This window comes from Punica granatum, chromosome 6, assembly GCF_007655135.1.
Source record: "Punica granatum isolate Tunisia-2019 chromosome 6, ASM765513v2, whole genome shotgun sequence".
Lineage (NCBI taxonomy): Eukaryota > Viridiplantae > Streptophyta > Magnoliopsida > Myrtales > Lythraceae > Punica > Punica granatum.
This window is the reverse complement of record NC_045132.1, coordinates 25,095,891-25,165,152: the sequence shown is the minus strand read 5'-3', so window position 1 is coordinate 25,165,152 and position 69,262 is coordinate 25,095,891. Positions and strand designations below refer to the sequence as shown.

Here is a 69,262-nt window from a genome sequence, read left to right as displayed (position 1 = left end):
GTTAACTTTGAACTAAAAGATTAAGCCCAGTTTGGATTTGGAGTTCAATAATTTTAACTTTAACTTTAACTTTAACTCAATACACTACACAACAAAAATACACATTTCTCAATTCAAAAATTTTAACTTTAACTTTAACTCAACACACTATACAACAAAAACATACATTTCCCAAGTCAAATTTATAATCACATCTCATTTGTCATTTTCCACAATCAAAATCAAAATCAAAATCAAAGTAACTTTAACTCTGAATCCAAACGGCCTGTTTACATTTATTAAAGTACAAGGCAGGGATATAGTTAGGATTTTCATCCAGTGGGGGCAAAAATATCACTTAACATAGATAGTGCATAAATATTTTTTTCAGCGGCGGCAAAATACTTAATTTTACATAGAAAAAAACGTAAATAAGTATACTTATGGGGGAAAAATTGAAAAGAACTCAAATTTCGTGGTGGGCAAGTGCCCCCCTGGAGCCGATGTGGCTCCGCCCCTGGTACAAGGGATGGTCATGGAAACCTGCGGTAAAAGGGAATTATCAATACCAATGTGAGTTGGTAGAAGTAGTTCGACACTCATTCTCTTTAAAAAAGCTCTCAAATTCAAATGTCGTGAATGTGAATAAATAAAATTTTTGATTGTAGAATTTTATTCCTTAGATGGCAGGCTAGAACTTGGATTTAACTGGTCAGATACCTGATGTGCACATAAAATTTCATGGATAAGGATAGAATTTATGAGAAATTTTTGGGACCAATCATAAAATTTTCAGTCAGCTGTCTAAGTACAAAATATTTATTCTAATACACAAGATCGAGTAAATGTCTTGTATTTGAGAATGACTGAATCTTCAGTCAAGCATTGTCCTAGAATTCCCGTTCGGTTCTTGGTCATGCAATTTTACTTACGGGGAAGAGTTACATTACGCACTGGAGGGAGAATTGATAGGATCTCCAATATTATCTCCCTCCAATATTATAAAACGAGCACGAAATAAAAAAGACAAAATATGAATGGAGGTTTTGATCAATGATGTGTCCACTCGTCGAGATATGGCCGATCGTGGAAAAAGATTGCTGGACAAAAATGGAGGCGCCTCTCTTAATGATGTTTCACTTGGATAATTCTTTGTTATGTTAGTTTCCAAATTATAACAATTTTTTTACTATTAGAAAGGAGAAAGTTTTGTATGTAACAAAGTTATCATGTAATAATATCACAAACTAATAAGAGTTTATTATTTTATTTTTTAGTATGTAAAAAAAAATTCATTATTGTTAAAAATAATATTTTCTATGTTTCTTTTGATATAATCTCGGTTACACAAAACATCTTCTCGGTTAGAAGAGGGATGCAGATACATGTACGTACGCATAAATGCAGGTACATTGTATTTTGAATATAATTAATTACAATAATCACACGAATATGATAATAACGATAAACTCTAATTTGTTAGTCCTAATGTAAAGGTATCAAATGGCTTCTAACGGAAAGCCACCACCCATGCCATCATCGGTGGCCACGTTGAGCGCTTGTTGGAGGTGGTGGGCCGTGTCTGGTGGGTGTCCGTCGATTATCCGCCGCTCCGGCACCACCCACCGCCCATCGCTGTTCCTCACCATCCCCTTGTTCTCGTCTTGCCGCCAGTTTGGCGGCACGCCATACTCGGGCTTCAGGAAATTGCAGTTCTTGTTAACGAGCGCGATGTCTCTCTTGGTCACAAGCCGGAACTTACGTCCCTTCCCGTGGTATCCGTCCACTAAGTGGATGTGGGCTTCTAGGTTATGAGCATAGCTTGGGTCGATGGTGGATTTTAGGAATGGCGAGTGAGTGTGATCCAACTCAAGCTCCACTCCCACATGTGCATAGCTCCATGGGAATGATATGGTGTCCTCCAAGTACTTTTGGAATTGCATCTTCTCGTTTGCAATGATCCCCGGCACGGTCGGGACCTTGTCGTGCACGTTCACGACCCTGAGCACCTTCACCCCGAGCTCGTCACACCTCTCCTTGAACTTGAGATTGCCGACCCGAGGACCGGCGAAGGAATAGACGGTGATGGGAACTGTAGTCATCTTCCCCGAGGACCCATCGCGCATGACATTAACCTTCATCTCTGCAATGTCGTAGGCACTTATTATCGCCAGGGCTGCCCCAAGACTATGACCCGTGACCGTGATGCTGATCTCCTCTCCCCTGTAGTAATCGAGCAGGCGTTTTACCTCCGACAGGATTTGTTCCCTGGCCGAGAACGAGCAGAAATGGCAGTTATCTTCTTTCTTGGTGTACAAGTCATGGAAACCGGCCTCAATTTTGATCGAGGGGTCATCACCGAAATTCGCAGGGTGAAGGATGTCCTTAAGATCATAGATCCACTCGAGGTACGTCACGGTGCCTCTCCAGGCAATCACAATATCCCTCCGACCCAGCCGCTTGATCTCTTCCTCATCGGTCAGAACCGCCACGTACCCCATCCAGTTAGCATACGTGCTCCACACCTTGCTCAGCCGTGAGTGTTGGAAGAAGTTTGGGAGGTTGATGTTCGAGGTCGCATAGAGGTACCTGCTCGTCTGGTAACCGAGATGCGCCATCTCGAGCTTCTCGAAGAACTCCGACCCCTGGTACTTGCACGTGCCACAGTACTTGGAGTGGGGATCGAAGTCGAAGGAATCATAACATGCCTGAGCCAGCTCGCCATACCGGATTATCTCCCTTCGGAGATGGGAGTTCATGGGGTCCAACAGACCTTCCCAGTCGTTCGAGCCCTGGATTTCCCGCCAGACTTGGCTGAGTGGCCTCGTGTCTTCCCTGCGAGTGTCTAGGTCTTCGTCGAAAACGAGAGTTTCCTCCTGATCACTCTCGTCATCCTCCAGCTCCTCTGGGCTGATCAAGACGCTCGATGCCGAGCATATGAACTGGGACCTTCTTTCCATTGTCGTCCTAGGCATTAAAAAGGGTTTGTTTCTATGGAGGACGACGTTGTTGGGCTTTGTGGGATTATTGTATTTGGGCAAGGGAAGCTCATCAATAGATGGGTGGGTGCAATTAGGATTGTTGAAGGAAAATAGAAGGGATGAAGCCATGGCAGAGAAGAGCTTTCTTTTTGCTTTTGTGAAGCTTGTTTGGTTCAATAATGGCTATGACACTTAGAAAAGAAAAGTTTTGACAAAGAACAAACCGGTTTATGGAAAAAGTGGGGGAGATGGAGAGAAACAAAATAAAGAGAGTGAAACCTGTACTAATATCTCACCTAGCTAGCCATAGAGTGATGTCTATTCTATATGGTCGTGGTTGCTTGCAAGCCTGCACTATCTCTTGATGGAAACACCACGATCGATCCCGCCCACTTACGATGATGTTTCTTGATATTTGTATCCTCCGCACAAGAAAAGCGGGTTTTACCTTTTCCCTTTATGTTGGGTGCTAAAGTGGCGATGATAAATCGTGGATATAGGTATGATCGTTTGTTGAAGAGCAATGCTTTTGGAGGTCAAGTATTATGAGTTCTACTTGTTGAGCAAAGGTGAGGTATTCAATACCAGGGGCCTCAAGTGCGTAGATATATAAAGCTGAGAAGAAGCTTCCACACACACAACAAAGAGAGAGCTCCCAAGGGCTGATTTTTCCTCTCTCTCTCTCTCTCTCTCTCTCTCTCTCATTAAGAGTAATTTGATGAACAATGGGAGAGATTGATTGATCAAGTGATAATTTTGTCAATATCATCAATGGGTCATGGGGGAAAAGGAAGAAGTAATGGTATGGGATATTTGAGGAGCTAGCTAGGGATCAGAGATGGACATAATGGTACGGGAATTTATGCGGCCATTAGCTATTTCTGCACTTCTGATGAATTAGCTCCCAAAGCTTCCAAGGGATGGATGTCCTTTCAGTTAATGGTGTCCTCTCCTCATGGCTAGAAAGGAAGTGGTGATGTATTCTCTCTGTGATAGTGAACGGAAAGAGTGGGTTGGTTTGGTTTTTGAAATTCAATTCCACTCCATTTCAGTCACTATGGACAAAATATGTAATAGTAAATAGGAAAATTTGTTATTAAAAAATTAATTATAATAATAGTTATTAAAAAGTAAATGTGAGAGTTTATTATTAAATGAGAGAGAAAGATGAAAAATTATATATATAGATAGATAGATATAAAAGTATATGAATAATTTATTATTAAAAAATTAGTTGTAATAATGGTTGGAAAAAAAATAAATTTGAGAATTTATTATTAAATGAGAAAAATGGATAAAAAAGGTAATTATTATATTATTGTATTGATGGAATAATAGAGTGAAGTGGAGTGGAGTAAGATTACTTTTGGAAACCAAATGCCACCTAAATGGTCATCATAATATAATTGTTCAAAAGAAAAATGATGATACGGTGATAATATATATATGATCATGTCGTTGAATACATATATTGCTGTTCCTCCACCAACCTCAGACCCCACAGCTCAATTATACAGATACGATATGTATATATATAGGTAAGGTACAGATATATATCATACATGGAGAGAGAGAATCATCTAGAGTAAGAAAATTCCAAAAAATTCTTCCTGGCTTTTGGAATGGAAAAACAATTATCAATATCAGTTACAGAGTCCAACCTACGTGAAAAGTATATATAGATATCATATCATGTCTCATAAGTTAGACATAACGTAATGTGGACAAAGCTCTTCCATTGATTATACGATCTCCCTCTCTCGGAGGGATAAGTATCTTCACCTTATTACAAAAACATGTTGTAATACCGGAAAGCTTTACATATATGTTCGTGATATGCTGTATGATTCATTTATACCGATGAACGATTTCATCCTCTACATAATGGTAATAATCACATGTAGTACGTAACAATATGGGTCTTTTTTTTTTCCTTAGATAAATGGTAATGTTATTAGTCACAAAAAAAAGGTATTTACAAGGAGAGCCACTAACCAAAGATATATACATCAGCAAATTGAACACCAGCTCAGAATAGATACTGAGCTCTATCTGTAAATTTGTGTCCTTAGAGATATTATTGTTCATGGATATATCCAATCAAATTAGCTGATATGACTCCTTCCGACCATTTGACGATAACAGACAATTAACGAATTTAAACTGACGGGGGGATAGACAGACTTTCATGAAGAAGCTTTGCAAGATACGACACGACAGTGCCAGAGGATGTGGTAGCATGATGATACGTATGGAGCCATGGAGGGTATATGTGGCATGTGCGTCGTAATTTGTTATCGCCCTTGATCACGCCGACCATTTGGCAATATATACATGTGTATGTAGATATTCAAAATTGGACCTTTGACGTTTAAGTCAAAGTGAAAGTTTGATTACCCATGAGGATGTCAATTTATTTATTTTTTATTTTTTTGTGGTCAACAAGTGATGCTCATGGTATAAAAATCTCCAAGGGTATGGGCATGATGAGTTCTTTTCATGCTCACTCCAAGCAAGCTAGCTGGATCATCGCAGACGTACTGATGAGGCAGACTACACATTAAGACGGTTCTCAATCGCCTTCTCTGGTGCCATCAAGTGGATCGAAAGGTTGCTTAATTAGTCTTTGTTAATGGCTGTGCAATGACCCAACAACTGCTTATCGCGTCCTGACAATGAAATACCTATCATACATATATATTTTTTGGGTGACTAAATACCTATCGTGTATTTGGTTATTATAGATAGATGCACGGGTTCTAGTACGAGACGTTGGTAGATGTGGAAGCAACACATATGGTTAATTTAGTAATTTCCAGGTTCGATCGGGTGTGGTGAGTTCTGTTTATGTTGCACGAAGCTAGCTGTAATAATATTAATGTCGCAGTAGTACGTAATTAGGCAATAGCTATACGTTAGACGGTTCTCTCTATCGCCTTCCTTTCATGTCATCGCGTGGATTGGAAGTAGTTGCTTATTATATTGCTCAATCATGCGATGTTCAAACTGTTCATCATCGCGTGATACACTTAGGCAAGATTCGCAATCAACTCTTCCATGCGATGAAGGTTGAAGCCGTACCACTTCTGTATATAACAATGTCAGAAACGCATCAGAGGCCGTATTATCGGTTGGCTTGAGTCTACATCCAATAACCAATACCAGTGTTCCCAGTTTCCACTGTTTGAATCTCCTCGTTCAAGATCTGTGCCTGAAAATTAATATGAAAACTGTCGGTTATGTCTCAAGGCTGCAATTTCTATTTTTAATATTTCTGTTTTGATGTCCAGTTGTTTTAGTTGAATCAGTCATAGCACTAGACCATGTATTTAGGAAGCAGTTAAGTTGTGGCTAAGTTAGTGGGAGAAGAAAGCTGAGGTTGTTTAGCTCGTTTGTTTTTTTTTTTATATAATGCAGTTAATCAATGAAAACGGATTCTATTCTGCTTCCCCAAAAATAGAACTGTCTTTCTCTGCGTGCTCTCTACTCTGCTTCTTCTTTTTCAGCTGTTTTTCATTCAAAGAGAACAACAAAAACTTAATCAGGCATCATCATGATAGTGTGTGTGCCGTACGTGCAAGACGTGTATCTGTGACTGAAGAATGAAAGCAAAAGAGGACCATTCTGATGCAACTAGCTAGGTGTCGTGGACCATTTCACTTTTCATTAAAGGTCTCTTTCTCTTTCTCAACAAAGAAGTGTGCATCTTCTTCACGGGTTCCTGTCTTCCTTCCTTCGAAATAACTCAGTTCATACCTTTTTTCTTGTGTCGCATTATCGTACTTTCCCTAGAATAGGTATTTGGCTGTAGCTTCATTCTGCAAAGGTACGGCTACCTATATTCGGGCTTTTAACCAATTACATATCGAGGGGTTGCAGTTGAATGAATCAGTATTAAAGGACACAGGCAAGCGACAAGAACTATACGTGCTTCTTGTTATAACCTTAAATCTCACTCTCACAGGTAACTCTCTTACTCTCTAGTGTAAATTTGCTTCACACACTCAAATGCACTCAGAGATCTGTGGTCTCTTATGCATATCAGAATTCTACAGATTTTAGTTTCTGCAGTAACATAGATCAATATACTGCAAGAGAGAGAGAGAAGAAAAAAAAATGAACACAACCCTTCCTTTCATAAACTGAACAACAACACATATTTCAATTTGTATTCTCCATACATATAAACATAACACAACTGCTAGTAACTGCTCTCGGCAAGTTACATTTAAAATTCAAAATAAACAACATCCACTTGACTGTCTACAAGAGACCAACTGACTTCCAATAACCAACTTACAGACAACATAACTGACAGAAAGAAAAATACAGACAGACATTAACATGGATCAGTGAGTGATCCATCCTTCCAACACTCCTCCTTGGATTAGGAGCTGATACAAACACCAATATTCTGTCTGAGATGATTAAATCGACCAACACTAAAAGCCTTAGTGAACAAATCTGCTAGTTGGTCCTCTGAGCTACAATGCTCTAGCTTAACTTCACCTTCCTGCTGCACTTCCCTTAAGTAGAAGTACTTGACTTTGAAGTGCTTTGTCTTCCCATGAAATACTGGGTTTTGTGAGATTGCTATGGCAGCTTGGTTGTCCACATACAATGTAGTAGCCTCCTCTGCACCACAGCCTAAATCATTCATTAATTTTCTCAACCAAATTGCCTGATTTGCAGTAGTAGTTGCTGCAATAAATTCTGCTTCTGCAGTGGATTGGGCAATAATGTCTTGTTTTTTCGAACTCCATGAGAAACATGCTGATCCCAAAGAGAAACAATAGCCTAATGTGCTCTTCATATCATCCATTGAGCCAGCCCAATCACTGTCAGAGTAACCATGCAAGTTAAACTGGTCACTCTTGCAAAACTTCACTCCCAATGATTGAGTTCCCTTCAAGTACCTGACCACCCTTTTTGCTGCCACCATATGAATTTCACTTGCACAACTCAAATATCTTGAGAGAATACTTACCGCATGCAGGATGTCTGGTCTTATGGCAGTTAAGTACATCAGAAACCCTATTAAACTTCTGTATCTGCTTGCATCAGTAGCTTCTGATCCGTCATCCTTCTTCAGTTTTTCTTTCAAGTTCATGGGAGTTGAGGCACTCTTGCATTCTTCCATTTGAAACTTCTTTAGAATCTCCCTTAGATACTTCTTTTGACAGATAAACACCTCATTCTTTTTCTGTTGAACCTCCATTCCTAGAAAATAGGACATCTCTCCTAAGTCTGTCATCTCAAACACCTTCTGCAGATCACCCTTTAGCTTCTCCACTTGAACCTTATTATCTCCAATTACTAAGAGATCATCAACATACAACGAGAGAATCGCTATACTATCCATTTCCTTCTTCACATACAATGTGGATTCACTCAAACTCTTCTCAAAATTCAAGTCCTGCAGATAAGTGTCTATCTTGTTGTACCAGGCTCTAGGTGCCTGTTTCAGACCATAAAGGGCCTTTTTAAGTTTATAGACCCCACCTTCTGCTCCTTTTACTTCAAACCCCTCTGGTTGCTCTACATAGATTTCCTCCTCGAGCACCCCATTTAGAAAGGTAGACTGCACATCCAACTGATATATCTTCCAGTTCCTTTCTGCAGCAAATGCCAAGAGAAACCTTATTGTGTCAAGTCTTGCAACTGGTGCAAACGTTTCTGAGTAGTCCACTCCCCATATCTGAGCATACCCCTTGACTACCAGCCTTGCTTTATACTTGTTTACACTGCCATCAGAGTTGAGTTTGGTTTTATAAACCCATTTTACCCTAGTGACTTTCCTGTTCTGAGGTCTCTCAACCAACTCCCATGTTTGGTTCTTCTCGATCATGTTGAGCTCCTCTTGCATTGCTGCAACCCATCTCCTATCTGTATTAGCCTCCTCAAAGCAGGATGGTTCAAACACAGTTACATTACACCTTTGGTAAACATCAGTTAGCAATCTGGTTCCTCTTACTGGTGGATCATCACCAGTTTCTTCTACTGAAGCTTCTCCAGTTTGAGTCTCAGTAGGTGTGATCTGTAGCACACTCAACTGAGTTTTCTTCAGCACTGACTTCTGCTGAGTACCTACATTCCAATTCCACTCTTCATCTTCAAGAAACTTGATATCTCTGCTGATGATCACTCTCCCATTTGTTGGCTGGTAAACTCTGTAAGCTCTTGACTGCTCACTATACCCAATGAACACTCCAATTTCTCCTTTTTGGTCAAGTTTATCTCGTTTGACAGAAGGAATGTAAGTATAGCAAATGCAGCCAAATACCTTTAGGTTGCTCAAAATTGGCTTAACTCCACTCCAAGCCTCCAGTGGTGTCTTCATCTCCATTGCCTTGGTTGGCAACCTGTTCTGCAGGAACACTGCAGTATTAGCAGCCTCAGCCCAAAAACTTTTAGTCACATGCTTTTCTTGCAGTAGACATCTGGTCATGTCCATGATGCTTCTGTTCTTCCTTTCACTCACCCCATTTTGTTGTGGTGAGTATGGGACTGGGAGCTAGTGTTTGATACCAGCCTCATCACAGATTTCTTTGAAACTAGCTAAGATGTACTCTCCTCCATTGTCTGATCTTATACCAAGTATCTTGCATCCACTCTCCTTCTCCACAAGCCTTTTGAACTTCAGAAATACCATACTAACTTCTGACTTTGCCTTCATGAAGAATATCCAGCACATTCTGGTTTTGTCATCAATGAAAGTAACAAAGTACTTACTACCATTTAGAGACTCTACTGGCATTGGCCCACAAATGTCAGTGTGTACCAACTGAAGTCTGTCACTAGCCCTCCAATTATTCTTCTTGAAAGGTAGTCTAGTTTGCTTTCCTTCCATACAAACCTTACAGTTCTTTAGTTCTTTGTGTAGTGAAGGTAGCCCCTCGACCATGCCATGTTGCTACATAAACTTCACCCCTTTGCTGTTGAGATGACCAAGCCTCCTGTGCCAAATCTCTTCCTCATCTTCCTGACTTGACATAGCAACCTGTCTCTCCTCTAGAGGGTTGAATGAGAAGCACTTCCCCCTCATGGGAATCTCAAATAGAACCTGTCCCTCAACATCACCAATCACACATTTCCCATTCTCAAACACAACTTTGTAGCCTTTCTCTACCAACTGACCTACACTTAGCAGGTTTTGATCTATTTTTGGCACAAATAGCACACCAGAAATCAATTTGGTGCATGCTGGGCCCTCAAGCATCACATCACCCTTTCCTTCAACAGCTATGAACTCTCCATTTCCAATCCTTACTCTGGACTTTACAGACTTGTCCAGAGTTTTAAACAAGGCTTCATTGCTAGTCATGTGATTAGTGCATCCACTGTCGACCAACCACCCATCCTTTACAGCATTTGAGATAAAGCAAGTCACAACAAAGAGTTGCTCTACCTCAGTACTTGCAGCATTGTGACCGTCTCCCTGGTGCTCAGTGTGTTTTTCCTTGCAGATGGCTTCCATGTGTCCAATCTTGTGACACTTCTTACACTTAACATCCGGCCTTTTCCAACACCTAAAGTGAGCATGACCTTTCTTTCCACAATGCCTACAGGAACCAGAACTCCACTTCCTCTCCTGATTTCAATTGCTGGTGTTTCCTTGCTTCCCAGCTTCACTTCCATACTTCTTCTGTTGTTGCCACTTCTTTTGCTTCTCAACAGCATTCCTGTTCACTTTTGCTTGAATGGCACCCTCTACTGGCACCTCCTTTCTCATTATTCTTCTCTGCTCCTGGGCTTGCAACGCACTGAGAACTTCAGAAAGCTTCAGATCTGACAGTTCTCTAGTATTTTCAAGTGAGGCAATTGTTGCCTCAAACTTCTCAGGCACAAACACTAACGGGCCGTTTGGATTCAGAGTTAAAGTTACTTTGATTTTTATTTTGATTTTGATTGTGGAAAAGGACAAATAAGATGTAGTTATAAATTTGACTTGGAAAACGTGTGTTTTTGTTGTGTAGTGTGTTGAGTTAAAGTTAAAGTTAAAGTTAAAATCAAATTCTTTGAAAACAAACGGGGTCTAAGATTTTCTGGACCAACCTTTCATCACTTATGTTGGATCTCCGAATTCTCACTTTGTTCGCAATTTGCACTAGTTTCTCCACATATTCCTTCACTTCCTGCCCTTCCTGCATCTGCAACTTCTCAAACTCCCTCAACAAATTCAGTGCTTTCATGCCCCTTATTCTCTCGTCTCCTTCATATTCATCCTTCAGATAATCCCATATGGCTTTTGCAGATTCAAGCCTCATGATGCGTGTAAAAATGGTAGGAGAAACAGAAGAGTATAAGCATGACTTAGCTTTGGCCTTTCTAGTAACTCTCTCCTTGTGAATCTTGATCTGGTTGAGAGTAGGATTTGCAAGCAAGGGAGCAACTTCGTAATCTTCCAGCACTGCATCCCATAGGTTTGCACCCTCCATGAAAGCCTTCATCTTCACTTCCCATGTTTGGTAGTTTTCTCCATCAAAAACTAGTGGAGTAATACTCGAGAAATTGGGCTTTGCCCCTGTCGCATCCATTAACCCTGCCCTTAAGATCCTCTTAAAGCTCTGATACCACTGTTATAACCTTAAATCTCACTCTCACAGGTAACTCTCTTACTCTCTAGTGTAAATTTGCTTCACACACTCAAATGCACTCAGAGATCTGTGGTCTCTTATGCATACCAGAATTCTACAGATTTTAGTTTCTGCAGTAACATAGATCAATATACTGCAAGAGAGAGAGAGAGAGAAGAAAAAAAATGAACACAACCCTTCCTTTCATAAACTGAACAACAACACATATTTCAATCTGATATTCTCCATACATATAAACATAACACAACTGCTAGTAACTGCTCTCGGCAAGTTACATGTAAAATTCAAAATAAACAACATCCACTTAACTGTCTACAAGAGACCAATTGACTTCCAATAACCAACTTACAGACAACATAACTGACAGAAAGAAAAATACAGACAGACATTAACATGGATCAGTGAGTGATCCATCCTTCCAACACTTCTCTTAATTGCGAAGACCGGATCTTTGATAAAATTCTTTCACAGCGGGCTGTGCTTTCTATGGGCTCTAAAAAACCTTGGCATTCGTTCAAGGGTGTGCGCTACAGAGCGAGAGAGTTGGGCATCTTTGGAAGTTGAGTGTAATTATGGGCCACGAAGCCGCTGGATCGGCCCGCCGCAATGATACAGAGGGTCCTAACTAAGAACTCGACGGTTGCTATCAGTGCAAGTACTCCGTAAGTATCGAACAATTAATGCGTAACTTTCAAATACTCGGTTGAAGTTGTAGCTCGATCAGGGTAGAGAACATAACAATGCAATGAAAGCCGACTACTGCCTCTAATTACTTTTCGAAATTCAGATGAATTTAGATGTAAACCATCATTCTCTTTCTTTGTTTGAATAGTTGTGAATACATACCTTCATCACATAAGAAGATGACTCAATACCGTAATGACCATTATATCGGAGCATACATTAGACACCACTGGCAGATTTAACGTCGCATACAGGTAATAACAACATACTCTAAAGCACTGTTTGTTCGATGAGGTTTATATGAGAGACATACTGCGATACGAGATCCCTCATGTTTTGGGCAGAAGAACCGGCATTGCCAGTGCGATATATCTCGAGCAATCGCTTTCTAAGGTCCACTGGATTTCACTACGAAATTCTGGCGTCTGATGGGGTTCATCACCACGGGAGGCCCAGCAGTTCGGGGCCATTTCTGGAACTTCTTGTCAGTCTCTTCCCACCATTCCTTGTCCGAAACAGTCCTAGGGGTGGTGCCTAGACATGTAGCAACTTGGAGTCAGTTATTTTGTGGAGGGTCGATGGGATAATATATTCGAGAACATGAGCGAAATTACTCACCTCCGAATATCTTCTTGTCTGCAATAAGACGGTCACATGCGTATCCTATGGCGAAAGAAGCAAGAACAGAGCCGACGATGTACTTTGCTGCCATGATGGGACACTCTGCGACAAACTGATGATACATAGGAGACCGTAGATTCAATCGTTACACATTATCCGAAGATCCAATACAGTTTTTACCACCATGAATACGAAATAATTATCAAGGGCCCGATCTCCTTGTGCCATTAGGCCCATTACCATCGGAAAAGGTAGTAGCAAACAAACCAAGTTCAATCCAAATGTAACACCGACTTTGATGTTTCAATTCTTGAATATTATGATTGAATTCGTGAAGATTGATGCCACCAAGGGCTACGTTACGAGAAAGAGCAAGTTCGTTCCAATAAAAGACATATATATTCACTTCAACCACCTGAAGTTTTTTACTCAAAGAAGAATTACTACTCGAAGATCGACCGAGAACAGGGCGAAAGAGCCTCAACCGCGAAGATAAGATGGATTCTAATAAGCTCTATCAGGATCAATCAATCAATCGGCTTAATTATGTATCTGAACATCGCGCCAGTGACATAAAATGAGAGAATTTAAAGTCTAAAACGGCTGATTCAGGGAGTGTAGACGCAGAGAGAGGCTAACCTGCGGCGGAGCAAGGCAACGCCGTCGACAGAGGATGGACAGGCTGAACTGAAAGCCGACGGGCGGGGAGGGAACCAGCTAGAAACTCCGCCAGCTCACGGCTACTTTTATTTTTTTTTGGAGTTCAACTTGTCTATTCTTCACTGGCCAATAGCTACCCAATAAGATTGCGACACATGGGAATTTGATGAACTTTTCAGATCATTCTCTAATTTTACTCTCTTATTTTTTTTTGAACTAGGAGCCGATGCCAAAATCAATTAAACAATGCAACCTAAAGGAAACTCGATAGGCCACCGAGCGATCCAATCTGCAATTGGAGTTACCCTCCTGGTAGGTATGCTGCACTTCTACCTCCCTCTCGTGCTCAAGACAATCCCGATTGAATCCTCGATAGCAAACCTTGCAGGTACATGTTCGTGCACTTCCTGAATCAATCTCAAGAATAATGTGGCGAAAACCAAGAGACCTAGCCAACTCGAAGTCCTAAAAAACTCCCGAAAGTTGAGATGTAACTGAAGATGCAAATCCAATATTGTGCATATATAAAGCCATTGATCCAATTAATTACCTTTTTCCTCTCGTATCATACCACCGATCTTGGACCTAAGATTCCTCTCGAAGCTCTCCAAATTTTACCTTTTTATTTAACCTAAATTAAATCAGAGCGTGAATAGAATTAATAAGTTTTCCTCAATAATTAACGGAAAATTCCATGATCTTCGCTAGAAAAACAATTTTAATTTTATTATTCCTCTGGATATTTGGGTAAGGAATATGTCTGGCCTGCCGGTTACTAGATCCTTTCTGCTGCTCCGGGTATATACATCTTACGTCTCTCCTTCTTCTTCTTCTTCTTCTTCTTCCGTTTGTGGGTGGGAATACTTAGAAAGCTTGCAAGTTTGTTCGTTCTATTTCGATCAGGAAATTGGAGAATGAGTTAAGAAAAAATAATAATCTGGATTAATCGTTGAAAAAAAACAGCAACATACCAGAGTACATATAAAAAAAATAACTGAAAAAATAATAATATGGATTAATGCAGATTCAACCTGGTTTAGTCCCCGGCACTACTTTTTAATTACTTGGAGAGTCAGACTGTCGTGGCTGGCGATGAATTCCTAGTGATGGACCTGACGTTGCCAGCGGCAGAATGGACAATGTTGCAAATCCATCAGCAGCCAATTATATATGCAAGCATGTTTGAAGGCGTGCCTGTGGAGTGCTCGGAACTGGTCACCTTTGGTGAAATTATCCATGCGTATGACACACTCGCTGCAGCCTGCTAATTCCGTCAAAGACGCAGTTTCCTTACTGTAGGAGGCGATCTTGGTGCCAGGCTCCATAGAGATTGCTACCTCCTTCAGTGGCGGGAGGACCGAGTCAGTTGATGGCGGCGCGACGAGAGGAGGAGGGGGAGGAGTGCTAAATCCAATCCTTTGTGGCGACGACCATAGACCACCGCGCTCAGGGTCGCGATTCAAGGGCAGCAGATCGTCATCATTCCTGCTTCGCCTCATGATAGCATCGATGCTGAACATGGCCCCAGTTATTATGAGCCATAACCCGAGCAATAAGAGTGCCAACCCCAATGACATGCCATTGTCGGCATCGGCATGTCTGCTACGCAATGCAAATAGACGAACGAGAACGTAGATTGTTGTAGTACGTCTTGCATTTTTTCACCGCCAAAGAAAGTTAGTGGACTAGCACTGCATGTATATATACAGTGGTAGCCAGCTTCAACCAAAACAGAAACTTCCTTTTATATGTAATAATAATATCTTCTATTGGCTGTTAATTTCCTATTACTAATTATACATATTATATTATATTATATTATCTCTCGTGAGAATAATTCTTATACCGTCAATATTTCAACCCCGCCCGATAGTTTTAATGATTATCTTCCCTAATTCTATATGTATTAATTTAATGGATCATATCAATCATGTTAATTGAATAAAATACCAAAATATTCCACATTAAAATATAAAATAATAATAATAGACTTTGAATGAATGATACTATAAATCAATATATATATATATATATATAAGCAAACCATTTACTCATCTCTCACACAACCACTTTTCAAAGTTGAAACGTAAAGAAGCCACGTCATCAAATTACAATCTCTCTTGCAAAACTACGTCGTCGTTTTAATTATGTTAATATTAAAAATATCACTTTTTTAATTATTAAGAGAAATGAATATTTTGTTATTAACCTTAGGACGAAAGTAATGAAAGTTCTTTTGTAATTATAGGGGGAAAAAAACAAACTATACGCGTGCTATAATAATTTAAGCAAGCAATCAGAAAAGTCTCTCACTTTTCGGTAAAGGTTGTTAGTTAACCGAGCACGTGCGCAGCGGAAAGTTTAATTACGGTAAAAATCAAATTTTTATCGCGTGCTCGTTTAATCAAAAACTTCAAGATCACATCTTGACATAAGAATCGCCTTCTAAACGAATAGATAACATCACACAATGAATCCATAAGAAAAGTTACGAACTTTTCACTAACCTTATTGATTCGAGTCGATCAAATTAGCCGTCCAAGTGTCCGGCCTCTAGCTCGTCCACACGAGCACGTCTCCACCGAGATTAGACTCCTCTCGACTCGTACACTCCGATCTAGGTCACCGATCTCGAACGGAATCATCACGGAATGAAAAGATCTCTTCAAGGACGCCAAGGACAACACCAAAACGCCGAATCGGATCCGAGAAGAACTCCGATCAGCCTTGGGAGTTCACGGCAACAATTGTTCAGCCGTCTCTCCTCTTCCTCTCTTTCTAATATTAGGGTTTTCGATCAATTAACCTCTAGGGTTAACCGTAAGAACATATCTATATATATTCTTACCCTAGGGACTAAAATGCAATTATTAATTAATCCGAATTAATTAATAAATCACAAATGAGTCCTCACAATTTAAGTCATCCAATGACTTACCCTTATAGTTAGAAAGAAAGATTAAATAAGTCCTCGACACGAGTTTCCATAAATAGACGATCTATTTACAGAAATTCTCCAAATAAGGAAACTATCGTATTTCCTTAATTATATTTATCCTTGATATTGAACTCGGCTTCAGGATGTGCTAGCACCCTCACAACCACATTGCAAGCCTTGTTCGATAATTAATTTCTAATTAACTTCCTTAATTAGAATTAATTCTTTTCTCGGTTTAGACACGCTCAATGTGTGTGACTAACTAGGTTCATCATCAAATGGCAATGGGATTATAGTATCAACTCATTTGATACTACCAAAAACTCTTTCTGTAACCGAAAGCATAATTCCCAAAATGCCCTTGGTTCCCAAAGTTCACGAGTGACGCCTAGCAGCATATCGTGACAATCCAAAAGATGACGAATGTATAATTGGAACATTCTGATGAACCTCTGATCGTATATACCATGCATTGAATCCTTTCACTACAAGATCCCGATCTAGCTAGAGCTACGGTAAATGCCAAACTCTATAGCCGATCATATGGATTCTCTAATTTCATTCTTAGATCCGTAACACTTGAACAGAAACTCCTTTCTATTCAAGTCTATCTACCCCGGCCGAGGATTTCTCGATCCAGAATAAAACTCATATCCATAGGACATTTTCCCTGTTTACTCAGGTTAGTGAATCCCGTCTTGATCAGACACCTAACTCCAAGTATAACTAACTAGGACTACTATCTGCCGAATACTCACGCTAAGCACAAATACATTAGCAGTAGCAAATCCTAATTACCTATACTTGAGATAGCGTTCCATCTCAGGTCTAAGGATTATATGCACTAATACGATCCAGACAACATTCATTGACATTAGTAAATTACCGTATGAATGTTATCTGCACGTCACGTTCGACTACTTATCATATAAGTATCCACATATCTGTCATGATAACAGTTATCAAATAGCATGAGACTCACTACTCCATCTTCATTAGTATCTGTATACTAATCATGGAAACAGATAGAGGTGACGATCTATCTGGAGAAATAATGTCCAGTTAAGTCTCCTACGATCGTGAACAGTTTAAAGATATTCTTACCGAATTACTTCGTCACTCATATTCTTAACTCTTAAGAATGAAGTATTCAAAATATTTTAAGGACTTTATTCTAATAAACATAGACAATATACGAATAATAGAATAAACTTTATTGTCATAAAAGGAATTATCCAAATACATAAATCAAGCTCTAGGGCATATCACTAACAAAGGTCTCTTCCTCTGATCTGAAGATAGAAGTGTGCATGATCTTCTTACTGGGGCTTCTGACCAATTACATGTCGAATGGTTGCAGTTGAATGAATCAGCATTAGAGGACATAGGCAAGCGATAAGAACTACACGCGTGAAGCATGACAGCGTGCTCCTCTAATTCGGGAAGACAGAATCCGTGATAAAATTCTTTCCCAGCAGGCCAAAACTGAATTCAGTTCACATAGGTTCAATTTTACAGGCCAAGGTGCATATTGGAATCGGGTTAAAACCCGCCCGTAAATGACCCTTTGAGAAGAGAAGCGAATTCAATGCCTTTTGACAACAATGGACTACAAACAGTACCATGTACCGAGTGTCGGTCCTATAACCAATATGTACGGTCACTCGAACAAAACAAAAGGAATGGACTACAAACAATACCATTTATAGAGTGTCAGTCCTATAACCAGTATGTATGGTCGCCCAATGATCCACTGTGAATATATATAAAGATAAGTGCGAATTCTACCAGCAAGTGCACTAGGTCTGATCAAGTAATATAGTGATGAATAGAGTGTCGATCCCACGAGGATTAATTAAGTACTAAACCTATATTAGATTCTATTATTATCTAGGCAATCAAATTGAGAGAATTAACTAATTAACTACTAATCAACCTAAATCGTCACAAAGAACAGAAAGATAATTGTATGAAAATATATCAATTGAAAGTGGGAAAAACAGAATCCACCATAGTTTCACTAATCAGATTGCCATCATGTTATATAGATTAATAGTTATGTGGTTATTCAAGTGAGTTTATCAAGCCTTTAAAATTAAAGTCTTAAACCCCTAATTAATCAATCAGCTCTCGCTTCTCTAATTAATAGTGGACTCTAAATTACAATCATACACCTTCCAGTGTTATGATTGTCTAATGCCCTAAATTAATTATCCCTAATGTCTTAGCGAATAACTAACTAGAAACATTGCATTAATCCCTGGATAATCTCTAATTAAACTAATTAACGCAGCTTCCGCATTTAACTAATTAGTCTAATCAAGAATTCCTAACAAACCCTATATCAACTCCCGTATCAATAGTGTTTCTAACAATTATAACCAATTAAGAATTAAAATTGAAATGATAGGAATTGTAATAATGAATCATCCACACGTCTATTAATCCTATAACATGGCGACAATCATCATATTAGCTACCTAGGGTTTCATCATATTCCCACAAGAAAAGCTTAGAACATTATGGAATTGAAAACACAATTATAATTCAAATGAGTCATTGCAATAGAATTCATATTCAGCAGTAAACTCAAGATATTGAATCCTAAAACAAAAACCCAACAATTCATTTAAGGAATGGTCTCTTCCACAATTCTTCGCTTCAAATCAATTGATCCAAGTGACGGCTCCAGACAAGACTCTCTCCAAAAACTCTCTAGATTAAAAGAATAGTGAAAGATGGCTCCCCCCAGAGTTTCCTAATCTTGTTATAAGGAGTATTTATATCCAAAACAAAAAAGATTTCCGAAAGATATAGGCTGACTCTAAATTGCGCAAAACTCCTCAATATTGCTCGTAATTCCATCTAAGTCCTCAAAGACCTACAATATCAAATTACACATAATTAATCACCAACTTCTTATAATTTCTATAAAATTAATAATAATTTAACATGAATTACACAATAAAATATGAGTATAATATGCCCTTATCACCCGAACAAAACAAAAGGAATCTCAGGTCTACAACACGTGTCTAAAAAGCACGCACTATGCAAAATAAGAGAATAACAATGAGGATCACGCAATAACATATAACATTTCTTGTCACGAAAATAGATGATAATTTATTACGGGTCTTGTCAAAATAAGTTCATCCTAATAATTATATCATGACAAAATAATGTTTGGTCATAATTTCTTATAACTTAAGGTGATAAACTTATTTTCAAGATGAAAACGTTATATAATGTGTGTCACAATATATAAAAATATGTTTATACATATATGTTAGTTATTATGGGAATACTTGGTTTGTGGCGCTCACACAATATTGAAGATATGTGTATACATATAGATATATATGTATTTACATACATATTAAGTATGTGCATTATAAAATGTTTAATGCCATTTAACATTCTTATCACAATATATAGATTAAGTATGTATATACATGCATATTAAGTATGTATATATATATATGTTAGTTATTATGAGAATATTTGGTTTTCGACGCTTACACAATATTAAAGATATATGTATATATATAAATATATATGTATCTATATACATATTAAGTATGTGCATTATGAAACTTTATTTAGTGTAATTTAATATTTTTATTATAATATATTTTTCTTGTGATAAAATTTCTTGTAGTGCGGCAGCAGCTGACCATAACAAATACGTCGAGACAGAGGTCCATAGCAAATACGTCCATGCTAACTCCTCATTCCGATTCATGCATCTCCTCTTTTCTCCCAACACTTGGAGAATACTACTCCACATATCAGCATAGGAGTCATATTAAAAAAAAAAAAAGCATGACCCTATTCTCTTCAGCCTTGTTCCAAGAACTCAATTTTTGTTAAAATAAGAAGGAGAAAACTCTCAGAAAATTTTGTTCCATTAAATTGAACCGAAGGAGGGGCCCAAATAAAGAGGGAAGAGGACTTTTGTTCTATATAAGATCACAAGATCGTCAATCAATGGATAATAAACTTGAGACAAAAACATAAAATGCCATGTAAGTTATGGCACTTGAATATATATATATATATATATATAATTAACCTTTCCTAGCATGGACAGGAGCCAAATGATGCAGTTCTCTCCGGTCTTGAAAAGGTTCCTTAAGCATTGTCTCCACGGCTTCAGCTTCCTGCTCCAATTTAACCCATAAAAACATACAAATTAAACGATAGTAAGAGTTTGGGAACAATCTATGTTTGAGTTGGTCATTACAAATAATGTCTGAAAATATTTACCATGTCATGTTTGAGACTAAGCAACTCTTGAATGTTGTTCTGTTTCACTTGATTCGGTTTCAACAGAAGCAACATTTGAACCTGAAAAAGAAAAACTCATGATAATAATAATAAAAGCAATCGAACCTGATTGATCGAAAAGAGTGGTTCATAATTATAATTACCCGATCAAAACGTCTTCCGGTGAGGCCTTTAACAGACGCTTCCAACACTGCTTGAACCGCCTCCAAGGGGAAGGAGGTCCACGCATTTTCTGATTCAAGAACATACCATAATGATCAACATCAAGTCTCTGCAAATGGTAGTTTTCCCCAGCTACGTGATGATATTCGGGCACCTCGCATCGGCTACTAAGCTCTTCAAGGCAGCACTAAAGTAGCGATTTTCAGCAAATGGGTGGACCTCGTTCCCTCTGGAGGCGATTCGAGCGGCGTTGGAAGCGTCTGTTAAGGGCCTCACCGGAAGAGGTTCTGATCGGGTAATTAGAATTATGAACCATTCTTTTCAATCAATCAGGTTTGATTGCTTTTGTTATTATTATCATGAGTTTTTCTTTTTCAAGTTCAAATGTTGCTCTTGTTGATACCATATCATGTTTGAGACAGAGCAACTTGTAATTTGCAGCAATTTCGTCCTTATACGTCAATTACATCCTCCATTGAAGAAAATTACATCAATTAAGTTATCGCTACATCAATTGTGTCCTTTTTTACACAAAATACATAAAGAGCTTCTTTTGATGCATCAATTAGGTCATTCCATCATGATGGTGTTAAATATGACGTTGACGGTAGTGCATGTTACATTGTTTAGGTCATTTATTTGTTTTTTTTTATTTTCCTTTATTCATGTCTAATAGAAAAAGAATTAAGAAAAAAATGAAAAACGGGGGCTTTATGAAGACGACAAAATGGCTTCATTTTGAGGGGTAGACCCAAAACGACGTTGTTTTGTCATTTTAAAAAAGATTGAAATGACGTCATATTGAGTCCACCACCCAAAATGACATTGTTTCGTCGTCTTTTTTTAAAAAAAAATTGAAGGGAGCCCCCACCGAAGCTCGCCTTTATTCCCTCTATTTTTCAAAATAGAGTAAAATCAAGGGGAACAGAGGGGAGAGCTTCGATGGGGTCTCCCACGCCGGCAACCTGTTTGTTGGGTACTAGACAGATGGGGGTGGATCCTGGTCTGTAGAATCTCATCATCAGACATGCGTGCATCACTAATAGTATCAATCCTATCTCGAGCATGTAGGGCAACCTGTAATTTTAAAAATCAAAACTTTATTTATCTACCCAAAAATAAAAATCAAAACTTTGTCCTCAAATTTTACAAAAACAAGAACACAAAAAGGAGAGTGGACTTAGCTACCTGGTAATAATGTCGATCCATCAGATGCAACCTTCTTAGAGGGAGGAAGAGAAGAAGATAGAGCAAGAGAGCGCAGCCCTAGAGAGAAGGAGAGAGAAATTTTGAAATTTTACAGGCGGGGAAGACGAAGAGTTAGGGAGTCGGGGAGTCGGGGAGTCTCTGCCCTCGATAATCTTGTTTTTACGACTATTTACCATAATAGTCTAGTAATATCTTTCATTTGCTTTTAAAGTCCCTCAAACTTTTTCACTTTCTTGTTTTAAGTCCTTTTCTGAAACTCATAAAATAAAATTTTGAATTTTTTATTAGAAAAAAGAGGCAGGATTTAAGAAAAAAGGAAAATGTACAAAAACACCAATTGTGATTTGAGATTGGGACAAATTGCACCATGTGTTTTTGTTAGAGACAATTAGCCCCCTTTGTGGTGTACTCCGTTAGATATAAGGGATTATGACATAATTTTTTTTTCAGTCCTCAATATTTATCATTTTAATCATTTTGGTTCTAAATATTTTTCTTTTATCATTCCTACCCTCAACTTTTTATTTTGTTTCATTTTAGTCCTACAAAGAAAATCGAAAGGGAAGGAGGGGTCGCCGGTGCCCACGGAGGACGCCGGCGACCTTGGTGGAGGGATCGGGGTCGCCGATCGGCGGCTCCAACCCCGAATCGACCGGGGACACCAAGTCGGAGGTCCGCGATCGATTTGAGTTGGGGCCGCCAATCGACGACCCTGACCCCTCCACCGAGATCAATGATTGGCGGCCCCAATCCAGAACCGATCGGGGACCTTCGACTTGAAATCCCCAATCGATTCGGGGTTGGGCCGCCAATCGGCCACCTCCACTCCTCCACCGAGGTCGCCAGTATCCTCTATGGGTACCGGCAACCTTGGTGGAGGGGTCGGGATCACCAATTAGCGGTCTCGACCCCTCTTTTCCTTTCGATTTTCCTTATAGAATTAAAATGAAAAGTTTAGGATAGGAATGATGAAAGAAAAATATTTAGAACCAAAATGATTAAAAGGCTAAAAATTGAGGAAAATTAATGTCGTAACCCCTTATGTCTAACGGAGTACACCATAGAGGGGGCTAATTGTCCCTAACAAAAATACATGGTGTAATTTGCCCAGACTTCAAGCCACAAGGGTGGTTTTTGTACTTTTCCCAAAAAAAAGAAAAGGAAAATCACAATCGGGGAGGGGTGGTGGGGGGCCAGAGGGTTGGGAATGCTTCATGCTCAAACAAAAAATGCTTCAATTTTTTGGCCTAAAAAAATGCTTCCATTCGTTTAGAGGTTATAAATCCAGCACCGATGAAGAAGAGGTAAAGTGGAAATTGATGTGGTTGACCCTTTTGTATTTTTTGTTCTTTTCACATCATGACCTTGCTTCAAAAAATGAATGCATTTACTGGGTTTCCTTCTATTCCTTGGATTGTTAGAATTTTTGCAACGCTTGAACCCACAAGTTGGATTAGACGGGAACAAGCCGTGGTTCATCCAAAGGGGTTATGAGTATATACTTTTATTTGATGTCTTATATCCTATGATATCTTAATGAGTATAATTTGATACCTTATGTCATATGAGATCCATAGCTTTTCTTGGATTGTGAGGTACGACCCATGGCTGGCTAATGTTGGAAACATCAACATGTGAGAATAATGACCAGCCTAGGTCGCCATATAATGAACATACAGACACTGATCAAAGACGAGCAGCATACAGTTATTCAACACCATTGCAAGGACTTAGGATTTGGTAGCTTTGTTCAGATTCATGCAAGCTCTCTTGATGATGAGCTTAGTTTAGCTTGAGACTCTGAGCAAACAAGGAAAAGCATACACACAACAAAACCTTTCCATTAGAAGATTGAAATTCAGTTACTTCAGTCACTCTCACCACTCTCTACAGTAGAGATCATTCATAATACTAAAGATCACAAAAGAAAGATGATCCATCAGTTCTCTAAAACTACTCACAAATTGTAGAACCCACTACAGCACTGTCGCACACCCTATAGAGCTACTAGCTAAGGAGACCTTCGAAATGAGATCTTAGTCGAAGGCTTATCTTCTTTAACGAGTCATCCAAGCAAGGTTGTCTAGATACCAATGACAAATTAAAAGTTCGAACCACGCACGTTAGTTGAAGTGCTTTGGCATTGTTTCCTTAAGCAAAAGTCTTGAGTTCAAGACTTATGAATAGAGAAGATCCGCATCAAGGATATACTTTGGAAAAGTTAAAAGTTCAAAATATATTTTGCATTGACCAAATCTTGCCGTAGAATTTATCTTATATAAATATTGAAGGGAATGGAAAATTCGAGATTTACTGAATATTTTTTGAAAAATATTTAAAAATTCAAAAAAAATCGAGAGTAATTTAAGTAAGCATTTTAAAAAAAAAGGCCTTCACTTTTCGTTAAAAGGTCTCTTCCTCTTATCTCAACATAGATGTGTGTACATATTATTCATGAAAAAATAGTTTGCGTTTTTTTACGGTTTTTTCGATTTTATTATATATTATATGTGTGTTTTGAAATTTTATAAATCATGATTTACCATTATTAAAACTATACATATATATATATATATATATGCGCGTGACATGGTATAGTACATTGTCTATTTTTATAGATACAATAACAAATCATATCTACAGAATATATGATAATAGATATTTAGAAACACAGATAAGATTCCACCCAATTTTCATATAGATGTGATGAAACCATACAAAATATATCTCACATCATAGCTATAATGTGTTATAAAGATTATATATATCTATAATACTTTGTGTTGATTATAAAAATATATATCTATATGTTTTTAAAATAAAAATATTTAAAAATCGTTTTCAAAAAAATGCTAAAAAATTTTCACAAAAAATGTTGAAAAAAATCAAAAAAATAATAACCGATATAACAAATTATATTGTATTAAAAATTAAAGAAAGTTACAAAGTGTAGAAAATAATGACCAAATCTGTATCTATATAATTTAGAAATTAAAAAAAATAAAAAATTCATGTTCTAAAAATTGCTGGAAAATTGAGAAAATAACAATAGGTCTCACAAATTATATGATTTTAAAATATTTTGATGTAAAAATTTTAAAAAAAACATTTTTTAAAGAAAGGTATAACAATCAAGAAAATAATTACAGATCCTTCTATATATATTTTAGAAGTTTTAAAAATCCAAAATTCATTTCAAAAAATGCTAAACAATCAAGAAAATAACAAATAATTCAGCAAATTATATTGTTTGAAAAAAAAATATAGAAAACATTTTGTAAAATCTTTTTAAAAGAAATTTAAGAAATCAAGAAAATAAATAATTAGTCCCGCAAATCTACATTTATATCATTTTAAAAGTTCAAAAAAATTAACTTTTTTAAAAACTCAAAGGTTTGAGAAAATTTCTTGCAATAATCCAAGAATTTTGAGACTATATGACTATACTCACCTCAGCTCCGCTTTATATTATATATACTAGTCGTGAAACTCATGCATTTAATCATAAGAATTTACATAACAACAATAAAAATATGTTATTAAATATATCAATAGTGGTAATATAATTAGAGTTATATTATAAATATATATATATATAAAGTAAATATCGATGGACGATTGGGGAGTCTGTGCAATCTCTACTTTGAGTTGGCTCGAGGGTTATAAAAAAAAGTAATTAGGTTTGTTTTCTTCAGCCTTTGTTCTCGTATTGTTAGGATAAGAAAAACTCCACCTCCAAGATTATGTTATGAAGTAAGGAAACATGCGTTAGACCAAAGAACAATGACATAATAAGTGGTGAAATGACAAAATAAAACATTCGACAACACGGGAAGAGAACAAGAGATGTAGGAAACGTGCCTTAATTACAGTTGCTTCGGCACACACTCGAAAAGTAACAATTTGAGAGTGTTACTTTTTATTTATAATGATGTGTCATATATTATATGGATAAACAAATCATATCTATAAAAGATCCGATATAACTATTTTTTGAAAACTAAATATATTAATAAGTAATTTAAAAATGACTATGCTATATTTTTAAAGGTAAGATCCTCCCCAATTTAGACATAACTATTGTAATAATGTTAAAATATATTATACACATTTAAAGAAATTTATTACATTATGCTCTTTTATCGAGTGTTAATATAAATATATAGACTATAATATATATCATAACTATTGAAATAATGTTAAAATAAATTATAGACTTTTAAATAAATTTATATATATATATATACTATAATATATATCATATATTACGCATATTCAATATATCATATATATCATATATATTACACATATTCAATATATATATATATACCTTTTTTGAGAAAACTAAAAGTAAGAAATGATGATCGGCCATGGAGAAAATCAAATTTGAAAATTGATTTTATCATACATCATATATCTCTTTAAAAAGGTCTCCAAGAAAATCAGATTTTATCATATATCATACGTATCTTAAAAAATTAAAACAAAATCCCTTCATTAAAAATTAATTTAAGAATTATCATATATCATATATATCTTTAAAAATCAAAACATAATCTTTTTATTAAAAATTAATATAAAAATTTAAAACTAAAAAATCCGAGAAAATTTTAATTTGAGACAAAGGGCTCTAAAGCCTTTCGACCAGGCGCCACACGGTTATGCTTTATATTTTATATTGGCCGTGAGCTTTATATTTTATATTGGCCGTGAGCCCGTGCGTTATATGACGTTTTCATTTTTTTGTATATTATTTTATACGTTATACGTGTTTTTTGATTTTCCACAAATGTATAAACTCTAACTAATTAAATATATAGTATATTGATACATCAAGATGAATCTAATTATATTATTATATATTATATAATTTACATAGTAATTTATGTGTATATTAATAAATAATATAACTTTAATAAATTTAATATAATTATCTAACTGAATTATATTAATAAAATTGCCATCATTCATATATTTAATATATATTTCCTTGATTGCAACATATGATTTACAACCTTTAAAAACATAATTGAATCGTACCTTGAAAATAAGAAAACTAAAATATTCTAGAAATTTTTAAAAATACTATCCATAAATCAGAGAAATAAATGCTGATCATGGATTAAGGATTCTATGCGGTCATTATCTTGATTTGTTTTACTCAGTGGTTTTTATTTTAGAATAAACATCAATCCATTTCTAAGACAAAACTGCACTATAGTTTTAGAAAATTCGATTATATTCGTAAAACTTAAAGTTGAACCATGTGCTCAGCCAAGATATCTGCTCAAAATGTATAGTCGTAAGAATGCTTGTAAGGAGTTCACTAGAATGAGTAGTAAGGTCATAAAATTTGAACTTCGGCAACTGATCCGAATCTGGTCTAAGTTTCGGATAAACGGATTTGGAAACATCGGATTTGTCGGACTTAATGACGAATATTTGAATTTTCATTTGATGGTTTCTTTGTAAGAGATCCAAGTCTGCCAGTCTTAGAATATATCATACTGTAATCATAACTCTCCTTCGGTAAAATACAGCTAAAGTGCAATAAGCACTCAACAGTTCTTTCTTCCCTATTAGTTAGTTGGAACTCAGATGGCAACTCAAAGGAAATATCAACTTGGCGTTCTGCTGCGACGAGTTTCCAATATCTCGAAGAGGAGACTTCTTCAAGTCCGAATCTCTTCTGCTGCTGCTGCAGCTGTGGACTTTCCTTCTCCTGTCTATACCCGAAAAGCCCACAGCAAGACCATTCTGATGGTTTTCCTTCAAGCTACAAACCAAGACCCGCTTCTCGGTCTCGTTTCGGGGACTCGGAGCTAGTGGCAGAGAATTTCTGCGACTCATAGATTGGGTGCTGAGGTCTTTCTTCAATGAATCGATTTCATCCCGGAGCAGGGATACTTTGAGTTGCAGTTCAGTTACCTTCGCTTCGGAAGAGAGAGCCCTCTGTCTCCATTGCTGGACCTAATTAAATGAGCAGAACAATGGATCACTCTCAGATTTTCGTGGAGAGAAACTCTTTTGATATTTACATGAAAAAGGGAAAATGTAACGGAAAGCACAGATATTTAAGTGAACGAGGATGGAATTTTGATGATCGGGTCGAAAATTATGCCGTGTACTATCGGATGTAACGTAACCACAAGCCAAGAGGTAGGATCAGAACATATTATACACGAGCCTGATGAAAATCTTACAGCGGAATGAAGGGATTGATTTTGAGTATTGGAACTGAGAGCCCGATCCTCCCAGAAGTCCCGAGAAGCCTGCAACTCTTGCATCTCGTCCCTCACCTGTCCCAGCATATCCTGCAGCTGAGACCACTGCTCTGTCTCAGCCCGAACTTGCTCTACGATCCTACGCACCACAGCCTTGCAGTGCCCTGAGCAAGTAGCAGCACCTTCCTTGCGACCCGACCTCTCCTGTTATTCATAATACTAATACCTGATCAACTATCGCCATCACGCAATAAAACAATCCTCTATAATTTACATGACATGGGAGAAGAGCTTACTTGGTTGGCCTGACGAATAAAGGGGACATAGTGACCGAGACATTCTACTCGATTCGATGTAGAGGCAGAACTTGAAACCGAACTGTCTGCTGTAGAAAGAATTGAATCGTATTCTTCCTCCATCTTCACTAACAGCATATCCTTCGACAATCCCTCCATTTTCCGCCTAAGAATCTCAACCTAAGGATCAAATTAGACCGTCAAAAGATGTCTCAGTTGCCATCAAATTGGCCGGTAAGAGTTTTGGTAACTTACGGAATCACCGTTGGAAACCATGTGCTCGACTTTGACTTCAGTTGGAGAACTTGTACTCATTGACAGGCTCTCTTCGGCCATCTTACGGATCTTCTCCACGCGTTTCCCTTCTGACAAGCTACCGAGTTTGTCTAGCCTTCTCTGGAGAACCGTCACCTGCCGATCGAAATTGCTGCAGTTCCGCGCCCAGGTAGTATCTTTAGCTCTTGAGCCCTTTCCCAGCTCCTTGAGCTCGTCAACCAGATTCTGTATCTCCTCCTCCAGAACTGTGGCTATGTTTTTCCCTTCACCGATCTTCTTCCTCCCCTGCAAACATTCGATTACTAATTAACTCGAGATTGAATGAGAATAATGCTCGGATATTTTTATCACATCAAACATATCATTGAACTCCGACATATGAGAAGAGCGAGAGACTTACGGAGACCAAAGCTTCGATAGCGGACCGGAGAGTCCGTTCCAAGTAGACCCGACTCCGGTCCAACTTCCTCACTGCGATCTCCTTCTCCATCCTCAGAAGGTTGCACTCCGCCCTCAGCACCTCCGCCTGAAAGCGCCACTTGTCCTCCTCCTCCTCCTCCTCCACCTCAGCCCCATCACCTCCACTGCCTTCTCTCCTCCTCATCTCCCCGTCATCGTAGTCCCCGAAGAGGACAACCGGGACCGAGCCACCCCCTCCTTTACCCTCACCGCCCTTCAAGAACTCGCGCTCCTCCTCGAACAGCGCTTCGAGCTTCGTATCATCCTTCCTGTCTCTCCGGGAGTCACCGGAGCTGGGCCTCCCTGCTCGAGATGCTTTGCGGCGAGCATTGCGGCCAGGGAGGTAAAGTATTCTCGGGGTCGGTGGCTGCGGGTATTGCCACTTCTGCCTCCTCGTCCCCGTCCCTGTCATCATCGACATGTTTTACGTGCCAAAACGAAACGAGTTGAGCTGGAGAGAGTCTTAAAAGATCAAAAGGGGTAGACACTTGACGTGATATATTCAAATGAATGGCTCTGCATTGCTGGATTGTTCTTCATGAACAGAGAGAGAGAGGGGGGGGGGGGGGGGGGGGGGTAAAGAACAGAGTAATCGTTGGAGAAGAAGATGTCGGAGAGATAGATAGATAGATATAAACACAGCCTCCGAAATGGAGAAGAGAGAGAGAGATAGAGAGAGTGGGGCGTGCAGGTGCAACCTCGTCGAGTGTTGGAAGAAGAAGCAGAGCGGGACAGGGACAGGGACAGAAACAGAGAGGATTTCAAATGAAAGCTGTTCTTGGGGTTTATTTGTTTATTTATTTATTTTGATTTTAATGATAGTGATTATTAATTTATCATTTGTTACGTTGGACGTTCTTTTTTTAGTTTTTTTCTTGGGAATTTGAAAGGATTTTTTTTTCGCAGTTAATGTCTCTATTTACTGTCTTGACAGTGTTGCCCTCTCCAGTGCCTAGCTGGCCCAAGAGATGGACCAGTCGAATTTCCTAAAAGAGAAAATCCGCCAATCAAATAATTTTATTATCTTATCATGGAGAATAAGCAAGATAGATTTCAAATGTCTATTATTATTACATTATTGTTACCCATTATTGGCTCAAATCGATATTGCAGAGCCAAGGTTCAAGACCATATATTTGATTACGTGCTGCGGGAATTGCTATATCAGTCGACCCTTTAAGATTTATTAAATAATGTACCAATTATAAAAAGTGAGAGCACGATGGTCCGATACAACGTTATCATATTACGATGATATAAGCTTCATACTTAAGCCCGACTCAACAGCCATACCAAGTCTTGCCACAATCCATGCATGCTTAAGCCTAATCGTTGTGATAAGAGGATAAAGAAACTGCTTAAATTAATTAACTCGTCGTACGGAATTTGTACTCGACATAGGCAATAACTCAAATCTACAAATGGTTAATCGAAAATAAGTCACGTGTCATTTCCAAATCTTGATCGAAAAATAATCAAATTCATTGACAATACATTGAAGGACTCACAACAGCTCATGAATCTACTTCAGAATTATGAATTCTTAGAGTGACTCAATAATTTTGAAATAGATTATAAATAAATATATAATTACCTCAAAGTGTGCGTGTCTCTCGTGGGTGTGATTTACAATATACCTAATTTTGACATCGCCCACAACATGCATATATCGTAAATACCTAGGAATGTCGTTGGTATGAGATCATTGAAAAGGGACAGCCAGCCAAGTTGTTACTGATTACAAATTAAAGTACGTACGTGCCGTTGAAGGAGTGTTGTTGGGTTCCATTTCATTTACTGTGTTCATGATGAACAACTGATGTGGACTGTCCCTACCTCTCTCTCTCTTCTCTCTCTGTACATATCGATTTTCACGTCAATTTTCTGATTCTTGTATTCATCATTTTCAAAGCTCTTCACTCTTCAGTCGCAGTGCATACTGCATAAGCTTTATTCAATCTGAGTAATTAATGCACCTTGCCAATGGGGAGAGACAATAGTACAGAGGGAATTGATTGCCAAACTTGTGATTCCGTGGTCTTTTTTCCTATATGAGTCCATGTCCAAGGACTCACAAAATGCAGTCCGCGGGAGGGAGTTATTGCACCGAGGCCGATTCACGCCAATGTTTCCCGAAAAGTGCATGCACTTAATAAGAGCGTATCAACCCGTAAATGAACGTGTCCAAGAATACGATGCATGCTTGCGAAAACAACTTCAAATTTCAAAAAGAAGACCAATTTCGGCACCAACCCGCCAAACCATGCATCAATGCCGACTACGTCCAGCCGCCTACATTGCAATGCTTGTAGTTGTGGCTAGCTTGGGTCTTAAATTCAAAACAAACCTCTTGCCAGCTCCTCACTTTTTATTAAGTATTTACATAACATTTGGTAACGAAGTTAAGTTTAATTTAATTTGATTTAGTTTGATTTGAGAATATTAAGGCAAAAGTAGTTGGAAAAAGTACGTAAGTGAATTTGAAAAAAAAAAGACAAAAAAGTAATGATTGTGTCGTTGAATTGAGAAAAAAATAGTAAAATTGAGAAAAATATTAAATAATTGAGAGAATTTAGTATTAAAAATTAATTGTAATAATATATGAAAAAAAATTTGAGAAAAAATTTGAAAAAAATAAAAAAAAATAATAATTTTGTTTTTAAAATGAGAGAAAAGTAAAATTAAGTTAAGTAAAATTTATGTTCGTAAACAAACCAACCATTAAACTTGTAATTCCATGAGTTTACCGTTATGGCATGCTATATAGTACAAGATTCTTACGTTGTTTTAAATGATTTTTCTCTCTTATTTTATTTACTGGAAAGAGATATTCTAATATTCTCACTAGTTAATAAACAAAACAAGCGTGCAGGGCTTCGATTAATTTAGTATAGAAAAGAAAACGTCAAATTCCAAAAGACTTGCTGTTCTCTCGACCCTTTTCTGTCAACTAAGTTAGATATTCTTATTTCCAAATGAAGTCAATCAGATTAGATATTAGATTTGGGAGGAGGGGAGAGACAAAGTACTGTCTTGTCGTACGCGGTTTGAACTTGTTTGTTTGTCCTCTTCCCCGTTCTTCCTCCCTTATATCTATGTCATGTGTCCTCTCCTCTCCCTTGTCCTCTCCCCCATGCACACTACTTTCAAATTAATTTAGCTCATTTGCGTTTGCTTCAACAAGGCCAAACTCCGTTGGCCAACGCATGTCCACGAATGATTTTCATCCAAAGATTCCCCCTATTCAATTTTAAACCATCTCCAAGTACTCATATAAATATAGGAAAAATAATGTACTTATAAAAAATAAAATAAAGAAATAGCGTACGATTGATGTTCTGATAGATTCTTATCTCATGAACATGATCAAGATCAAGTTGGAGAATTCAAAATCTTGAAGTCTTAGTTTCAACCTAGTTGAATGGTTGATAACCGAATGCTGTGAGTTTCTTGGCAAAAGTTAAAGTTCGCTTCACCGTGAATTATGTAGAAGAATACTTTATAAATGACTTTGATCCAAAGATTCCCCCCTCGTTCAATTTTAAACCATCTTCAATTGATTGTACTAGTATAAAAAGAATAGTGTACGATCGATGTTTTGATAGATTCTAGCTACTTCTCATGAACATGGTCAAGATCAATTTGGATAATTCAAAATCCCGAACTTAGTTTCAACCCAATTGGATTGGCTGATAATAGATTGGGGTGAGTTTCTCGTAAAAAATAGAAGCATTTCACCGTGATATTATGCAAGAGAATACTTTAGTCTACCTGCACGTGATTTGTATGATTGAACTTACCCGTCTCGTAAACTTACAAATTGTTAATCTAGATCATGATTAGTCGGATTAAACCTGGATATCCCTCGAGTCAAAAAAAAAAGTCTTGATTAATGCTAGATACATATTCCCACTATGACTAACCATCTTTATGATACCAGCCTCTTTGTAACAACTTTTAAAACTCGTAAGAAAATAACCCCAACAACAATAGAGAAGTCGTTGAAAATGACACATATAAGCATCTCATATTTAATCAAGCATGTTTGTTTTCAAACTTTTCCACGTAACCGAGAAAAAAAGAACGTTGAAAAGTTATAATTGTATACATTCTCATTGCAATTATATGTATCTCTATAACATAATTCGAATTCTACATATTAACATCTAAAGAAGAGTTTAATTTAAAAATGAATTTGAATGAATATTACTTGAGCACAAACCAAGTAATGATACAAATGTTTTTGAAGTTGACATCTCATATCTTATTGTGCGGGTTGTTTTCGAATTGTTCCAGATAATCGGGGATCGAAAACATTTGAAAGGTCATAAAAGATTATGACTGAGGAAACTAACAAAAGAACAAGTAGAAGAAGTGAAAAATCAAACCATAAAATAACTATAAAACGAAGACCAAAAAGGCCTTCATGTCAGTGAAATTTGCAATTTGCTTTTTTTTTTTTTTGGTCCCTCTATCTCTGATGATTGCAAGTAAACCGTAAACCGCACGTGACCTTTTCTATGGACATATATTAATCCAGTAGCAACAGTTACTTTTCAAAACGTCAACAGACAGAGTCATCGGCGCGTCGCCCGCCGGCGGTGTTTCTTTCCCCAGACTCTTCTGTACGGCCGTGACTATGCCGACGTCGACGGGCAACTGCCGGTTGCTTCCGTTAAACAACGACGAGGAGTAGCAATAGATTTGATTTGATTGGGCGATGAGTGTGTCAGCGTGACTGCAGGAGAACTGCAATTCCTCCCGGTAAAGCATCTGTTCTGGCCGGCCACGTGGGGACGTTGACGTTGTGGGCCCATGGGCAAATTGGCCACTAAACGACACTCGTGGGCCCACCATAGGACCGACCCTGCTCGGTCATCACTGGCCCTTAATTTTTATAAATAACAAATAAATAGAAAATGTCGGGTAAAATTTTTTAAAAAAAAAATGACAAGATTTATTTTGACCTCCATTGTGATAAAATACTACCTCACTTTTCGGCCGTATCGTACTCCAAAAGATATGTTATCTTCTGATATTTATTTGAACTTAGAATCAGCAGTAATTTATTCAAAATCTAGGTAAGCAACCACTCGCTAATAATTCACTTAAAAATAAAAGAAAAAAATTATTGAATATCTACCCTATTATAAAAAGAAATTGATGCTTATGGATTGACTACTTGAGGAAGGCCTACTCTTTTTCTTTATTTTCGCCTAGTGATTTTTAAAATTATTTAAAAGTTATCGATTTTTATCATAAAACATGACATCTTTGTTAAAAAAAATGTAAATTTAATTGTGCATAGAAAAAAACAAAATTGACTGATTTAAAATAACCGATTAGTAAAATCCATGCGTAAAGCGAGCATTCATCTATAATAAAAAAAAAAGTGGGAGAGAAAATATAGGAGAGTTGGGAGAGAAAGGGGAAAGAGATGGAGAGAAAAAAAATTATGGAAGGTATTCAAAAATTGATGGTAAAAGTGAACGATTAAAATTGCATAAATATCCTTAAATTTCTCACAATGTAATTACTCATAATTATTTATGTCATCTTTCTATGAGCACTTTGGGGAAAAGAAACGTTACATCAACTACTTTCATTTCTCCTTTCTCATAGTATAGATATAAAGATTTAGATAAAAGGAGGTCGATATAAAGATTTAGATAAAAGGAGGTCTAAAAAAGAATAACTTTGTGTAAATAATAAATTGAATAACTATTATAAAGTGAAAAATTATCTTATAGGTAGAAAACACACAAGACAAGATATACATATAGGTAAATATTAAGGATCACATTCTTAGCTAGGGGAACTTCTGTGCTAATTGGATGGTGAGTTATGCGCTAACTCTCATTGGTGGAGTTCATCGATTGAGTCTTTGCCCTCATGGATTTCATTTCTTATTATTTGGAAATGTTGTATGGACCAACATATCTCGTATTTGTAATGTATGATTAATTCTCGTAAAAAACTCAGCCTTCAGCCCCCCAAATTCACCCAAAAAAAGAAAAAAAGAAATGAAGGACAATCAGATTACACTGAATCCTTAAAAAGCGATATCTTGAAAAACCAACCCTACTCAAATCGCATATCTTCAACCGATAGATGGGGCAAATATGAACAAACCAGTTTGGTTGAACCTCCAACCCTGCTCGGCTCTTCAATTTGCATTCTCGGAAGAACTGCGCCCCTGAAAACCACTTGGATCGCCTTCCCGACAACCTTTTCCGCCAAATTCTCTATATGCCCCGGATTTGGGATGCCAAGTCTTTGATGAGATGCCGTGCCGTCTCAAAGCGCTTAGCTTGTCTCGTCCCCCTAGCAACCTCCTTCTTCATCTCGATCCTTCGGCGTGAGAGACCTAGGGATCAGGACCCAATGTACAACCCTCGTTTGCACATCAAAATAGTGATGGTATGATGAGACTGATGGACAAGCATACTTCTAATCATGAGCAATGTTTCCGACACCTAAAACTCTTCCTGGAGATTCGAACTGTCCACATGAATGTACACGAGACAAATTTCTACCACGATGATGAATGACCTGATAATATCCTCATATGGAAGGCGAAATTGGACAGCGACAACCTGATGCTTAATAGCCGCGTGATTCTCATTGCTACTGCATTGGAGAAGCGGAAACCAGAATGTTACAAACAACCATTGGGTAGAAGGTGAAAGATTTCTCATTAACGGATACTTCCTATAGATCCTATATTCGGGTCTAACTTCCTTTTAATGCAGGAAAGCTTCAAGGAGGAAATCACCCGCTTGTCCGACCGCCATACTCAGATGAGATCAAGGGATTTGTACATCCAGTGTTACCAGGGGCGGAGCCAAGATTTTCATTCAGGGGAGCAAACTCATACTTTTAAGACAAAATTTTAAAAATTCAAAGTTCAAAAGATGAAAAATACTAATTTTACATTAAAAAAAGTCATACTTTTGGGGTAAAATTTAAAAAATTCTAAGTTTAGGGGGGGCAATTGCCCCATGACAATACATTGGCTCCGCCCCTGAGTATTGCCTTGACGCTATCGTATTTACTCTTTACATAGTAAAACGCATGGTTCCAAACCACCGAATGCTACGAGAGGTGGCACTGAAGAACTTTGGCCCGTTACCGATAATTTGTGCAAGAGAAGGCGAGATTTCCAAGATCAAAACAGGAGGATTCCCAAGTAGTAGTACCAATATGGAATACCCATGCATTAGATTGCACCCAAAGGCGTGACCTGCGTCGGAGCTGATATTGGTTGAGTCAGGTTTCATTATGAAAGGTGCGTTGCTCGTGGTCGCCAAACGAGTAGATGATGGTGCCATGGGAAGAACTAATCATGAAGATATTGCAGGGTATCCATCGACGGCGAGCGAACCTCGTTGGTAGGTGAGGCTGTGTGCGAGATGAGGAAGAAGATGAATGTCGTGCCTTGCATGACCGAGATGGATTTCTTCGTACCCTCGTATTAAACCCCTCGTATGTTTGTAGATGCGGGATTTTTAATTAAACTGAATCACTGATTGAAATGAGTTGAACGCATGCATGCATTATGAGTGAAATTTTCATTTTTTAGATTTTCTTTTTAATAATTTATATGATTTTTTTTCTGTAGGTTAATCAAAGCTGGAGCTGGAGCAATAAAAAAAAAGGAGTAATTGATATTATTTAATTCTTTTATAAACAAATGTATATATGTATATATTCATTAAGTTAAAAAAAATCTATGAGCTAATAAAGCAAATATAAAGCTAAGAACATGGACCTTAAAAATTTCACTTGCGGGAATTATTTATGAATTTTTTAAAATTTTTAATAAGATTTTTTTTAATTATAAAAGAAATCAATAAATTGAATATATAAATTAATAAAATGATATGGTATTGTTATAAAAATCAAATTTGAAAATTGTTAGGGTCCATTTGAATTTGGAGCGGAAATATTTTTCGCTCCACCCCACTCCACTTCCATTTACTTTTTTCTTCAATTCAATAATATAATCATGATTTTTTCATTTTTTTTATCTTAATTACCATTTAATTTAATTTTTTAAAACTAAATTTTCTTAATTATTAATTATTTATTTTTACAATTTAACAGTACAATCATTACTTTTTTATTTTCTTCCTTAATCCCATTATTACAACTTCACTTATATATATATATATATATATATATATATGTGCACCTTGACTGATTGAACCTGCCTGCACTTCCTGCTGCAATATCTGCCACGTGTGCATTTCGAACTTTTGTGGGGCCAATCAAGAAATCGACAGCAAAAAGACAGAATTAATTGTTAGTCGGGGCCCACTACTCGGAGGAGCCTTCTCGGTGCTTTTGGTCCTGACCTGACTCATGAATTGGCTCCAATGGTGGCTTAGTGCAATTTGATTAGAAGAAAGCTGTGATTGTGAGGGCATCGCAATTGTAGTATGCTTTGTCGCTCTTCCCGAAGTAGGCTCATTTTCATTGAATCATAACTTGTAACTATAACTTAATTGGGAATTTATTCAAAAAAGTTTAATAACAATTATGGGATAAAATGTCTTCTGAAAATTTAGTATGTAATTTTAAATAGTCGTTCGATATATTCTAGTGTTCATAATCTTGGGTCATTGAACTACCTCAGCACATGCATGGACCAATTTCCAGCTGTCGGAAATTGTCAAATTGAGTTTCATTCGATCCTCCTAACTCTCACGGAACACTCGAGACCGAGAAATTTCTAGACCGTATTATGATGGTCATCCCCACAAAGACCACTGCAACAAATGCATCTTCCGGATATGTGATTATGGGCTTCAAGCGGGCAGCCTCGATGGCCCATGGGCTTGGGCTGAACTCCAGCCCACCGTGTCACTTGTCCCACCATTACGATGAGCTTCCACGTGGCAAGCTTCCATTGGCCACATACTCCCCGCTGGATAACGAATTCAATGCTGACCTTCCATCAAACTGTCAACCGAATCCTTTAACCGACAGGCACAAGACCAAACAGGGCGTTTCCTTAAACAAATACGCACAGATCATACCAGAGGCACAGAGGGAGGGAGAACACGTTGCAACTTTAGCTATGGCTTCCATTACCGTTGCATCCACATTCCTGGCCAGTTCCTCGGCTTCCGCCATGAGCAAACGCCACATCCCTGCCTCCCGCAGAGTCCTCAGCGTTGTGGCCAAGGCCTCGACAAGGGCTATCGAGGTGCCAGCAGAGGCTGAGAAAAGCAGCCGTGGGCGGAGAGAACTGGTCTTTGCTGCCACGGCGGCGGCAGCTGCTGCCCTCACCAGGGTTGCTGTGGCTGAGGACGAGCCCAGGGCAGGGACTGCCGAGGCCAAGAAGAAGTACAACCCTGTCTGCGTCACAATGCCCACGGCGCGGGTCTGCCACAACTGAAACGGCGTTTTAAAATTAATTTGTATGTGCTGTCAGACATGGTCAATGATTTTAAGAGTCGTATGGTTGAAAGTTCGTCTCGAACCATAATTTATCGTCTTTGCTTCTGATTCTGGTGCTATCTGGAAAGTGCAAATTATGGGCTTGCATATGAATGTATATATATACACACACACACGACTATATGTGCATGTAAAAGATGGAGAAATTAACAGCATCTGTTTAAGTTTATGGCACCTCCAGAAACTGGAAGTCTACCGACCAAGAAGCGCCGGTACAACAAATTGACTGTTATTTACATTCATATTGTGTACTTTGCATTGACAACCCTATAATTTCACCGCCAACCTCGGAATTATCTCTATTCCTGCAACTATCTTAAAACAGACAATTCCTCGAACTGCTGCCATTAAGGAAGAACCAAGTTGATAGAACCGGCTCCCTGGTTCCAACCATGCCATGACTTCGATCGAGTATCTCAACCCTCGTATCAGTTGTTTCAGCGCCGAGGAGTTCATCAAAAAGGGTTTCCCCTCTCTATTCAGCCGAGCTCGAGTTGGTGTATTACCCCTTAATAAATGTTTCCAATCATCTACCTTCCTTGGCTATGTTGAATGATCCGTCTCGCATTAACTTCAGGCTGAGGCTGTTGAATCTCTCCCGAGAATACTGTCGGGAAGCCTTTCTCCAGTCCGTCCCCGCTTTCATCATGGCCACAAACTCCTCGTAGCTAATCTTTCCATCCTGCAAAACAAAATGGAAACATGCTTTGAAGCAATTCTACATTATACTGTCCAGTTTCAGAAGTGTCTAAGCTATCCATATACCCCCGTGAAAAGTAACATTTCGGGAGGCGCAAACTAGACACTTAGCACCTTAATTTACATACTTGGCAAGAAATGGCGAATGTAAAGCAAAATGATACACCTTGATCAACGAAAATGATGATTCCTATGAGCTAATTCCCAAGAGAGAATCTCGACTACCTTGTCAGTGTCCACGTCGTGCATGATGGCGTTGATAACGTCATCACTGCTGGTATCCACTTCATCATTCAGAGCGTCCTGAAGCTCTTCGTATTCTATGAAACCACTATTATTTTTGTCAAAGAACGAGAAAGCTTTATGAAGGTGCTCATCATTGGTCATCTTCTTGATGTGAACTGTGACCGTCATGAACTCCCCATAGTTCAAGGTTCCATCTCCATCAATATCAGCCTGTTTGAACCAAAAAGATCGATTAAAGTCTAGTGCAGGAGAGGTCGGGAAGAACATGATTGATTTTTCTGCTTGGAAATAGTTTGGTGCTTACTGCTTCCATTAGGACTTGAAGATCAGTATCAGACACCTGCTGTCCAAGCTTTTGCAACCCGACCCTGAGTTCGTTGAGGTTGATCTTGCCCCGTTTGCTAGTATCCATCATTGCGAAGGCCTCTCTTATGCCTGCGACTTCTTCGACTGATAAGTGCTCGGCAACCACCTAAGGTTACAAGTTCACGCGATTTAGATGTTTGATAGAGACTGAGAATTACATAAAAGATAAGGAAATGAAATCAGAGACAGGAATTTACCATTAAAGCTCGCTTCTTGAGCTTGTTCATTGTCGAGAACTGTTTCAACCTTGCCTTCACAGTCTCCCCAAGGGAGACATTCGGCGCCTTCTTGGCATTTTGCAACCAAGGATGTTCTGCACAAAATGGGCATGTTCTTTAGACACTTAGGATGTTTTCCAGAAAATTACATACCCAGGGCAGTTAAGATACGGAAGAGAGATGAAATACCAAGAACTTCCCGAGCTGAAAGCCTCTTGCTTGGGTCAGGGTTAAGCATCTTCTTCACAAGGTCCTTTGCAGCCTCCGAGACTCTAGGCCAAGGGTCCCTGTTAAAGTCGACCACGGAGCGGATAATTGCTTGAGCCACCCCTTGTTCAGTTTCTGCGTGAAAATTGTAATCTAAGTCCCTTTTCCAGTCGAATTCGAACAAAGAAAATGAGGAAAATAAAGATAGAACCAGTGATCGCCACTCTAATGCCAGAGTAGAAAAACGAACCAGCCCAAAAAGGAGGGACCCCGCAGAGTAAAATGTAGAGTATAACTCCGGCGCTCCATATATCAACCTCAGGGCCATAGTCACGCTTCAAAACCTCCGGCGCCATGTAGTAAGGGCTACCCACTATCTCGTTGAAACGCTCACCTGTGGACAAGGAATGCTTCCGTTATGCGACCGAAGTATTATGTCAAAGATCGGGCAGGAGCAGGAATGATCATTGGAAACAGAGATCAGAACTCGGAGATATGCGAAATTTAATGTACCGGGTTTGAAGAAGACTGATAATCCGAAGTCGATGGCTTTAAGTGGTGCAGCTTCCTTCTTGTTTGCAAACAGGAAATTCTCGGGCTTGAGGTCGCGGTGCATCACCCCGTGCCGGTGGCACATCTGCAGAATGAAAAACCGAGTTTATGCAAATTATGATTTTTCTAACATGATAAAACATATAATACACATATATGCTATTGAACTTGCAGGAAAACGATACCTGAACCACCTCGACGATGGTTCTCATCACGGTGCTGGCCGCGCGCTCTGTGTAGTGGCCTCGAGCCACAATCCGATCGAACAGCTCACCACCCTCGCACAGCTCCATCACGATTTGCACTGCCGCGTCGTCCTCAAAGGTGTCTCTAAGCGAGACGATGTTCGGGTGGGGCGGGAGGTGCTTCATGATCGCGACCTCCCGCCTCACGTCCTCGATGTCCACCGCGGTCCTCAGCTTCTTCTTCGATATCGACTTGCACGCGAACTTCTCCCCCGTGGACGTCTCCGTGCAGAGGTACGTGACCCCGAACTCGCCCCGCCCCAGCTCCCGGCCGAGATCGTATTTGGCGCCAATCTCCCGGCCCGTGGGGTCGCTCAGGACCTGGAGCTTCCCCTCAGCCCCGGACCCGAGGGACGCCGAGTAGAATTCCTCCGAGAAGGGGTTGAAGTTCTTGGTCTTCTTGGCCTTCTTGTCGCTCGATGGGGGGGGATGCCCGGGCTTCGCGCAGCAATTGCCCATGGATTAATCAACAAGAACAACTCTGCAGAAGGGGGAAAAAAACACAAAAAACTGATTTTGGGGCAAATGCTGGTCCAAGAACATGAACCGATGAGGACCCAGCTGGGGTTACGATCGAAAGTGCGGGAAAAATGTGGAAAGATCGAATATTTTTTCAATGCCGGGAAGAAATTTCAAATGGGTGATGTCGGACAGAGGTTAGGAAGGAGAGAAGGGTGTCAAAAGATGAAGGAAGCCTCTTTCTTTTTGGTTTCTTCTTCCTTCTCTCTCCCCTAACGCTCAGGTTGAGGTGGTTGTTTGTCTTCTTGCCCGCCTTTGGTTTAATTCTGTTTCCTCAAAGTGTAGGATTCAGACATGGCGGAACAGAAGAACCTCCTGTCGCTTTGACTGGTCTCCTTTCTCTCTCTCTCGCTCCCTCTCCAAATTTAACCTGTCGTCGAGCTTCTAATCTTAATCCCCCCCTCTTCCTAAATTTTCTTCCCCGCGGATTTAATGGCACAGTTGATAAGATTGCTCTTCTTTTTAGAAAATTTCAGTTTAGCATATCCGGATCATACCACGGCATGCATGCAAAGAAGGTTGGTTACTTCGTAACAAAATTCGTATTTCCTTATGATGCTTGCCACTGCATCATGAGAACATGATCCATCCGTAAAACTAATATTTGCACTTAATAATATCACATGTTACGTATAAAAACTGAACCAATACGCTCATAACAAGTTACGCTTGCGTGTGCTATTGCGGGTGTTTCAAGATTGTTTCTTGCAAAGAATGATCAATGATAGGGATGCCTCGAGGTGTACCTTCCACTTTGTATGAAAACAACCCTCAAATGCCGGACATCCATTTGGGCAAAATTGAGAAATTGAATGCGTTATTATATTGCATTAAGCCATTAACGATTGCAATGCTGACCACAGCCCAAAATTTTCAACCCCATTAGGGCCCAATTGACCTACCAAAGGGCCCGACTCATGAGGTAACGTAATAAATGTTCATGCAATGATGCAATTGTAACCGAAGAAAAGAAACCAAAAAAATTAAATAGACCTAATTACCTAAAAAAGTATCACCTTTTGTACTCTCTTTTTTCCTAAATAACTAACAGTGTCACGTTTCACCCGTTCAATTATATTGTGCCACATTACATCATTAAACTCCTATTATATGTTACTTTCACATTTGACGGAATAATTAACGTTATGTTAGAATCACATCTCAACCTGAAAGTCGTGCATTTTGTGTTTTTTGTAAAGGTCGTGATAAAAAGTGTAAATATCGTGCATTTATATACTATTCTATAAAGGTCGTATTATATTTAGGAAATAATGCAAATGTGATGTTTTTTTTTTTATAATTAACTCAATTAAATAAATAAAAAGGAAACGTTTTCTTTTCTTATTTGTTAATTTATATTTATTTATTTAAATGATTTGTCTGTTTTGCGACTTTTGTCCAACAAAACACAGCGCCAGGGGGCCGACAAGAGAAAACGGAACACAGAACTGAGGAAAGCGAAAAAGGATGAAGAAATCGGGAGGGGCGGCAGCTGAGAAGAAGAGGGTCCGGCGATCGCCAGCAGCCGTACAGAACAGCGGCCGGGATTCCAATTCCGACCCTCCTCCTAAGGTTCGTCTCCTCCTCTCTTACTTCCTGATCTAGGGTTTTAGGGCTTCGATCTTGAAATGGAGTTGTTACGCCAATTATGTGCATTTGCCGATACTTGCTTTTCTGTCGCTTTATCGTCACGGGCACGTCGGTTTTGGATGATTTGATCGTTTAGGCAACTGATCATCTCGTTCTCATAAGCTTTTTGTGCGAATTTTTGTTTTTTTTTTCTGGGCGGATTTATATATATCACGTGATAATTTTCTATCCTCTCTTATTATCATCATTATTATTTTTTATTTTTTATTTTTCATCCTATGTGCCTACGTACCGAATTCCTTTACTTGATGGCAGACAGCTGATATTGTATAAACTCTGTCGGATTACATTGCAATCCTGTCAGGTTTTTGAGAGAGGTGTGTTTTTCGTTTTGGGATACTGACTGATGACTGTGTTTTGACCGAAAGTCCGGTGAAATGTTTCATTTTGTAAATAATTGGAGCTTGAGCATTGATACACTAATCTTGTCAAAGTTTTGAAGGGAATTATATTTGATAATCTCATTCTCATGGTATCTTGAGGTTACTTTTCCTTCTGCCTATGCATGGTTGGGAGAACCTGTGAACTTCTTGCAGCTGTGGAATTATGCAAGAAACTTAGCATTTGCTTGAAGCTGCTGGTAGCTCGAAATTCATTGAATTCTTGCATGCTTATAGTCTATTTTCTGTTGCGGTTGTCTTGGTGTGTTTGAGCTCTGAATATGTATGCTTTTTAGGCATGGTTTGTTTCCCTTTGTTTTGCGCTTACATATAAGCCTCCATTATGCCAGAAACAAGCTCCCAAGAAGGATGTCTTTCAGTTGTTTGCTGAGAAGGTTAGAGATCACAAAGAATTGGAGTCTCGGTGGGCAGTTTTACAGGAGACACGGGTGGAATACTTTAGGGGGAAAGATTTCGTTAGTTTCTTGAAGAATCATCCAGAGGTTAAAGAAATTCTTGGATCAGATAAGAATTTGGAAATAGAAGATATTGGCAATGCTTTACTAAGAAAGAATCTTATAGTACGGTGTGATCGTGTAGTGAAAACTGTCCGTCCTGGGAAGAGAAAGCTGTCCACCTGGCCTGCACATCTGGAAATTTTCCCCGTAAGTTGGAAGATTATCAAGTTCTGCCGATCTTCGACCTCTGGGTGATGTATAACCCTCTTTGTCTCTTTTTTCTTTTTTCTTTTTTCTCTCAGGAGCAAGTATTTTCTGACAACGATGCCTTTTTTGCTTGGGCATTCGTCAAACGGCACCCGTTGTGGCAAACTCTCCTATCGTTTTTCTGGCCTGTGTTGACATTAGCAATCTGCTTATTTCCCATATATCCACATCAAGTCAAGCTACTGGTACTCTACTCATGTGCTGGAATTCTGCTGCTGATTCTTTCCCTTTTGTTTGGTAAGCCTTTTAACATTAATGCTGTGGGTCCTGGTGGAATTATTTTCTACCTCGGACTCATAAATGCAGCAGAGAGTATATTGTTGTCGTATTACTCATAAGTTAGATTACATTTGCATTACATGCAATAGATCTTTAGACTGGCTATCTCGCCACACAAGCACCCTTTCACGTATCATCTGATTATCGCCTCCAGCTGCTGTATATTCATTTTTCTGATCGTACTAACCCCTTTGTCTATATTCTGTGTCTGACTAATCCTAACACTTTCCTGAGGCATGCTTACCTTGTTGTTTCGCACGTGATTTTTTGCAGTTAGAGCAGCGATGTTTGGTGCTCTCTACATCATTCTAGGAAAGCGTGTTTGGTTCTTTCCGAACATTCTGGCTGAGGAAGCAACTCTGCGAGAGTTATTCCGCTTCTGCCCCAAGAAAGACGAGGAGGAAAAACCCACGTGGACGACCAGGCTGTTTTATGCTATAGTAGCGGTGCTGGTGATACTGCTGCTGAGGCACCATGCACCTGATGAGGCCGCTAGAGCCAGGTATGCTAAAAACTTTTCACTTGGTCTTAGAAAGGATAGTAGGATCTTATGCTTGTGCGCAAGAGGTGAAGTAGCATTTCTTGCTCTTTGTTTGCTGTGCTCCGGACTTTTGAAATGGGGCTCCATTTGTTTTTGTTCATGTATGTAATTCGTGATGCAGACCTCAACTGAAAGTACTCTGGGGTACTCTTGCAGGTACCAGAAGCGGGTTTCCAACATAATTGATGACTTCCTCGAATGGTCCCCGAAATTAGCTCTCTCAGGAATGATGGAGAAACAGCCCACCGTGGTCAATGCCACAGAGTCAAATAGCAGCTTCCCAGATGGGGCCAATGCCGGCCCAGATGCAGCACCTGGTGCCGAAACTCCGGTTGAGCAACATGCAGAGGAAGTTGGAAACATAGAGGAAACTGTTCAATTCCCGCAGCATGATGATAATATATGATCCAGTAGGGTCGAACCGAATGCCTAGAGCACAGATTGCGTACTTTGTTTTGGTTCTTTATTTTTCCATCTTTCATTTTGGGTGTAGAAAACTGTGTAAGAAACGATCAGAAGAAATAAAGCAGCTGAATAGTAGATGGAGAGGAAAGAAAATTGTGCCCTTATCATAGGTTGTGGAGAGATCAATTACGGTTATTTAAGTGAAGAAAGCTTCTGCCAGTCTTTCTGGCCCATGCTCAGAGAAATTTTCGCTCTATATTAAGTCCTGCCCTGTCCCTTTAAAGTACTCGTCTCGTGTTGTATCGCCGCCATATCAACCGCCGACTTGAATGGTGAGTTGCGGTATCACTTGGATTTGACCTGATTTTCATAAATGAAAAGGGCAAGGTTCCTTGAGGTGATGGTAATGCTTTACTAATGTGATACACTTTAACCACTAGACCTCGTCCGGTTACAAAATGCCATATGGAGGATAACTCAAATCTATGGGGCAACATTGGTCTTAAGAAGCCGAGACCGGGACGAGGTCGACTGCGTCGAGATCTGTTCTCGAAGCGAATGGAAATATTTAATTTTCGGGCCCATTGTTCTAATCTCACGTTGAGAGCCCAACGACCCAAAAGAATATTGGGCCTGGGTCCAGCGAGAGCAGCCCAAGCCCAACTTGGAGTGTGCCGCCTTCGACGGGAAAGTGTAGCAGGGCAGAGCAGAGCTCTGAAGCTCTGTCCTTCCTCTCGAGGAAGACGAAGACGACGACGACGACAACGAAGAAGAAGAAGAGATGGAAGGTTGCAGGAGGAGGGGCAGTGGGTTGGACAGCCTCCCGAGCAACCTGTTGATCAACGAAATCCTTCGCAGGCTGGACTTGCCGTCTCTCTGCACCTTATCATGCGTCAGCACGTCCCTCCGCTCCGCCGCCGACCAAGCCCTCTCTCTGCTGCCATCTCTTGACATCTCCGTGAGTCATATGCCATCCTTCCGCTTGATAATGGAAGCCCAACTAGCAATTTTGCAGAGATTTTAACAGCGGGTGTTGTGATGACAGGAAATCTCGCCCGATGTCCGTACTCTCAATCACATTTTCTCGAGGTGCAGGGGCGTCGACACCCTCACGGTAAACTGCCTCCGCCTCAATGATCTCGACGTTGATGCTTTCCTCGGCCCGCATGTCCGGGAGCTGAACCTGTTTCACGGCGCATTGCTGTCTCCTCGAGTTCTTGCTTCCGTCACACATAGGTGTGCCAACTTAAGGTAATTGCCGATTAGAATTTGATTGCCGCGCAACTCTATGTTAATGCCGATCGATGATCTCTGTGTTATGCGGTAATATATGTGATTCAGAGTGCTGATGGTGGAAATGGGTGATTGTGGTGACCGGCCCCTTTGGGAGTACCTTTCGGCATTGCTGATGAACTGCATTCACTTGGAGGTGACTTAGAACATCAATGTCTTCCTTCTAACTTGTATTAGGTGGCACCCTCGAAATTTCATCAAACAGAAAATGAGACACAACTCGATTTTATTGGAAAAAGGAGATATTCTTTTACTGTTTTGATGGTGTAACATTGCAACGCTGACTAACATTTCCCGATTTTGTCGTGCAGTCTCTTTGCATAAAGACTCGAATGATAGGATCGAGCTTGTCTTCTTTCCAATGGATTCCTATGTTATGGTCCAAGAATGTTAAATCTCTGAAGCTGCACCCAGTGTATTGCGGGGAGGCATTTAGCATCATGCAGGGATTGTCACCCGAACCGGCGGGCATTAGCAGTTATCAACTTCTGTCTCCATCCTCCGGTTTCACTCTGCAGAAGTTGTCCCTTTACTTGGATGTCATAACAGATGACCTCATCGTTATGATCACCAGAAAATTACCTCATCTGGTTGAGCTCAGCTTAGAAGACATGCCGGTGAAGGAACCATCCATTTCACATGATTTGACAGACGTGGGATTTCAGTCCTTGAGCTCTTGCCACCACCTGAGGAGCCTCTCTCTCGCGCGGAACAGGCAGTATTGCCCAGTGTCTTTCAAAAGAGTCAGCAACATGGGGATCTTCCTCTTCTCCGAGGGCTGCAAGGGCCTGGAATTGATCAGACTCAGCGGATTCTCTAAAGTTAGTGATGCAGGCTTCACATCAATCCTCCAATCATGCCGCAACCTTAAGAAGTTTGAAATTCGCAACGCTCCATTATTGTCGGACTTGTCATTCCATGATCTAGCTAAGGCTCCATGTTCCCTCTCCGAGCTGAGAATTCGGTCATGTAACCTTATAACCAGTGAGACCGCGAAGAAACTTGCCTGTTACAGCAGCTTAGAGCTGCTCGATTTCGGTGGATGCTGGAGCATTGCAGATCTCGGGGTTTCCTCGATTTCATCTCTCTATGGACTGACAACCTTGGATCTAGCCGGAGCTGATATTACAGATACTGGCTTATCTACTCTAGGTCAAGGCACTTCGCCCATCAAAAGCTTGTCGCTCCGAGGCTGCAAAAGGGTGACAGATAAAGGAATCTCTTACTTGCTGCAAGATAGGGGAATAATCAGGAACACTCTGTCGACCCTCGACTTGGGCCACATGCCAGGAATATCTGATTTGGCCATTCACATGATTGTTGGGTCCAGTGCAGGAATCACTGAGCTATGTATAAGGTCTTGCTTCCATGTCACAGATTCTGCCGTTGAAGCATTGTCTAAGAGAGGGAGTCCAGCGATCCGGAAGCTCGATCTCCATAGCTGCACTGGGCTGTCATCTGCATCGATAGGATTTCTGACAAGACCTTTGTTTAAAGGACTCTGGTGGATCGGTGTGGGAGCCACTCATTTAAGTAATGGAAGGTCTAATTTGTCGGAAATTCCTGCGGAGCGCCCGTGGCTCACTCTCTGCGCCCATGGTTGTGAAATGGGTTGCCATGACGGATGGCAGTTCCACGCAGAGGGCTCTCAGTCCCCCCAATACGAAACCGAACTTGGAGGAAGATGACCAGACTCTCATTTCATTTTTATATTAGAAGTAGAATGACTAGTCCGCTCCTTTATCATCTCATGAGATTTGTAGCCATTTTATTCATTAGAGTCGGACCGAACCTTTATTGCCTAGTTCTTCATGGCTGCTGGAATGCGGGGATGGACCTTGAAACCATATTTATCCTTTCAACGTGCTGCTTTAAAATAGTACCCAGTGCAAGTTTAGACAACAACTCCATGCAATTAAACTAGACAAAGAAACAAGATATTGTATTTTACTCCAGGAGAATGTATTTAACCTAAATCAGACACTGTTCTTGCTAAAAACTAATGCACAGCTACTTCTGTACAAAAAGAAGAAAAAGGGGGGAAGGGGGGAGGAAAACACGGGAGGAGAACGATGGAGGAATGAATCGTTACGCAAATCCACGCTCCATTGCTTCCTCCTTCAACCAACAGCCGCGAACACATGAGAGAGAACAAGCCAAGAATGAATTGCCGCCCAAGCAAATACCATTTGCCAAGAATCATCTGTCGGGGGGTTTGCCCATAACAAACCACAGCTCAACCTCTCCACATACAACTCAGGTTTTCTCCTGCTGAGAACCCAACAAGAAGCGGAAGGCCTTGCGCAGATCCGATTACAGGAACCGCTCGCTCGATTGCTGCCCAAAGTCTCTTCCGTTCATATGGGGATTGCAAGTTGAGCCCAGGAAGCCTCCATGGTGGCTCTGATATTGCCCATTTCCGTTGCCATAGCTGCGGCTGTCGAGTGTTTCGTGCACCATGTGACTGGAGGACGAGTTCCATGTCTCGGCAGAGTCCGTGCCCAAAGGCTCAGAACCTGATGAGCTTGCGGATTGTGAAGATAGAGCGGGTCCTGAACCTGTGCCCTTCTCCTCAACAGCATCGTTTGAAGCATTTGCCTCGGATTTCTTGGCAAAACGCCCTCCACTCCCCCTAGCCCTTCTCATAGCATGCTGGTGACGGGATTCATGAAGATATGGCTGCATTTGAAAGTCCACAACCACATAAATTGGGTGAAAAGGGACCACAAGTTCTGTTCATTCAAGAACAAGCCACAGAGAATCTAGATGCAGACGGAAAAAAGGTAGACAAGATAAGTATATTACCTTTCTATTCTTTATCAGCTTCCTTTCGAGCTCTGCTTTCGCACGTGCTTGTCTGCGCCTCAAAATGCCCTGAAACTGCTTCGCATTCACGTAAACAGGTTCCTGTGCCATCTCAAGTGGCAGAGGCATCCTAGCATGAGGGAGACCAACAAAAGGATAAGCCTGCCCATAAGAGACATCCTTCAGCAAATGACATTTTGAATAACTTAAATACAAAACAGACCTAAAGTACACTTCTATACACAATCTCAGGAAGCATACACCTATTCAAAGATTTTGCCAGTTGCCAACAGAGAAAGAAAGGCAGCAACTAACCAAAGCAACTGTAAAACAGAATCATTTACTAAGCACATTTAGGGAAAACCATCGCAAATGCAACAAGATAAGCACAAGCAAATCAATCAATGACCAAAAGAACTGGGTTTCATGTGCACTAAAAGCTAGATAGGAAAATCAGCACAATTGCTACTAGCTATTGACATCTAATCAAGCAGAACAATTCTGGCTCAAATCTTTGAGTCAATAGTCAATGCTCTCCTTATCAAGGAAAACACTTCTGACAAATCTTTCTTATGTGAGACAAATGATAAAAGAGAAAGAAGGGGAAAGAGACTCTGACGAGAAACCAATAGGCCAATAAGATTGACTAGTTATAATGATAGCAAACCATCGATTGATGTCCATAAGCAGCCATCATCCCTCCATAAAAGGGATCTTGGTATGGATTAGATGCACATGCCTGTAAAACAGAGACATAGAAACCAGCACTCTTAGAAAGATATCATAGTGTGGCTGTCTTTCTATGAACAGAAATACAACTAAACCCAAAGTGGGATTCCTGCCGAGGGTAATTCTCTTCAAGGTTTATAGAATGGTAATTCTCTTAGGTGAATAAATTATTAAATGAAAAGGAAAGACGCTTACTATTGAGTGACCAACAAGTTCCAGTTGGGGAGGTTGTGTGAGGCCGCTGTCAGGCATTGCGGAAGCACCATGTACATTTTGCTGTTCTTGTTCTCCATGATCTCCCACTAAAAACACCAAAAAGTAAAGGAATGTGATGATGTGCAAGCCAAGAAAGCAAAATATCACTTCAACAATGCAAAAGTAAAAAGCCAAGTTAACCCTTCAAGTGTCTCTGATGGCACGGTTACATCATATAACATGCTCAAAACTGTTGCTTTGATATTATCTGACATAGCCAATACCAGATGCAATTACCTGATAGTGTAGAAGTAGCATTTAGTGGTCCTTTAGCAGAGTCATTATCTTCCTCAGTCCTTCTCTCATTTGATTGGGGCTGGCCTTCATTTGACTCCGTGCCCCCATTACATCCAAGTGTAGAGGCATCAGGTTCAATTCTCCTCGACGCATCTGGGTTGATAGAATTATATGCTATACTACGCCACCAAGGTTCTGAATAAATGGCATTAGCCTGAACAGTCTGGGGATGAGTTTCAAGACGATTCAAACTTTCAGACTTTGGCTGCATGCCGATGAATTAAGTGGACCTCTAACAATCAATAACTGAACAGCATTCCAGCAAAGCATAAACCTCCTGAAAAGAATAAGCCATTTCTTTAAGAAATCAGTAGACAGGAAAGCAAGGAAAAGGACGTTCGGGCTTACAGAAACCCATAAACAAAAATCTACAACTTTTTTTTTTCCTGCTAGCACATGTTCTCGAAATCGAGATGGATCTGCCGGAAATAATTCTGACTATTTAGCAGCTCAGAAAAAGAATTTTGCAGTTGAAATCTCATTCCATCAAGATGGAAACACCTATCCGACTTATGACATGGGTGCACAAAGACCAACTATATGGTTTCTCAAATCATCATCTCCTAATAACTGCTCTCTTTTCCACCTGTATGAGTATCAAGCTTGCATCTCTCTCAATTCACCAACATTCGCATCATCGCGAATCAAAGTAGCATATATACTACCTTTTCGATACCTCAAAGCTCCCTTTCAACAACAGCACCATGCCACAGACCCAGAGCCACCAACAAACCCAGCCAACCACATACACAAGAAAATCACTCATGAATCGTCGTCTCAATTAGAATATTTCAACCCTAATTCCGAGCTCTTGACAGTTCTTCCGAATCAAAGCACTGAACTTTGACTTTTCTGCCAGGCACGCAGCACGGCAGGAGCGAATTTCCACCATTCCAAAGCCAAAAAAAATCCCCAATTCCCATCCCAAGAAACCATATCCGGATCCTCCAGATCACAATCATCATCAGATAAAAAATTACTAACACTATCCGCAAACATATCAACAACACACAAATACAGAATCGAACAGCATAAATTCGATGACTTGCACGGAATTCCCACCCCCCAGAAATCACATGCAGAGAAGGAACAGATTAGGGTTGGAAGAATTTCCCAAACTTACTGATCGGAGGAGAGTGATGCGAAAACCAAACCCTAGATTTCGGCCCTCTTTCAGTGTCTCGGAGGAATTTGGGAAGGAGTCAATCTATTTTCTCTGGAATTTCCCTCTGGACTAAAAACAGTACCCAAAAATAAATAATAAATAAAATATAAAAAATGACTTAATTTAATTTTACTATAATATCATATTATCAAATATCAAGTGATATGATATTAACGTTTTTCATAAGTAATAAATTAAATATGTAATAAGAAGAATTATTAAATTGGGTTAATTTCCTAAATAACACGACTTTTGCACTTTTAATATAAATATAATACGACTTTTATAAAATAGCACACAAATGCACAATCTTTGCATTTTTCCTAAATATTGCACGACATTTTGAGAGAAATACAGAAATGTACGACATTTTTCTTTTTCCTAAATATAGCACAATTTTTAAAAAATGACACAAAAAAACACGACATTTAAGTTTAATTGTTATTCTAGCACGACGTCAATTACTCGTTAAATATAAGAGTAACAGCTAACGGATTCTCATCACAATATGATTGGGAGAGTGGGTTTCACATACTTTTATTTAATTAAAAATAATATTATAAATTTAAAAAGAATATTTTTTTCTTAAAAAAAATAGCATGTTGTATATTGCGAGGGCAACAATCAAGGGCCTACCGCCGAAATGAAAAAGCCCCCAATTTCGAGGCTCTCTCGATTCCAGCCACCATCTACATGATTGGAGTCCTGTTGCGGCCGATGACCCTAATTGAGAGATGGTAGCCACCAGCATAGCCATCACTGTCGGCCCCTTCCCTTTTCCTCTTATTAAGTTGAATATCCTTTCTTTTTCTTTTAATTTTTTAAATTATTTTTTAATTAAATAAAAACTTACGGAGTCTATTCGTCCAATCATGCTGTGACACGCAGTATCGTTAGCTCCATATTTAGCCGTTATCGTTACAATCTGACAGAATAATTGACGTTATGTTAGATGCGCAACAAAACTTTAAGGCTGTATCTTTTTGTGTTATTATTTAAAAGTCGTGATATATTTAGGAAAAAAGTGTAAATATTGTGTCTTTCTATGCTACTTTGCAAATATCATGCTATATTTAGGAAAAAAATTACAAATGTCGTGCATTTCTATATTATTTTCTAAATGTCGTGTTATATTTTAAAAAAATGCAGAGGTAGTGCATTTTTAGGTAATTAATTATATTAAATAATATAATTAGGATAATTAGAAAAGGGTGATGATTGCATCACCAGAGTAGGACCCACATGGGTTATGATCAGGCCTTCGCATCCAGACACGTGGTTGACAGGCCAACCTGCTACTCAGTACTCCTTTCCAATTCTAAATTCATTTCACCATGACCTTATTAATATAAAAAAAAAACACAAACTTTCATCTTTTTAATAATTCTAGTACGAACTTTTTTTCCGTAACATAAAATTTTCGATTTGATATCAATTCTAGCACGGTATCAAATTTTTTGTTAATTTGAACGGGATTAATGTCACAAAAAGCACTGACGACCCCAATTGGAAAGTGATGCGTATTTTCACCCATTGAAATTGGGAGAATTTTCAATTTGAGGGTTCTCACGATTCCTGGGGGCGGGGTCTCGATTTCGGCCACCATCCCATTAATTGGGGTTGTCAACGCCCTTTCCCTGATTGACGTCATCGACACCCTTTATGGCCTCGATTCCGTTCAAATTAACGAAAAATCTGATATCATGTTAAAATTGTTATCAAATCAAATTTTAGGTTAAGAAAAAAAAAATTCGTGTTAAAATTGTTAAAATTTATCATTAATCCTTATTATTATAAAAGTAAAAATTACTCCTTCTCACTCATTTTTTAGTTTTTTATAATCCAAAAATTAAGTAATTAATTAATATGTGTATCAATAAAAAATTTAAAAAGGTTAAAGGGAAATTCACTTACTTAGGAGGAATAAAGACCATATTATTTGAACCATTATGAGTTGATTCAAGCAATTCAACGTTTGTTTTCCTCAATGAAGATTTCAATTCTAGTCTTATAAATATACAAAATCTATGCTGGGAGAGCTCTAATCCTATAGGTTGACCCGGCTTGAACCGGATTAGTCAAGCATGCTGAGATTGCATATATCGGAGTACATACCAAAAAAAGACCATACCACTTAAACCACTCCACATTAATATATACCATCAATTTTATAACACTGCCAAATTAGGGGAAAAGATGATAATTTTAAAGTGATAAATACTCACTCCGCACGTTTCTCTCATTCTCTCCCTTTTCCCTCACTTGCCAAAAGTTAATTGGGTGGTCACACTTCACCATGAGAAGGAATCACCAATAAAATTACATGAAACAAAGAAATTTATATTAATTATTCGGATAATTGTCATAATTATTCTTTATTATCTTTCTTACCATATTAATATGAGATAAGATTTTTTAAGATTTTTTTTCTTCTCTATATACCAAATTCACAGAGACCTCACTCTATTTTCTCAATTATAGCAAATCTTTTTCTAATAAATTATTATCTTTATTAGCAGACTGAATATTTCCTCTCTTCCGTCCAAATCACAGAGTGTAATTACAAGGAAAATAAATAAGCATACAGTTTACAAAACCTTGGAAAGAAGGCAACCAAGAGAAGAAAACCAGGAAAATAATATATTTCTAAAATAAGAAAATCTTTGGATTTGAATAAACTTCACTGACAATTGAGTAATACTTTCATTATTTTTGTTACTTAAAATGTCTTTTATACACTGGAATGTTTTATTTACTAGAATGTTTTGATTTAATAAATAAATGGTTCAAAGACTCTTTCTTTCCATTCGGTAAGTCTTTTTCTCATGACAAAAACTTCCTTTATATTTACTTTCATTGAGGAAATGTAATAACTTGTGGATACGAATCAGGCAAGAACTATAACAGATGATAAAATTCTTAAAAGAAATCACGTTATAATTTTAACAGATTCTTTGAGTAACAATATTATTGAGAGTCAACTGAAAACTTTCTTATTCCATGTCGTTTTGTGATGCTGCACTGAACTAGTGCGAACCTAGCTATTTCTATGGTGTCTGGATTGAGTGGACGGAATCCAAATCCGGGGTTGACGATTCTATCAAATCCTGGGAGAAATATTATTGAGAAAAATAGAAAAAAAAAAGAGGAGAAAATAAATAAAAAAATGAATTAATAAATAAGTGAATAAATAAAAATAATAAGTAAATGAGTGAAAAGAGTCAGAGACCCGCGTGGCACGCACTTGACGGACAAATTACGGGAAACGCGTGTCGCTATCGCGGGGACCACGTCAGTGAGGACACCGCAGGCAACATGCGACACGTGGAGCCTTTGGACATTATTCACCTCATTAATTGATATATTTCTTTTTTATTTTATTTTCCTCTTAAATTCTCGTCCATCCACTCAATCTTTTTTCCCCCTGACCTTTAAAAAACATATTATTTATATTTTCGATCGAGGGCAATTAGAGCATGCTGAAAATGATCCTTCAAACTCAATTCTTACTGCCAAACACTCCCTCTATTAATATAGTAATTATTATTTTATTTTTTTGGGGAAGTCGAGTTGCAGATCACATGACTACCATTTAGGTTCTTCATCAAATGTTAAGTGCCTCTTTGAGAAAATCTACGAGGAGGGAACTCTACACGAGTGGTTACAAGGAATGGTGTACGAAAGGCTATCCACCCAAACCCCGAATATTTAACAATATGAAGAAGAGAATATATGCAATGAAGGGTCGGCCCATCCATCATCTTATCTTTGCAGATTCACTGTGCAGGAAACCCCCATTGCTCATCACCAGCATGCTGTGCACTGTATTATTTCACACGTTCGCGATATAAAGGTCGGGACCGGATCTTAGAAATGATCATTCGATGCTTTAATAGAACGGGATTTCCAATTGCAGAAGTTACTGGAAGGGAATCAATTCCGGCACGTTGCAATATGAGCGATTCTACACTCAAGAAAGCTCAAGACGACATTCCGATACCGCCTTCAAAACGCTCACCATCCCCAGTATGTAGTCATGCATGCGTGAGCCGTGAGGTCTAGCTCCCGTAAAGAAGCTAGGCCTGTCACTCGATCGACCATGGCGGTTCGGGGTTCGGCCGGAGATTCAATGCATAATAACAACAAAAGGAATATATCGAGATCGAGATAAAATATAAAAGGGAAATTAAGCAAAAATCACGAGAGAGGAGGATGATAAAAAGATTCTCATATATAGGGATAGGGGATAGGCTAGACAAAGTCAGACGTAGGACGAGTACCGTTTGGTTTTTATTAGGCCGCACGCAGCGCACGAGAGTTCGCGAGATCGACGGGCTTTCATTCATTCATTCATTCATTTCATGTGCTTGTTCATTGGATTCTCTTTACATATGTCGGACAGTGCTCAGACAACCCCTCTCACCACTGACAGAAATCGGTCTCACCCTCCCCCCTCGTACTAAACGACAAAACCTACCTGCACTACAGTCCAAATATAAATCCAAAATTATCCTTACATATATCCATGCATCAAAATGAAAAGTTATATATGGCGAGTAGCGCGTAGTTTTTTTATGTCCTCCCAATTACAATCTCAATCATAGATCATACAAGACGATCGATTTCAAAAGGGGATGACTACGTCCCTTGCCTCCCTGTAAAGTCTCGAGCAGTAAATTGGTACCAATACAATATTAGACGTATGGTTGATTAATTAAAAGTTCAAACCTCTAGGCCCTACCAATTGATGAAGGAAGAGAGGGGGAAACATTGTTAGAGGAATAAGAGAGCTAGGTACCTAATCTTCCGATCAATATATGGTCAATAGAAGTGCGACTCGATGTGTGGGCTCTCTCGAAGAATGGAGGGAGAGTAACATCGTCTGAGGAATACAAGAGCTGCACAATCGATCTTCCGAATGGTCAAGAAACTACGCCGTTATTTTGCTGGACAAATCGATTTATTCATGATATGGATATGGCATGCGAGATTATATGAAAGAAAAAAACATAAAAGCAAGTGGAAAAGTAGGTTTAGCAATGAAGGGGTTGGAGCTTAATTAGTTGTAGATGGGACCTGCTATAGCTTAATTTCCAGCAAAATACAATCATGAGTTAACCCTACAAACAAGTGCATATACACAAGTTGAAACACTGCAGGCTGACTAGTTGCTAATAAAGCTTATAATGATGATCACAATTGTATTATCCTCTAATATTCTTTTCCTTATTCTAATTAACCCCGATAATAAAGCAGTTCAAAAAACCTAGCTAGCTAGAGAGTTACATTAAGAATTAGTCTCGAACTACCCAGCTGCCATATGTTGTTCTAAAATCAGACAATTCGTTCCATCGATGGACATTTTCGTCTGACCAGACTGACGAACAATGTAGCTAGGAGGTGCGTCTGGTGGATATGCATATATAGCACATTCACCTATGTACTGATAGCCCGCGTATATGTATACCTTCGACCCCCCTTATAATTAATCGGCTTTGTGAAAAACTAAGCTAACACCGCTGACACTTTGTGCTGCCTCTGATCAATCTATCCTGGTTTAGTCCGACATGTTGCCGAGTGCAAACATGAAGAATACCTCGAGATCGGGAGGAGCAAAGAAGGTGATCTGCCTTCTAGTCAAGGACTGATCGGGAACATCCACCCTTTGCTTCTTCGGTGCTGGCGGGCAGGTCTTGATCTTCGGTATTCGATACTTTCGAGCCTTTGGGGTAGAGAAGCCACTTGATGGGGCACCCTTAGGAAGTCTGTCGAAGTCGAGGTGCTCACAGCTTTTGATCGGTGAGGGACTGATAGAGGCTGAGTCGGCCAATGGTATTGCCTTCCCTTGTTTTCGCGGTCTCACAACCCTTCCCTTGCTGATAGTTTTCGGTTTCGGCTTAGCGCTTCTTGTTCTTATGGCCGAAGACCCTTTCCGACCCTTTGCTGCCATTCTGCTTCTCGGAGAGAAATCAAAATCTGTTGAATCAAGGAGAGGGATATGATACTTTAATACGGGAACCAAATGAAGCTTTGTAGGCCGATTGAGAAGGAAAGGTTATCGCGAAGAGACTGGAAAAGCTACTAAAAATGACCAGAAAAAGTGCAAACAAAGCAACTCGACAACTTCTGTGAGAAATCACAAATGCTATGTTGTGTCTCACAGCTGGTTGGGACATAATTTTCGGAACAAAACATTGAGACCTGAACAACTCTGCGCCGAACTCAGTGTAAAAACAGAATCGCATCGGCACACCACAAAAAAAGTGCGCACGTTCGTACCATGTGATGTATATGAAGGATTCTCTGATGGGTGCAACCGATGAAGAAACTCTTAGATGAAAAGCTGCTAGAGAAATATAATGTCGAAAACAAGATCGAGGGAGGGAGACATTTCACCTTTCTTTCTACACCTAAACCAAACAAGGCCGCGAGCAGTTTGGGTTGGAGTGCCCTAATCGAGAGAGATGAGATGAGACTGAGAGAGATGTTTCAAAGATACATTTATATAAATATAGAAAAAAGAAATATACTTATATATATATATAATATATAATGTACTAGCAGAAAACGGGTAATTGAAATTTAAATCGATAATTTGGCAGGATTGTCCGCTGCCCGTGGGTCATGAATATTGATAAGAGTCTTAGACAATTGATGTCTTAAAATTAATTAATTAATTTGCCCTAAAGAAATTGATGAAAATTATATAATATAGTAAATATATTTATTTCCTGCATGGGATAGACCTCGGGTTCCCTTCAGAAGGAACATTTTACTGCAGTAGTAATAATAATGGAGATGCAAGGTAACATTATCATTTAGCAGAAAGTCGTCCATTCCCTTTCTTTTTTTTTTCCCCATAGTTTTGATAGGGCCCCATATATGGATGTGTTTATGATTTCATGCATCATTATCCGTATTATATTTCCTTAATTTAATATACTACGCAGTGACAAAATTTGACAAAAAGTTTACCTAAATCTTGAATGAATTAATTCCCTAGCTAATCTCACTATAAGAAAATTGTCGTATATGGACGGAATAAGCAAATTCGATTAGATATACCTATCGCGTCCTCTTGATAAGTACCTTTTGAATGAGCCTTATTAGGCACTCATAATCTACGTCGGGGACGGCGTATTGATTTGTAAATCATCGCTTTATATGGCGAAGAGCATCTCCAATTTGGTAATTATTGCGATTTTCTTTCTTTTTTTATTTTTTTGATTTGCTTGATTGATGAGATTTAGTTATGATTTATATTGCTTTTCATTTCTTATCCGATATATACAAACCTCAATGAGGGAAATTCATGAGTTTCAGTGCATCATCGGGATATTCAAAGGCAAGAGAACTTGTCTGCTTGTTTGCTGCACGGTTGGGCGGCGGTTGATATTTAAGATTCCTCATGTTTTTGTCTGTGTGTGTGTGTGGGTGTTTTTTTTTAACCCATCGATTAATCTCTTCATTAATTAGTTATTTCACTTTAAGTTAATTATTTCCCCCTTAATTGTGTTTTATTTATATATATATATATAGTACTTAAACAAAATTCAGTCAGTTGATAAATGTATGAGTCAGACGAGAGATAACTTGAAAAACTTATTGAGTGATCCTATCTCGTCACGTGACGTGAAAAAGTACCAATCAAATTACATGAAATTATGAATTTGATGCAACCACTCGGATAATTGTCATAATTATCCTTCATTAAAGAAGCCTTATTGATTCTTTCTCATCGCATCATTTGAGATAGGATCATCTAAAAATTTTCTCAAAATAATTGGGAATGGGGCTGTTTTTTCTGTGTCTTTTTCGGTAAGCCCTAGATATTAGCTTCACCTGGTCAGACATTTTTAGGGATTTATTATTTATAAATTTATTATTGTTTTCAACTGTTTGTTGAACCTGAATTGTTTGTTTACTGTCAGAGGATCCTATATAAGATCAGTACTTAATTTGGTTTAAGCTTTCTTTCAAACACCCAAATTGTTTATCAACTGTCGTCAGAGGATCCTAAAGAGTTTACTAAGCATGATTTAAACTATATAATAATACATGTGCAATCCCGAGTTCATATTATTAATATCACAATCTTCTTCTTTTTTTTTTTTTGGTGAAAATATCACAATCTTCATTTCAACGGGGTTGACCCTCATTTGGTTCTCTATAATAATCCCCGTGACATGCATGCAAATAGTGAAGAAAGTATTTGGTTTGGTTCATTCTCCACAGCTTGAATACTACTTTGGGTTGATATAGAAGATTATACATATCCCGTATCGCGCGATCAAGGTTTGGAATAAATAGCATTAGCCCTGATAAATGGTCTGTAAATGAGTTATTTTCGTACTATTCATAGGCTGCATGCCTAAACCCATAAGTAACTTGAACTATAGTTTCATAGCCCATTGACGCCCGTGAAGGCTTGGATTCCATCCGCTCAGCTTCTCTAGAAAAATGAAAGCGTACGAATATCGATCATTTCAATATGATCTTAAGTAGAATTTTCACTTGACCTTCACTCTCGTCATAAGATCGACTCGTAGCTTTGTCAATTTCTTTCTTCTTTTTTTTTTCTGATGAGTAATTAATCTCTGTTAATTTCTAATTGTCGCACGCACGTGCTAGAAGCAAATGATGAACCTCATGCTTATTATGGTAAATGGACTAATTAGACGGTCTTCCCTTTTCTCTTGGAATATCCCCAAGACAAATTGGACAAGAATCCAGAGACATTTCCACGTGGCGGTAGCCCACCAAGTTGGAAGAAACCGTCCAACTGATTGTGAGTCTTCAAGATTAATTCATTCACTTCAATCATCAATCACACCCCGTTTAAAATACAGAAAACGTGAAATAAAATACATAAAATCATCTTGTAGGACCATCTGGTATTCATATAGACTTCTTATTAGTTAAATTTTATTTACTACATACATAGATCTGATATGAAGTCTGAACTATAATTGAGTTTACGGTCCGCTACGGAACCTTATCAATGCGGAGAGATTTGGGCCTCAGAAATATTCTCTGGTCGGTGTTTGACACAAGCCTTCACGCCTCAAAGAACAAGCAATCAAAGCTATGAATCGGGACGCATTCAGCATTTCTCAACTGCTCATTTGAATCTTTGACTTCTGCTTTTGTGTCTGTCTCCTCAATTCCCTCCCATTAATTCGGAAATCAGCTGAGCTGACGGTCCCTAAAAACTGAAGAAAGTTCCACCCATAACTTCATTTTATTGTTATCAAGTCTTTGGGTCTTTGATTATAGCAGACTGAGTGAGGACATGGCGGGGGCTTTATCGGCAGTCGGGTCGACCGTAGTGGACTCACTCCCTGGTACCGTGAGCATTAGCAAGGCAAGTAGTGGGGACGGCCGTGTGGTTCCATACAGGAAGCCAGAGGGGAGGTCTGGCCGGGCTTTCCCACGGGCGGTGGAGCTGGGCAGCTCCTTTGTGGACTGCTGGAGTGATTGGCGGGTCGAGGCCCGGGTAATTTCGGGGACTGCTGGTCACCAGAGGCCCAGAAAGCAACGAAGGGACCGGAGGTTCGTGGTCATGAACGAGGTCGCGGGGCAGTACGAGGACAGTTTCGAGGACGTTAAAGCGGTAAGACTCTCGATCGAAGAGTCTTAAAAAGTTTCAGGACATTAACATGGGAATATCGGTTACTGTCGGATTTTCTGCAAGTAGTGCCGTATTTCAGCTGCTATTGACATAACATATGCTATCATAGCCCACATTTTGGTAATCTTATGGAGAAATCATTCGATTCTCTTCGGTGGCTGAATTGAATATGAACACGTCCTGTCATACTTATCTCTAGTATCTGAATTCAGAATTTTTGAAGTAATTCGATTACATTTGGGAAGGCAACTTTTAAAACATCAATCGTGAGATCTGCAAATTATGATCACGTCTCAATACCGCTCGGTTGACTGCTGTGAATTCGTAAACCTTACGTGATTCTTCCGTGCCTGGGTCTAGCAAATGTTAAACTACTTGACATACAAAGCCGCAAGGACGGTTCTTCACCAGCTCTACGAGATGAATCCAACGCATTATAGATGGTTTTACGAGTAAGTGAGATCTGCTGTATTCTCTTACAATTAACCTGCACGGAGCTTGTACTGTTCGTGTCAATGGTGGTTTGCATTCTAAGCGTGGCTACATTTCTCTCTTGGCAAGTTTCATGGTAAATAACAAGCCCGGTGATGGAAAGCGTTTCCTCCGAGCCCTCGGTAAGGTACTTTTCATAATCTCATGACCGCCCTTCTCAATTGTAAGCACCTTCGGGAAAATTAATGAATTTGAATCGCTTCATACGAGTCTCATATGCTCACGACATCAATTTTCATCATGGTTGTGACAGGAGAGGCACGACCTTGCTGAACGGGTTATGGTGACGCGCCTCCACTTATACGGGAAATGGGTAAAGGTAAATGAATCTCTTCTACCTGCTTTTTTTTTCCAACGCCTGCTTTTTGATTGTCAGTCGTGTATGACTCCGCTTCATCATGGTTCTTATAGGAATGTGATCATGCTGCAATATACAAAGAAATATCGGATGAGAACTTGGAGTTGATGCGTGAACGGCTTATGGAGACGGTGATTTGGCCTGCAGATGACACGAACACGGAGAAGATCGGTTGATGGATGCCGTCCCTGCCCTTGCAGGTTTCAATAATAATTTGATCCCAAGATTTGTGATTTTGATGTCCCATCTGCGAATGAGGAATCAGTGTATCTGTAAATGATTATAGGAAAGCAAGCATCCTGCGCGAATTTTTGACCGAACTCGGGTTAGTTGGAGATGATTTTCTTTGGCAGAGACGTGAAACTTATTTATATATATCCGACAAGAACGAAACTATAGGAACATTCTGAGTTCTTTTTCACACGTAAAAGCCCTCTTGTTTTCAAGGGGAAGGCATGAATTTTACAGCAGAATATGCTTCCCCAGCAAAATCTACAGACTGATACAGCTGATTATCGGCATCTGATTGCCTTGAGAATCTAGAAGCACCAGAATTATCAAAAATGCACCAACGGACAGTGATACGGAGACAGCCGAGAATTTGATGTACATACAAATGAGCTCCCCTGCCTGCTACACTACACACCCAAGAAGCTGAAAGGTACTTGCTGAGCCTGCACATGGACAGTGAAAGAAATATTCAGAGTCGGCAATGGATCGAGTATATTGAGCCATCGACAAGTGAACTACCGCTTCGATTTTAATGGAAGTGCAGAGTATGTCACTGTATAATTGGGGTGATACATGTTCCAGAGAAAAACAAAGGCAATGAATGAAGTACCTCAACACGACAGTGGCAGTTTTAAGTCGTCGAAGCTGCATAGTATCTTACAACAGCAAGGTCGAGAATGCAGGACCCAGTATAATAAGGGGATGACCTTGAACAACCAACTTCAGCTGTCACCAAAAGTCATATACTGCCCAAGTATAGTTCTTACTCGAAGCTGTTGACAAATAAAAATCAGGCCACCATCAGCGAACAATAGTTGTAAAACCAAAGGTGCATATTTTAAAAACCCAAAGTAAGATACCCACTGACCTTTACATCGAGGCAGGGATCGTTGACCATGTTCTTCAACTGAGAAATTATGCCAGCATTTCTCAGTTTTCCGATCCTACTAGACACACCTCGGCAGGAAGGGGTAGTTAAGTTAACAACCACCCAGACAGAAGCTGTTCGTAGGCGACTATCGTTGCTCTGCAGAAACTGTGTTATGAATGGTGAGCTGCTGTTTTTTGTGTCGCGAAGCAATTGGTCCATTACTGCATCTTTATGAACCTCCCCGCCACTGGCAACGTTGCACAGCACATACATTCCCTGAACCCCATACAGTTAGAATTCAAATATTGTTTATTATGGATTTAACAAGAAGACCTCCATCATCATTTTCTCAGAAGTAGATCGGAATTACTGACCTGCATCCCAACTTCAGCTGTGGAAGCACGTTGCAACTGCCTTCCAACAGCATCTAACACAATGCTGTCTTCTGCGAATACATACTGAACGGAGTCTAAACTTCCATCAATGAGATTGCGGACAAGAGCTAGGGCTTGTTCTTGGACAGGGGGCTCCGGATCTGCAAGAAAAATGCAGTGGGAGGTATTTCTGCCATTATATGCCTACAATGAAGTGAAAAATAATAGACTACTCTAGACAATCAGAATGCTGTCACATACCACCAATGAGGCTTGCCAGTGAGGATGCTGTGAGCTCTCCATAAACCCCTTCTTTACATTTGTTGTCAGCATCGAAAGTCAAGTTTTTTAGAGCCCATAAAGAATTTGACCTGATTGATGGATTCATTGACATTGACAGCTGAACAAGCTGCTTAACCCCTCCCCATCTCACAAAACTTGACTTGCGTGTTCTAAAATCAACTACGATGTTGCTTATTGCGCGAAGAGCTGCCAGCTGAAAAGGAATGGAAATTAGAAAGATACTAGGATTCTGGTCATACTGAGAGTTAATCTTTTTTTGACAGATGTACCGAAAGTCAATCATTTGAAAAGTTGCTACTCCTTCCTCTGTTAAAAATATGCTATACAGAGCCAGGTCCACTAACTCCATTACTTCCATATGAGTGAGAATATGTCGGTGTTTTCAGGAATACTTCAGTAACAGAAATTTTATTATCCATAGAGAGATTATTAGAATAAGAAGAAATAACTAAACAAGTAGTCATCATAACACCCTAATAACAAAGCAAATATAACCATGAGGAAGAAAAAAAGAAAGAGGTGATTAAAGGCATCACGTGGCTCGGATTCTAGAAATACCTAAGATGTTTAAAAATAATAATAATTTACGTGCTGAAAAGCTATGTGGCATCATATGCGCCCGCAAACAAGAAAAAGCACCAAATCCATGGCTCCAAAAGCAATTTGCATTTTGGACACTCAGTCAGGAAAATGTATTCATCAAACAGGTAGTTGAAAGATTTCCAACAGAAATAAACATGTCAAAGAGTTACCCAAGAATCTTAAAAAGGGACCATGTAGAGAAAATGCTGCAATTCCGGCACTTCCAACTTCCACAAGCACTAAATCGAAGCCAAACTTTTTTATGACATAATTAAATACAACATCAGAATGCCTTTTATGGACACGACTAGCAATGCACAGAACCAGTAACCTGAACCAGGTTCTGCTCCAAGTATAATTAGAGAGAGCAAAAGTATGAATACTGTAAGACAAACTATTGACTACCTGAACAGACAGAGTCGGATCATGGAGAAGTTGAAGTAGAGGCAAAACAATCTTTTCATTCATGAAGAACCCTGCACTCAAATTCTGTAAATAATTATCAGTGATGCATTCAAACTATCCTCTTTAAATGCTGATCCAATTTATGTTCATTGATTCTACTGCAAACCTGGACTGACCGAGAGACGCTTCTCATACACATACAAGCTGCTGCACGTACATCAGCACAATCATGGCGTAGTGCATCATTAACCGAATCAAATGCCTGCACCAATTAAAAACAAAAAAAACTTACTAATTGCAAGTAATTTAGAATTAACAATCAACTTCATGTGCAAGATCCTTAATCAGCCTTTAAACCATTCTATATGTGTAATGTACAAGATGGTACAGGGTACTACACACTAATATGTTCCATTTACCATGGTCAAAACTGTATGTGCAGCCACTCTAAAAGACTAAAATACAGATGATAACTTCTAGAAAATTTTGCAACCCACTTTATACATCCAGTTGGAACCAATGCCATTTAATTTCTGGAAATGCCAGTCCTAAATGTGCTATTAAGGTGTTATTGTAGGATGATCAATCCAAATGAATGACTTTAAGAAAAAGGAGACAATGATTCCCCGTGTAAGAATAGAACAAAGAATGTTGATTTACAACGCTGCAGCAGGTTACCTGCATAGGGAGTAATTTAGCCCGGCAGACCTCCAACCTTGAGCATATATGAGCTAAAGCGAGTAATATTCCTTCTAATCGCTGGGGTTGTAACAGATCCTTTTGCAAGTGAGTGCAAAGTAGATCAATGGCATTTGCATCAAATGCCAGTTTCTGCAAATCTTCCTTATCTTCGATAAAACTTGACAGAGTAAAAGAAGCTTCATCTCCAACTTGCCCAGGTTCCTCCAGAAGCTCAAGCAAATAACAGATCAATTTGGTTTCAATTCCTTTACCCTTGAGATAGCCAGGAGAGACATTTCTTATAATGATCAAGCACGCACATGCAAGCAACCTCGTACGCGTGGACCTCTCACTGGTAAGTTTGACTAAGAGGTTCAAAGCTCTTCCTCCTTCATATTCCACAAACTTGGAAGTAACTTCAGTATTATCCTTCATCACTGAGGCTAGAGACTCCAAACTGGCATCCCTCTGACTTATAGAACCTTCAAGGAAGTCTATCAGCTTCAATAAAACCCCGTTATCACAAAGCACCTTCTGCTCTGCACTTGTCTCACATGAATGTGTGATGATGCCAGCACCAAGTCCATTAACATTCTCGTTTTCGCTATTTAGCAGGGAAAGCAGAAAGTCCATGTTCACCTTCTCTGAAAAATCATACTTTGGAGCAAGTTTAGATTGGTAAATCATTTTCAACGACCGCGCACCAGAATCAACGACCTGAATTGAAGGTACACAGAATGGTCATTACGAGCCGGCCCTACGACTAATCTATGCAACTTCATGGAAACTCATCTGAAATCAATTTAAACACATATCTTACGGAGCTTCAATTACATGAGACTGCACACAATGTTGAAATCCAAATTCCAATCATAATGATGCATTACACAGATGTATGTCCTTCCATTATCTCCAAATTTGAAAGATCTTCAGGACAAGTTTGCCTAATTCTGAATTCTAAAGCTCAGAGCCTCGAAAAGCTTGGCACGATTATGGTAATAGTTTCCCGGAAACAGTAACGTATGCTCAACATTTTCTCAGCCGCCAGACGGCAGCGAACTCAACAGAATCTACGATGCGAAAGTTTCTGAGGCCGAAGAGGCGGATTCAACTGTTACCTTCTCATCGGAGCTGGAGAGGAGCCGGACGAAGTAAGGCAATGCACCGGCGTCGATGACAGCTCGGACTCCAGCATCGACACCGCAGGCGAAGCTGCCAAGCGCGGCAGCAGACTGGACGACGAGGTCGGAGGAGGAGGCGCAGCAGGAGGCGGCATCGAAGGCGTCGGCGAGGACGGAGGCGACGGCGGGGACAGCGCCGAGCTTGATGAAGGTGAGCTTCTTGGTGCGGTTGCCGATGATCTGGTTCTTGATGTCCCTCAGGGCCTTGAGCTGGACCTGGAGGTCGGAGGAGCTGAGGCGGGCGACCAGGTCGGTGGAGGGGCGGCTCGCTGAGGTGGCGGGGGAGACGGAGGAGGGCATTGTCGCCGATGCCGACGGAATTTCATACGACAGAGAGAGAAAGAGTCGGACGATTTAAATGGAAGAAATCCGACCGGAAGGAAGAAGGGAAAGAAGAGAGAGAGAGAGAGAGAGGGGAAAGTTTAACCACCGGTGGGATTAGTGCTGCTGCCGCGTTTAGTGGACTGATTTAATCAGACCACAGGCGGGGTCCCACCTTTGGTCCCACTGGAAATTCGTCCACAGCATATAATTTCCCCGTGGTATACTAATTTTCCCTTCCCATTGGTCTTCAATTTAATTTAGCTCGATGATTAAAGATATTAATTAATTAATGGATAAGCAGTGGTGGCCGGAACATGGCCGGAATCGGGACCGCCGGTGATGGGAACTGTTCGTTGAAGGTACGAAAAGGCTTGAGCGGATCCTTTACGACTGTGCTTCCCATTTTTTCCAACTCTTTTTCTTTTCCCCGTAATAAATTCACAAAGGAAAAAAAAAACCATAATTAGCACTAAAGAGAAGGATTGTAACGTGTAAATCTTAGTCCCATAGTTATGGGATTGAACATGGTATTTTTGTTAAGGATAGCAGGTGACTTTCTCGTTAAAATGCGGGATGTAGTGCACTAGCAAACCCGAGCGAAGAGATGCATACATATGCTCAGGAGATCCGGGACGGGATCTTCCGCAGTCCAGTCGAGATCGCGAGAACGGTAACGAAAGTGCTAGCGGATAAAGCAGGTATGGCCCATGGTATATATACAATAAGCCCAAAGCAGTGGGTAGGGCAGGACGAGGATTGAAAGTTTGAACGAAAGCTGAATCGTTCCTGGGGCTTGACGACGACTTATGGGCTCTGATAAGCCCAGGGAGATCTTTTCTGTAATAATAATAATAATAATAATAATAATAATTGCAATAAATAGGAGGCCATTCCACTATAAGGAATAGTAGTGGAGTCCTGTCCAGCAATGGAAAACAATAAATAAATTCAAATTAAGTATTATATATAATTTCCCCGAAAATCTTAATTTATTTGATTTAGATTTTATGGTAAATGGACTATACTTTGGACAATAATTAATGCATCATTCAAAGCGATAGTTCCGTTTGGTTTTACAATTCGTTTTTAATTCTATTTCACTTAACTCCATTTATCTTTAATTCAATAACACAATTATTTTTATTTTTTTCTTCAATTTTTTTAATCATTCAATTCAATTTTTAATACTAAATTCTCTCGACTATTAATTACTTTTTTTCACAATTCAATAATACAATCATTACTTTTTCACACATTTTCTCATAATTCAACAACGTAATTATTATAAATCAATTAAAATCAAACATCAACTCCAAAATCAAATACGACATAAAAACATGAGGGGGCGGGGGGAAAAGGGGCAAATATGGACTCCCAAGGGAATCGGGCTTGACCCAAGAGATCCGCTCCTG

At 39.3% G+C, this 69,262-nt stretch overlaps 10 protein-coding genes and 1 long non-coding RNA gene across 11 annotated transcripts; 4 read left to right on the top strand and 7 right to left on the bottom strand.

The window, feature by feature from the left end:
- Positions 1-1,289: 1,289 nt before the first annotated feature.
- Positions 1,290-3,741, bottom strand: LOC116212388 (phospholipase A1-Igamma3, chloroplastic-like). Its single transcript, XM_031546975.1, has one exon. It carries the CDS (start codon positions 3,087-3,089, stop codon positions 1,479-1,481), a length of 1,611 nt encoding a protein of 536 aa, XP_031402835.1. The 5' UTR covers positions 3,090-3,741; the 3' UTR covers positions 1,290-1,478.
- Positions 3,742-12,347: 8,606 nt separating this feature from the next.
- Positions 12,348-13,659, bottom strand: LOC116210266. Its single transcript, XM_031544115.1, has 3 exons — positions 13,502-13,659; positions 12,860-12,974; positions 12,348-12,775 (listed from the first exon to the last, which is right to left on the bottom strand). The coding sequence occupies exons 2-3, from the start codon at positions 12,951-12,953 to the stop codon at positions 12,630-12,632; spliced, it is 240 nt and encodes a 79-aa protein (XP_031399975.1). The 5' UTR covers positions 12,954-12,974; positions 13,502-13,659; the 3' UTR covers positions 12,348-12,629.
- Positions 13,660-27,549: 13,890 nt separating this feature from the next.
- On the bottom strand, positions 27,550-29,941 carry LOC116210392. Its single transcript, XM_031544259.1, has 5 exons — positions 29,318-29,941; positions 28,897-29,202; positions 28,642-28,821; positions 28,325-28,549; positions 27,550-28,091 (listed from the first exon to the last, which is right to left on the bottom strand). The coding sequence occupies exons 1-5, from the start codon at positions 29,795-29,797 to the stop codon at positions 27,705-27,707; spliced, it is 1,578 nt and encodes a 525-aa protein (XP_031400119.1). The 5' UTR covers positions 29,798-29,941; the 3' UTR covers positions 27,550-27,704.
- Positions 29,942-38,384: 8,443 nt separating this feature from the next.
- Positions 38,385-38,900, top strand: LOC116210009 (photosystem II 5 kDa protein, chloroplastic-like). The gene has a single exon (XM_031543793.1). The coding sequence runs from the start codon at positions 38,459-38,461 to the stop codon at positions 38,777-38,779; it is 321 nt and encodes a 106-aa protein (XP_031399653.1). The 5' UTR covers positions 38,385-38,458; the 3' UTR covers positions 38,780-38,900.
- A 154-nt stretch (positions 38,901-39,054) lies between these two features.
- Positions 39,055-41,833, bottom strand: LOC116210008 (calcium-dependent protein kinase 8-like). The gene is made up of 8 exons (XM_031543792.1): positions 41,315-41,833; positions 41,091-41,214; positions 40,828-40,971; positions 40,560-40,712; positions 40,350-40,465; positions 40,091-40,258; positions 39,766-39,996; positions 39,055-39,523 (listed from the first exon to the last, which is right to left on the bottom strand). The coding sequence occupies exons 1-8, from the start codon at positions 41,831-41,833 to the stop codon at positions 39,368-39,370; spliced, it is 1,611 nt and encodes a 536-aa protein (XP_031399652.1). The 3' UTR covers positions 39,055-39,367.
- A 1,463-nt stretch (positions 41,834-43,296) lies between these two features.
- LOC116209835 lies at positions 43,297-46,118 on the top strand. The gene is made up of 5 exons (XM_031543556.1): positions 43,297-43,465; positions 44,274-44,588; positions 44,684-44,885; positions 45,201-45,429; positions 45,625-46,118. The coding sequence occupies exons 1-5, from the start codon at positions 43,361-43,363 to the stop codon at positions 45,872-45,874; spliced, it is 1,101 nt and encodes a 366-aa protein (XP_031399416.1). The 5' UTR covers positions 43,297-43,360; the 3' UTR covers positions 45,875-46,118.
- A 455-nt stretch (positions 46,119-46,573) lies between these two features.
- Positions 46,574-49,013, top strand: LOC116209834 (F-box protein At-B). The gene is made up of 4 exons (XM_031543555.1): positions 46,574-46,831; positions 46,919-47,124; positions 47,215-47,302; positions 47,478-49,013. The coding sequence occupies exons 1-4, from the start codon at positions 46,655-46,657 to the stop codon at positions 48,852-48,854; spliced, it is 1,848 nt and encodes a 615-aa protein (XP_031399415.1). The 5' UTR covers positions 46,574-46,654; the 3' UTR covers positions 48,855-49,013.
- Positions 49,014-49,087: 74 nt separating this feature from the next.
- On the bottom strand, positions 49,088-52,525 carry LOC116209836 (nuclear transcription factor Y subunit A-1-like). The gene is made up of 6 exons (XM_031543557.1): positions 52,376-52,525; positions 51,193-51,529; positions 50,896-51,002; positions 50,639-50,710; positions 49,972-50,133; positions 49,088-49,845 (listed from the first exon to the last, which is right to left on the bottom strand). The coding sequence occupies exons 2-6, from the start codon at positions 51,461-51,463 to the stop codon at positions 49,480-49,482; spliced, it is 978 nt and encodes a 325-aa protein (XP_031399417.1). The 5' UTR covers positions 51,464-51,529; positions 52,376-52,525; the 3' UTR covers positions 49,088-49,479.
- Positions 52,526-57,465: 4,940 nt separating this feature from the next.
- LOC116210127 lies at positions 57,466-58,957 on the bottom strand. Its single transcript, XR_004157422.1, has 2 exons — positions 58,814-58,957; positions 57,466-58,393 (listed from the first exon to the last, which is right to left on the bottom strand). It is a non-coding gene; the product is annotated as an uncharacterized LOC116210127 (long non-coding RNA).
- A 2,412-nt stretch (positions 58,958-61,369) lies between these two features.
- Positions 61,370-63,300, top strand: LOC116211107 (chaperonin-like RbcX protein 2, chloroplastic). The gene is made up of 5 exons (XM_031545331.1): positions 61,370-62,030; positions 62,409-62,500; positions 62,610-62,667; positions 62,794-62,859; positions 62,952-63,300. The coding sequence occupies exons 1-5, from the start codon at positions 61,710-61,712 to the stop codon at positions 63,072-63,074; spliced, it is 660 nt and encodes a 219-aa protein (XP_031401191.1). The 5' UTR covers positions 61,370-61,709; the 3' UTR covers positions 63,075-63,300.
- LOC116211105 (armadillo repeat-containing protein 8) lies at positions 63,253-67,973 on the bottom strand. Its single transcript, XM_031545330.1, has 9 exons — positions 67,464-67,973; positions 66,343-67,062; positions 65,831-65,926; positions 65,665-65,748; positions 64,636-64,870; positions 64,375-64,535; positions 63,998-64,276; positions 63,740-63,902; positions 63,253-63,572 (listed from the first exon to the last, which is right to left on the bottom strand). The coding sequence occupies exons 1-8, from the start codon at positions 67,824-67,826 to the stop codon at positions 63,852-63,854; spliced, it is 1,989 nt and encodes a 662-aa protein (XP_031401190.1). The 5' UTR covers positions 67,827-67,973; the 3' UTR covers positions 63,253-63,572; positions 63,740-63,851.
- Positions 67,974-69,262: the final 1,289 nt, after the last annotated feature.

Excerpts from the sequence above, each read along its gene's own strand:
- LOC116211107 (XM_031545331.1), top strand. The coding sequence starts at position 61,710 with ATGGCGGGGGCTTTATCGGCAGTCGGGTCGACCGTAGTGGACTCACTC. Across the intron at positions 62,501-62,609 it reads CATTATAGATGGTTTTACGA|TTTCATGGTAAATAACAAGC; the intron begins GTAAGTGAGATC and ends TCTCTTGGCAAG. Across the intron at positions 62,860-62,951 it reads TATACGGGAAATGGGTAAAG|GAATGTGATCATGCTGCAAT; the intron begins GTAAATGAATCT and ends TGGTTCTTATAG.
- LOC116209835 (XM_031543556.1), top strand. The coding sequence starts at position 43,361 with ATGAAGAAATCGGGAGGGGCGGCAGCTGAGAAGAAGAGGGTCCGGCGA. Across the intron at positions 44,886-45,200 it reads GATTCTTTCCCTTTTGTTTG|TTAGAGCAGCGATGTTTGGT; the intron begins GTAAGCCTTTTA and ends GATTTTTTGCAG. Across the intron at positions 45,430-45,624 it reads GATGAGGCCGCTAGAGCCAG|GTACCAGAAGCGGGTTTCCA; the intron begins GTATGCTAAAAA and ends GTACTCTTGCAG.
- LOC116209834 (XM_031543555.1), top strand. The coding sequence starts at position 46,655 with ATGGAAGGTTGCAGGAGGAGGGGCAGTGGGTTGGACAGCCTCCCGAGC. Across the intron at positions 46,832-46,918 it reads TGCCATCTCTTGACATCTCC|GAAATCTCGCCCGATGTCCG; the intron begins GTGAGTCATATG and ends TTGTGATGACAG. Across the intron at positions 47,303-47,477 it reads TGAACTGCATTCACTTGGAG|TCTCTTTGCATAAAGACTCG; the intron begins GTGACTTAGAAC and ends TTTGTCGTGCAG.
- LOC116209836 (XM_031543557.1), bottom strand. The coding sequence starts at position 51,463 with ATGCAGCCAAAGTCTGAAAGTTTGAATCGTCTTGAAACTCATCCCCAG. Across the intron at positions 50,134-50,638 it reads CTTATGGACATCAATCGATG|GCTTATCCTTTTGTTGGTCT; the intron begins GTTTGCTATCAT and ends TCTTATGGGCAG. Across the intron at positions 49,846-49,971 it reads AGCTGATAAAGAATAGAAAG|CCATATCTTCATGAATCCCG; the intron begins GTAATATACTTA and ends TTTCAAATGCAG.
- LOC116210266 (XM_031544115.1), bottom strand. The coding sequence starts at position 12,953 with ATGGCAGCAAAGTACATCGTCGGCTCTGTTCTTGCTTCTTTCGCCATA. Across the intron at positions 12,776-12,859 it reads AGACAAGAAGATATTCGGAG|GCACCACCCCTAGGACTGTT; the intron begins GTGAGTAATTTC and ends CTACATGTCTAG.
- LOC116211105 (XM_031545330.1), bottom strand. The coding sequence starts at position 67,826 with ATGCCCTCCTCCGTCTCCCCCGCCACCTCAGCGAGCCGCCCCTCCACC. Across the intron at positions 65,749-65,830 it reads GCGTCTCTCGGTCAGTCCAG|AATTTGAGTGCAGGGTTCTT; the intron begins GTTTGCAGTAGA and ends AATTATTTACAG. Across the intron at positions 64,277-64,374 it reads CAGCTGAAGTTGGGATGCAG|GGAATGTATGTGCTGTGCAA; the intron begins GTCAGTAATTCC and ends TATGGGGTTCAG.
- LOC116210392 (XM_031544259.1), bottom strand. The coding sequence starts at position 29,797 with ATGTCGATGATGACAGGGACGGGGACGAGGAGGCAGAAGTGGCAATAC. Across the intron at positions 28,550-28,641 it reads TTATTCGTCAGGCCAACCAA|GAGAGGTCGGGTCGCAAGGA; the intron begins GTAAGCTCTTCT and ends TATGAATAACAG. Across the intron at positions 28,092-28,324 it reads ATCAATCCCTTCATTCCGCT|GTCCAGCAATGGAGACAGAG; the intron begins GTAAGATTTTCA and ends TCATTTAATTAG.
- LOC116212388 (XM_031546975.1), bottom strand. The coding sequence starts at position 3,089 with ATGGCTTCATCCCTTCTATTTTCCTTCAACAATCCTAATTGCACCCAC.
- LOC116210009 (XM_031543793.1), top strand. The coding sequence starts at position 38,459 with ATGGCTTCCATTACCGTTGCATCCACATTCCTGGCCAGTTCCTCGGCT.
- LOC116210008 (XM_031543792.1), bottom strand. The coding sequence starts at position 41,833 with ATGGGCAATTGCTGCGCGAAGCCCGGGCATCCCCCCCCATCGAGCGAC. Across the intron at positions 40,466-40,559 it reads TTCAGCTCGGGAAGTTCTTG|AACATCCTTGGTTGCAAAAT; the intron begins GTATTTCATCTC and ends CATTTTGTGCAG. Across the intron at positions 39,524-39,765 it reads ACGACGTGGACACTGACAAG|GATGGAAAGATTAGCTACGA; the intron begins GTAGTCGAGATT and ends TTTGTTTTGCAG.